Source organism: Populus trichocarpa, chromosome 5 (genome assembly GCF_000002775.5).
Source record: "Populus trichocarpa isolate Nisqually-1 chromosome 5, P.trichocarpa_v4.1, whole genome shotgun sequence".
In the NCBI taxonomy this organism is placed as follows: domain Eukaryota; kingdom Viridiplantae; phylum Streptophyta; class Magnoliopsida; order Malpighiales; family Salicaceae; genus Populus; species Populus trichocarpa.
This window is the reverse complement of record NC_037289.2, coordinates 23,480,040-23,546,622: the sequence shown is the minus strand read 5'-3', so window position 1 is coordinate 23,546,622 and position 66,583 is coordinate 23,480,040. Positions and strand designations below refer to the sequence as shown.

At 32.8% G+C, this 66,583-nt stretch overlaps 6 protein-coding genes across 8 annotated transcripts in view; 2 read left to right on the top strand and 4 right to left on the bottom strand.

The window, feature by feature from the left end:
* The window catches only part of LOC7493956 (5'-3' exoribonuclease 3), an 8,602-nt gene extending 6,062 nt beyond the window's left edge, over positions 1-2,540 (bottom strand). The window contains exons 1-6 of one of the 2 annotated variants that reach the window (XM_024601465.2): positions 2,149-2,540; positions 1,858-1,960; positions 1,699-1,775; positions 653-844; positions 382-501; positions 218-280 (exon numbers count right to left, since the gene is read on the bottom strand). In XM_024601465.2, the coding sequence (XP_024457233.1) occupies positions 218-280; positions 382-501; positions 653-844; positions 1,699-1,775; positions 1,858-1,960; positions 2,149-2,352 (759 nt within the window). In that variant the 5' untranslated portion in view covers positions 2,353-2,540. The remainder of the gene's footprint in view (positions 1-217; positions 281-381; positions 502-652; positions 845-1,698; positions 1,776-1,857; positions 1,961-2,148) is intronic. The other variant, XM_024601466.2, reaches the window with a different exon arrangement.
* An 11,909-nt stretch (positions 2,541-14,449) lies between these two features.
* LOC7493954 (ATP sulfurylase 2) lies at positions 14,450-18,641 on the top strand. The gene is made up of 5 exons (XM_002307673.4): positions 14,450-15,259; positions 16,060-16,465; positions 16,622-16,882; positions 17,540-17,626; positions 18,222-18,641. Exons 1-5 carry the CDS (start codon positions 14,700-14,702, stop codon positions 18,351-18,353), a joined length of 1,446 nt encoding a protein of 481 aa, XP_002307709.2. The 5' UTR covers positions 14,450-14,699; the 3' UTR covers positions 18,354-18,641.
* Positions 18,642-27,103: 8,462 nt separating this feature from the next.
* On the top strand, positions 27,104-27,976 carry LOC7477664 (protein SMALL AUXIN UP-REGULATED RNA 51). The gene has a single exon (XM_002307672.4). The coding sequence runs from the start codon at positions 27,323-27,325 to the stop codon at positions 27,635-27,637; it is 315 nt and encodes a 104-aa protein (XP_002307708.2). The 5' UTR covers positions 27,104-27,322; the 3' UTR covers positions 27,638-27,976.
* Positions 27,977-34,197: 6,221 nt separating this feature from the next.
* LOC18097459 (uncharacterized) lies at positions 34,198-36,375 on the bottom strand. Its single transcript, XM_006383947.3, has one exon. It carries the CDS (start codon positions 36,373-36,375, stop codon positions 34,198-34,200), a length of 2,178 nt encoding a protein of 725 aa, XP_006384009.3.
* Positions 36,376-39,562: 3,187 nt separating this feature from the next.
* LOC7477663 (filament-like plant protein 4) lies at positions 39,563-46,045 on the bottom strand. 2 transcript variants are annotated; one of them, XM_024601480.2, is made up of 7 exons: positions 45,831-46,045; positions 45,383-45,450; positions 44,291-44,392; positions 43,625-43,844; positions 41,064-43,503; positions 40,847-40,886; positions 39,563-40,417 (listed from the first exon to the last, which is right to left on the bottom strand). In XM_024601480.2, the coding sequence occupies exons 3-7, from the start codon at positions 44,384-44,386 to the stop codon at positions 39,980-39,982; spliced, it is 3,234 nt and encodes a 1,077-aa protein (XP_024457248.2). In that variant the 5' UTR covers positions 44,387-44,392; positions 45,383-45,450; positions 45,831-46,045; the 3' UTR covers positions 39,563-39,979. The 2 variants fall into 2 exon arrangements, with proteins under 2 accessions (XP_024457248.2, XP_002306918.3); XM_002306882.4 differs by lacking the exon at positions 45,383-45,450 and having other exon boundaries at positions 45,831-46,044.
* A 19,098-nt stretch (positions 46,046-65,143) lies between these two features.
* LOC7493953 (auxin-induced protein 6B) lies at positions 65,144-66,213 on the bottom strand. The gene has a single exon (XM_002306881.4). The coding sequence runs from the start codon at positions 66,094-66,096 to the stop codon at positions 65,647-65,649; it is 450 nt and encodes a 149-aa protein (XP_002306917.1). The 5' UTR covers positions 66,097-66,213; the 3' UTR covers positions 65,144-65,646.
* Between the last annotated feature and the right edge of the window lie 370 nt (positions 66,214-66,583).

The following is a 66,583-nucleotide window of genomic DNA, read 5'->3' as shown; positions in this document are numbered from 1 at the left end:
CGTAATAAGTGAAGGTTTAGCAGATGAGTTACAGATATTTGAAAAAGACTCATTATCCAATTATTCTCAGATTGATGATCAAGCCTTTCATCAAAATTGACATTCCTTTACCTCTCTCTGCTAATTAACTAAAACTAATAACTAAGAAACAGCATGAAGAGTTCAAAATTGAATTTGTTTTTAGAAGGCAAATATGTCTAAACAACAAGACACAAACCTCTCGAAGAATTGAAAAATGAACCTCATGAGTAGCCAAAGCCAACATAATTAAATCAGCATCCTATCAGAAGCACCAATGAAAAGAGAAAAGAATGTTAGTCCGGAAGGAAAAATAACAATTACTTTAAAAAAGATCATAGGTCAGTTAAGGAAGAAATATACCAAACCATACAGACAATGGCGTGTATTTGGATCATAACCAGGAAGGTTTCTTTGAAGACGGATATAGGACATGACTTTGTGTTCCCCTTCACCAGGAACATTTGCATCAGAAAGAACAACCTTCACAAAATAGAAATGTAAACAGAAATTCAAATATTATGCATTTGCTATGGTTACACACACCAGACGGTAGGTATAGCATTATCTCTGTCGAAGATAACAAAACATTGCATGAGGAAAAATAAACAAGGGACCACAGCAAAGGTTATACCTTGATTTTCTTCCATCCAGGATCATAGTTTAGTCTAAGATGAATATAGTACTGCAATGCAATTGACAAAACAGCCATGAATTCAGTTCCAGGAGTGATAACATTGGAATCAAAAGTTTGAGATGTCTCCTTAGGGGGAAGCTTCCTGCCCTCCCTCTCAAACTCCTCTCTTAGCCTTTCTTCTTCAGCGGCCTGCGATACAAATGTTGAATGACTGATAATATTAAAATGGTGTATTTCCTGCCGTGTTCAGTTTTCCTCCTTTAGAAGAATTGAGGAAAAATAATAACAAAGTGATATGAAAAAGAAACCATAATGAATGCTGAAAACCTAGAAAATCCCAAAAGGCATTAAGAAATCTAAGAAAAATACAGCCTCAGATATCCCTAGTGGTTAAATATATGTTCATTAACAGAATCTTTAAGGTTTCAAAACCAGTGAACTTCCGTATATTCCATATATGGTTAGAGCATGATGTTTCCATAACCAGGAATTTATGTATTGAGCAATCAAAAAGTTCACCAAGGATAAATGCAGTTTACAAGATGCAACTAATTAACAGGGACTATAAAGCAGGTATCAGAATCATAGGCTCTAGTGCTCTCATTTCAAACAAACAAATTGATAAATTTGAAAACCATCAACTTTCCAGAGGAAGAAGAACGGTGATTTTCATTCAATGAACTGTAATTATTCCTTAAGAATTCTTTAGTTCTTTATCTAATGGGCGTCCCTTCAAGAGTTGTTTCTATATCTTTATGAATATTTTTCCTTCTTCTATAAGTAGTTGTTAAGCTAGCCTATGTGTTTTATCCACAAAACTCGTGTTACTTCAATTGGCTTTCAGATTTCTAAGCAACCACTGTCAGCCATTGCATCCATATATAAACTCTACCAAATAATTTCACCTAGTATAAAACATAACTAACACAGCAATTTTAACAGAAAAACTAAAGTGGGTTTTGCTGATCAAGAACCAATAATCAGTGTCACTCTCCAGCTGCATACAAATGGAGGAGCAAGCCATTTTTAAGGTACGCACATACCGCATCAGATGCATCTTTAGCTGCTCTAAATCGCCTAGACCGTTGCTGATTCATTTTCGCCCGTGGTGCAACTCCATCTATAAGTTGTTCCCACACAATCAGTATCACACACAAATCAAATTTACAGTAAAAGAAAACAACTCGGTTTAAATTACTTACCGATTGCCATGTATAGCAATTTTCGAGGCCTCACCATCACGAAAAGCCTGTCAATATAATCAAACATACACTGGAACACCTCACCGAATGAAGTCGGTGAAGGCTGCAAGAGGAAAAGAAAGTTACAAAATAAATAAATCACATTGTTAAAAAGAAAATCAAATCCAGTTCAATTCAATTTCATTAAAATCAAGTGAACATTCTACAACACAATTAAATTAAAAATACACAAATTAAATGCAAATAAGCAAAAAAGAGCGAAAAGAGCGCGAGGGAGAATCCAAATCGTACTCTGTCTTCGGGATGAAAGCAGGGGTGAATAATCCCGTTCATATCGAGATATAAATTATCATATTCGATGTTGTTAGGGTTAGGTTTACTTGTATCCACAGGAATTTTAACGCCTTCGATAACTACCGGTTCTTCTTCGATCACATCAACCACCACTAGAGGATACTTCTCCGCTAACCACCGATAAAAAGCCGGCACTCCCATCGCAAATCACTCCGATCAGCAAATTACCGGTCTAACTCGCTTGAAAAGGCCTAACTGATTATGGCAGAAACAGCAAACAATGAAGTAAACCCTAGCACTAACTAGCTAGAGAGAATATGAGAAAGCACAATTTTTCCGTTGCGTGCGTGGTTATTGGTAATGTTTTAGGATTTGATTCACGACAGCGAGTTAGGGTACGGGGATAAATTGTTGTGACGAGGAAACCCCTACGGGGTTGGGCACGATATGAGATATAGGAAAATAACTGCCATGAAGTTTAGGGGTGTTTGTGTCTTTTTACAAGGAGAGAGGGCCAGCGGGTCGATCGGGTGCTGGGATTGCATTGTTCTCTCGTGCAACGAAGATTTTCGACACGAGATATTTATTTTTGGAGCTTTATTTTTCATAGATTTTCAAGGTGCATTCTCCTGTTAATGAAATGAATAGTAATTTCAACCAAGAAAAAATGAATACTGACAAAATATTCTAAATAAAATTTATATCTACAAATACCATGAAAAAAAATATATATGTCAATGAAGTTCAAAAACAAATTATATAATGTGAATATACTTTAATAAAATAAATTAAATATTTTTCAGGATATGTACTTACAAACAAGATAGTGTAATACAAAAGAAGCATGATGGTTGTTCGTGACGAAAAAAGGAAGAGGAAGCTGGAGTTAAAGAGCACAGGCATATTATATAGAGATTACGAGATGACTTGCCCGCGCGCTGCCGCAGGCTTATAAAACAAATGCACTTAATAGTGTTATAATTGTGAACCAGCGCTAGATAAGTAATAGAAATTAAAGGTATGATGGAGCAAATATTTCATGACGGAAAAAAAAAAAAGTTGTGTTGGTGATCAAAAACTTAGAGACTAAACAAAATGATTTGTAGCAATCTACAGTGTTTTGTGAGGAAAGATACAGTGCTTTCGCCACATGATTTAGCTTTTCAGTTAATAAAAAGCAAAAAAAAAAATACAAAGCTAAATTCTCTACCAACTTAATATTAAAAAAAAACCAACAAAGATAATTTTGGAAGGAAAAAAACCCATGAGAAAAGATGTTGCAGTAATTGACAATGTTTTGTGAGGAAAATTATAGCTTTTTTCCCAATAAAATAAACTAAAAAACTATTTAGAGAAATATTATAGCAATCCACAGTGTTTTGTGAAAAAAACTACAACGCTTTCTTCATATGATTTAGCTTTATTGTAATTATAATTCTTAACCAACTCAATATTAAAAAAAAAATCGACAAAGATAATTTTGGAAAAAATCATAAAAAAATCACATGGAAAAACACTACAACAATTCACGGTGTTTTAAAGAAAAAAAATAACAAAGCTAAATTCTTAATCGGCTCAATATTAAAAAAAAATCAACATAGATAATTTTAGAAAAAAAAAACAAACACCAAAAAAAGGAGAAAAAATCATGTTGGAAACACTGTAGCAATTCACAGTGTTTTGTGATGAAAGCTACAGTGCTTCCCCACATGATTTAGTCTTATTTGTAATGACTTGTAATTGTAATTCACAAACAACTCAATATCAAAAAAATAAAATTGAAAAAGATAATTTGAAAAAAATTATAACAAAAAAAACTATGCGGAGAAACACTGTAGCAATCCACAATGTTTTATGAGCAAAGCTACAATACTTTCCCCACATGATTAAGTTTTATTACAAAGTTAAATTTTAACCAACTCAATATTTAAAAAAAATAAAATGGACGAAAATAATTTTGGAAAAAAATATTACAAAAAAAGAAAACAGAAAAGAAACTGGAAAAAAATTATGTGAGGAAAAACTGTATCAATCCATAGTGTTTTTTGACGAAAAACTTGTATTTACTTGTAATTACAATTCTTAACCAGCTTAATATTTAAAAAATAAAATTGACAAAGATAATTTTAGGGAAAAACATAACGAAAACAGAAAAAAAAAACCATGTGGGAAAAAACACTGTAGCAACTAACAGTAATTTTCGAGGAAAGTTAAAGTGCTTTCCTCACATATTGTAACTGTAATTTTTAACCAGCTCAATATTAAAAAATAAAATAAAAAAGATAATTTCGGAGAAAATCATAAAAAAAAACCATGCAGAGAAACACTGTAGCAATAAACAATGTTTTAAAGAAAAAAAATTACAAAACTAAATTCTCAATCAGCTTCATATTAAAAAAAATCAAAAAATATAATTTAAAAAAATAAAGAAATAAAATAGAAAAACTATGTGGAAAAACATCGCAGTAATCCACAGTATTTTCAAGAAAAAAATTACAAAGCAAAAATTTTAACCAGGTCAATATTTAAAAAGTAAAATCAACAAAAATAATTTTGGAAAAAACAAAAGAAAAAATAAATGAAAAAAAAAAGAAAAATTAGGAAAGTTGAAAAAAAAAGTAATTTTGAAAAAAAAATTGAAAAAAAAACGAAAAAAAAAAAGTGGGGAAGAATCACTGTGGATTACTGTTGTAATCCACAGTGAAATGTGCGTGGGGGAACAGTTAAAAAAATTAAAAAATATAATTTTAAAAAATAAAGAAATAAAATAGAAAAACTATGTGGAAAAACATCGCAGCAATCCACAGTATTTTCAAGAAAAAAATTACAAAGCAAAAATTTTAACCAGGTCAATATTTAAAAAGTAAAATCAACAAAAATAATTTTGAAAAAAAAACAAAAGAAAAAAAATTAGGAAAGTTGAAAAAAAAATAATTTAAAAAAAAAGAAAAGGGAAAAGTAAAAAAAAAAAAAGAAGAAGAAGAAGAAGGAAGAATTACTCTGGATTACTGTTGTAATCCATAGTGAAATGTGTGTGGGGGAACAGTGATTCCCCCATACGGTTTAGTATATTAGTTAATAAAAATCACATGCGATGATATTAGCTAGCAAATTATCATAGGTGATTATTTTCGGTTCGGTTTAGTTTTTATTAAAAAAAAAAGTAATCAAACCAAAATTTAAAAAAAAACGAAACTGAACTGAACCGAAACCGGTTCAAACCGACCGGTTTCAGTTTGGTTCGGTCGGTTTTTTAGGACAAAAACCGGTTCAAACCGATTTGGCTCGGTTTTTTCTGTTTTTTTTTTGTTTGGATTCAGTTCGGTTCAGTTTTTTCGGTTTCAGCCTTATAAAACCGAAACCGAACTGGCTAGTTTTTTCAAAATTTTAAACGATTTAATTGGTTTTTTTTCACAGTTCGGTTTTTTTAATTAATTTTTTCCGGTTTTCTCGATTTAATTGATTTTTTAGTTTTTTTTCTCATCCCTACAAACTACAAGAGAAATCAAGAAGTAGAGTGTTGAAATATAAAATATTCCAATAAAAAAAACGAATGTAAAACATGATTTACAAAGAATCCTAACATGAGTGGTAAACATAACTTGTTTGTAATAATATGCTTGATAAATTTCATTCAAAACCTCTTGCATCACAAACAATTGAATTGTGATTGGATGGATCTTTTTTATCTCCTCGCAGTTTATGTTGACTTCCTCTAATCTTTTTCAATATTTATGGGTTGAAATGTGAAGAAAAATTTAAAGTTTAGAATTAAAATGCAAAATTTTAAAAAATAAAAATAAATAATGCAAAAATCTAAATTTCATTAAAAACCTCTTGCATCACAAACCTATTGGCGTTGATAAAAGGTTTTTAATGAAATTTATGTTTCCTATTTAGTTTAAGATATTAAATAATATGCTTGATGATTTTATTTTTCCTTGTTTTTCAAGACTTTTATTATTTTTCCTTTATTTTAAGGTTTTCTAGTCTATTTATAATGATTTTCAAGTTTATTTAAGGAGTTGTGAACCTCTTAAAGAGCTATTTGAAAATAAATATTTAGTAATAAGATTGTGAATTAGGGTTTTTGTGTGATATATTCTTTGAGAAATTTGTATTATTGTGTTTATTGTGTTTATTGTGCTATTTTCGTTTGCGCCGGTTAGCATCAAGCCTGACAATTTCTAGTGGTTAATTGTTATGTGTTGTTGAAACCATTGATGAAGAGGTGGTCGCAAAATAGAATGTGCTTGTGTAGTAGGGGATGAAGAGGTTTTTCCTTGGAAAAGAGACGTTTAAAAATGGATGATAAAGGACATATAGAGATAAAATACAAAACTGACCAGTCAGTTAGAGATAATAAATTAACATGTAAAAGTGCGTTGAAGAATTATCTTATCAGTTAATAGAGATGATGAAGAGAACTAAAGGATCACGAGAAGAGTAATCACAAATCCATTATCAGTTATGGGAATCCATTTCGAAGGTATGAGCATTACATATCACTTATTGATTATGACTAGTATCTTAGAGATCTTGTTTATGACGAGATATATGTGGATCAGTATTCTTCGTCAGTCTATAATGTTTATTTTGATAATTACATCATATACACTAGTAATAATGGTAGTGATGGTATCATTAATGATATCCTCGTTGATAATTTAAAGGTCGTGTAAAAAGAAAACATAGAAGGTAATCAACAAAATAAAATTATTGATTTAAATTATGGTAATTCTCTTGGTTACAAGTTTATTGTGATCCTAGAGGTATATGTTTTAAGGGGTTACGTGGATATAAAACATACCGATGAAGAAAGTTCAAAGTTTGCAATTTATTACTCGAAAAGTCAATTAAAGCAAAATAATTTGTTAATTGTTGTTTGTTATATAAATTATAAGATCAAAGGACCGAAGTTAATGTTTAAAGTTGTTATACACTCAAAGTGAAGAAAGAAAACAAGTTGGAAAGCCTTGATTAGACATCCACAAGATCTGGACAAGAGTAATTTAAATTCAAGAACGAGTTTTTTCAACCCAGAAAAAACTTGTTATAACCCAATTTTGGCTCGTTGGTTTTTAATTTAATTTTGCGGAGGTTAAAATATAAAATTAAAATATCATGGATTTATTTTGATGAAAAGTGTGATTTGTCAACTTACACGAAAACTAGGGACTACAATGAGCTTTTGTCATTCTATCCTTATCATCAAGATAAGAATAGTTATCCGCTTTCGAATTTGATTCTTAATCAAATTTAAATTTCAAAAAAAAGAATAAATTTGTTTGGGACTTTATTTCTTACACGCAATAGGACTCTTGCACTATAAATACAAATCGCAGTGTATGCTCAAGAGGGGAAGCCATTACAAGAAACCTAGAGAAGACATTCCAAAAAAATTAAAGGAGACATTAAAAAACACATAAAAAAAAGAGAAACATAAAAAAACCGCAAGCTTTTTCTTTTTTTCTTTTTTTTTCCCTGGCCTCCAGGAAACTCCTTTCAAAAGACCACCGCAAGCTTCAACCTCTGCACCTTAACCTTCGGCAACAACGTTGTGACCAACTCAAAACGACATTCTCTCCCCATCGTGATCTCCTGTTGCAGCCGTGAATGAGACGACAACACTGTAAGTGGTAATAAGCAGGAGCAGCACGGTAGCCGGATCCCTCCTCCCAAAGCAACAACACGATAGCAGGATGTTCTTCCATTCTCTATTAAAGCAACGTTGGAAACTCTCCTTCATGCCTGCAATCCTGTCTCTGTTGTGAACAGCAAGCCAGATCTTCAACCGCGAGCAACGCCCGACCGTCTCCCTTAGCTTCGCCTCTAGCCATGCCAGGTGAGTTCTTTTTTCCCTGTTTTGCTAAATTAATTAGCTTGTTACTGCGGCATGCATGCGTGAATTATTCACACATGCATACAACAGAGACCAGCCGGGTCACTAGCTTGGACAACTTGTACTGCTGGGCTAGATCCAGCAAAAAAAAAACATTAAAAAAAATAGTTTCTCTTTTCTTTTAACCCAAATTTTGCGGATTTATTTATTGGTGTCAGAGTTAGGAATACTCTGTTATTTGGGTTGCATAATATTTACCAACGCTAGAGTTAGAAATATTCATAGATAAATATTCACTGACACTAGAATCAGGAATATTGTATAGGGACAAAAAAATGGAATAAAGACAAACTCATAGCAATTTAAGACAAAACCAATAATGCAACCTGCCTCAGGTGGGTAGCTTTAAGGGGTGATAGTATCTTCTCTTTCATGTAACTAGCCTCGTACCATAAAATCTTTGTTGACCAATTAGGGTTTCTAGTGACCACAATACTAGGTGACGACTTCTTAAATTAGAAAATTTCCCCCAAAGAGCAAGATTTCAGATATTTATTATTTTCTCCAAGATTATTTTTTTAATTGGTCGTCACGATGTCCGCATGTGACAAAATGATGACTCCACTGGGACTTTTAAGACTAAGTTTTGTTGTTTGTCTTTTTATTACTATCTCGTTTGTTGTGCTTGTTTGATTTATTTGATTACCTTTACTGCTTTAACATGCATATCTATTGTCATGCATTACTTCAAGAGCACACACCTTGAAATTTAGGATATGTGGAGAAGTAATGGTACCCCAATGGTTTTAGCATGAGTAAGACTCGTGAAACTATCCAACTCTCGTTTAATTGTTTACTCGATAGTGGTTGATATGTCAATCTAATATTACTCAGGGCCTCTGTCTTCATACTACTTGTAAGCCTCATATCAACCTTTCAATGATGATCACTGAGCATGCGAAGAACCATATGAGACTAGATAATAACTTACTCATGTGATGCACTTAATGACTAGAACCAACCTGTTAGGTTATATCCGGTGTAATCTCATTATGGTTAGCCCAACATGTGGCATCTTGAATTCCAAAACTATTGGGTGGCAAATGTTTGTCACATAGGATACAAGAGTCTGAGTTGTTACAGTTGACAACAGGTGACCGACTTGATTTGAAAGCCAAAAGGTTTATCAAAAGCTCAATCTTAAGTGAGACTAGACAAGGATCTCCTTGTTGGCATAATGATGACATCATGTCCCTAAAATCCATGAATAAACAACCATTGCCACCCTGCGAAGGGCGAGTCCACATTGAATCTGCATTTTCCTTGTTGTAGCATCATTATTTGCGCATGATTGCATAATTCATTTAGCAGATTGAAATATAGATTTTCCATTGAAACGCACCTATAACACTCGACTACGGGAAAGACAGATGGATAACGAAGAAAAAGCCCAACACCAAAAAAAGTTGGAAAGTCTTAAAGAAGAAGTCGTGAGGCTTACTAGTTTACTCAAACAGACCTTAGAATCTAAATCTGGAGAAGCAAAATTTACAACTCAACTTGAACCTTCGCTTGCAAAATCCACAGAATCTGTGAGCAAATGAGGTGTCATTTGAATCTCAACAGGCTATGTATTCTAAATTTACTCAACCAACATATCCTATAAGAATGTTGTCTACCATTGACCTTACAATGAAGGAATCTCAAAAGAACAAGATGGTAAAAGAAGATGGCATGGACAAATTGGCTGCCCTAGAACAAAGGATGAAGACATTCGAAGGAACTAGCCTACATGACCATATAAAGGTTGTTGAGATGTGTTTAATGCCCAACGTGATCAACCCTAAATTTTTAAAGTATCTGAATTCGTCAAATATACAAGAACTTAATGCCCTATAACTCATCTCAAGGTATACTGTAACAAAATGGCTGAAATGGTTTATGACGAGAAACTGTTGATTCACTTCTTTTAAAACAGCTGGAGTTATGTTTATTTTATTTTTTAATTATGTTTATTTTCCCAATTTAGTTTATGAAGTTATATAACATGTTTAATAATTTTATTTTTCCTATTTTTTAGGACTTTTATTATATTTCCTTTATTTTCAGGTTTTATATTTTGTTTAAGTTGATTTTTAGATTTATTTAAGGAGTTGTAAACCTCTTAGAGAGATAAAATGCTTAAAAAATCATTTAGTAGTAAAATTGTGAATAAGAGTTTTTGTGTGATCCCTTCATTTGAAAATTGTGTTGTCACACTTACGGTTTTTTTTTTGTTGGTTCCATTTGCAACAGTTTATCTTGGAGAAAAAAGTTTAATGAAGGTAGTTTTCTTTTTCAAACATGTTAGAAAAATTGTATCGATGCTTGTAAATTTTTTTTTTCAAGTTCGATTTGATTTTAGTTTATAAAGTGATTAAAAGTTGTTTTAAGGTTAAAAATAATTTTATTGAGGTTTCTAATATATTTTTGAAATAATTTCATATGAAACATATTTAAACTAGAGTTTTTAAGATCCAATAACTTGGACTATAATTTTTTTATTACCAAAAATAATAAGAATATATGAGTGAACAAAATATCATCTACTACATTAAAAAAAAAAGTTTGAGTTGACAACTTTTTTCTTCTTCTTAAAAAATACAACAAATTTAGGCACACTTGACTTTTCCCATTTAGACTATGCACATGGACCAATAACATCTAGCTTTTTTTTTTTTAATTTATATACCTTGTTTTATTTTTAAAATTGTTTAGTTTATTTTTTAAAATAATAATTAATCTTTTAAATTATCTTTCTGGTCATAATAGCTAAACGAGATTATTGTAATTTATATTTAATTTTTTAGTTAAATCAGTTGTATTTGCACGATTCATTCGTAAAAATAAAAATTATATACACCTAATGATCACAATTAACCTCCAAGTTAAATAAAATAAACACTTAAAATGTAAAGGATAGTCAATGTAAAATATTTAAACGTGCAATTGTATACTTTTTACTGTAAAGATTAACTTCACGTTTAGTCTTTAATTACCATTCGCCACTCTTTTTACTATTTATAATCTAATTTATTTCAATTCATTATTACCAGGCATAAACATCATCTTTTTTAAAAATTAAAAAATCCATGATATTAAAAAATATATCTATAACATTATACTTTTCTTATTTTAAAATTAACTTGAAATTTTATCAACATCACAATGTAAGCGTATTTTAAATGATAACTATTTTTTACGTGGGCTTCTTAAGTTGAAATGAAAGGTGATTAAATTAGTTGAGAATTATATTTCTTAATTGAATATAAGTAAAAAATTTCATAAGATGCGACATTTAAAGATTAAACCAGGTTTAAGAGGTTTGCTGAGTTTGCTCTGTTTTTTCCTTTATTCTAAATTAATGCTTTCTTATTTTTTATCGATTTGTTTTTAAAAATTGTTTTGTTACTTCTTTCGGTTTAATTCTCTTTTTTTAACTTTTGTTTTCTTATTTTTTTCAGTTTGATTCTATTAGGTTAATCCCCAATAATTTTTTTTCTATTTCACTTCATCATTTTTTAATCTATAAATAATCTATCATATTACAAATAATTTTTAATTTCACCCCCTATGATTTTTAATCTTTCAAATTAGGTCCTAATTCTTTTAATTGCATTTGTTTTTGCTTAGGATAATGTTTTTTTAGATTTTATCCTCATTGGTTTTTTTCCTTGTCAGATTTTAGCCCTATTTTTTACCATTCCTTTTCCTTTTCAAGTTTTTTTTATTAATAGTTTTTCAACGTTTCCATCCTTCAAAATTTAACTGAATGAGATTTAAGCGTTTTGATTGAACTCGGGTCCATGATTTAATAAGTTGTAAGTTTTTCAGATTAGATTAGGTTTAAGAGGTTTACTTGATTATTTCCCTCATTTTTTAAGCTGATGTTTTCTGTTCTTTTTTCGGGTTTTTCTCCAATTAGGTTAGCATGGGATTGTTTGATAATCTAAATTGGCTTGGGTGTGATTCTTTTTTTCATTGTTTTTTTGTCAGTTTATTTATTATTGTTATTTTTTATCATATTATTTAAATTGTCACTTTAACTAATAACTTGAGACTTGAAATTTTTTTAACCTAATGCTTTTTTTACATGTTTTTTTTGGCCCGTGGTGATGCGCAGGTAACATATCTAGTATTGAACGTAAGAGATGAAGGTGTTTTTTTTTTACCTCAAGAGATGGAGCCCGTTTTCTTTTATTTCAAAAGCGCTTTTGAAAAAAAAAATTATTTGCTTCAAATTAATATTTTTTGATATTTTCAGGTCATTTTGATGTGCTGATGTCAAAAATAATTTTTTAAAATAAAAAAAATATTATTTGATGCATTTTCAAACGAAACATTTTGAAAAACAATCATTACCACACTCCCAAACACTCCAAAGACATTAGTGGTATAGACATGGATAGTTTTTTACTTTGAGAAATTTGTATTTAGTGTGTGTGTATATAAAAGTCAATAAATGAAAAATAGTTATTTATGTTAATTAAATATTAAAATAAAAAAGTTAATCTTCCTAGTTACTTAGCATGCCGTGTTGCTGATGTTCAAGATCCATTCATGCTTCCTTCATGAATATGATGAAACCCTGTACGTTTAGATCAGGAACCACCAACCATCCTTGTATTTATAAACGGTGTGCTTCTAAATTGATCGAAGCTCACGGCTAAGCGGATACAGATACAGGTAGGAGCTAATCCTTTTAGCAGCGAAAGTTAAAAAAACATCATGGATTCAAGGTTACATATTGTTCTTGCGTTGCTTTTGCTGATATGCGTTGGGGCAGCACAGGTCAAGAGCCAGGAATCGTTGCCGCAATGCCTCGCCGCTTGTGGGCAAGATATAATGAAATGCGCAGAAACTTGCGCATCAAAAGGCCCGTTGGAGGACGCCATTTCGTGCATCGAGACCTGCAGTGTTGATAACTTCACTTGCATGTATGATTGTGCGACGACCGCCGTCATACCACCATCCCCGCCACCCGTGGAACACTAATTCTACTTTCCGACGAGTGTTAAACATACTGCTGAGGACTACTCCATCCAATAATGACTTATATATTTCTGTTCAAATAAATGTTAGCACAAGCTACCAGTCTCCTCGAGGCTCTCTGTGGTACTATAAATGGTTTAGAATTAGTTTCAATGTCTGAATATTGCGTGAAGGATGCATATATTCTTAAGCAAATCGAAGAAGCGAGTCTTATACATAGAAACTCATACCACTGTATCACAACAGAAGAAAAATAAAATTTATTTTATTTTATTTTACCATGTTCCAACTCTTACTTTTCCTTTTGCCACAAAATATAACCTTGATTTACAATCAATTAAGTATTTAATATTTACTTTTCTATAAAATATCCTAATTCTCAATTTTTTTTATATGGAGTCTATCAATTATAATCTTTCTTTTTTAACCTTCCTTACAGATCTATATGTCACCATTTAAAATAATATATATCGTTAAACAGATTCATTTAATAAATTCGCTATTACAATTAGCTTCTGCATCAATTTGGACTAAATTACGGGTCAAGAAATCCTTTTTTTTAAAAAAAAAAACCTAAGAATTTAAATAGGAAAAGAAAAGGAATTTCAATTCTTATTTTACAGAAATATTATCAATTTTAAAAGGGTCAAATGTCATGTCATTATTTAACAATCAAATCACCTTAATATTAGCAAATTTCAATTACTTTGTTTTCACTGTTGAAAATTTGATTGATAGAAAGTAAAAAAAAAAACAAAAAACTCATCAAAACATCAATCATAAAACTTGATTAAAAATAAATGATAAAATTCATCAATTAGAAAAGAGATTTTTCCACAAACTCACAACTTAATAGTGACTTTTGATATAGAGAGTATTTGAAATTATGATGTATAATATTTTTTAAAATAGTTTTTTTTTTAAATGTATTAAAATGTTTTTTTTATTTTAAATATCAGCACATAAAATTATTATTTTATTTTTGACTAATAAGGATTTTATTGGTAAAACAAAATTCAATTTAAAAAAAAACTCAAAATTATGTGTTTAAGAATTTAATTAAAAAATTTCAAGATTTAATTAAATTTATTAAAGAATTAATTGCAAAAAAAACTAATTTTTAAAGTCATTTTTAAATCAAAAACATTTTAAAAAAGCATGAGCAAAGTCATGCTAAACACCCTAATAATGGTGTTTGGTATTGTGGTCCAACCACATTTTAAAAAAAATTGAGTTATTTTTAAAAAAATTTGTACTATTTTGATATTCCATATAAAAGATTAAAAAATATAATTTTAATATAATTTTAAAAAATATTTTAAAAAACAAAATTTAACGAACAGTAATTGCACTCCCTTAACCAGTGGCTAGTAGACAACCATTGCCTGGTTGCTTTCTTTTATTAATTTCCCATAACTTTTAGAGCCCATCACTCCTGCCACTCCTGCCCAAGCTTTGGTCCCCAACCAAAACGGAGACCAGCAACCAGGTACCATCCACAGAAAGTAAGAAGAGCCAACGTGTGGATCTCTTTAACAGTTGAATCGCATTTTTGTTCCTCTCCTCTCCAAAATGTTGGCTAAATTCAGAGCCCCCCTTAGATCTCTCCACCTTACTCCCATAACAAACATCCCTCAAAATCGAACAGCACAAGAAAACATTAAGGAACATCATCATGTCTCTAACAATTAAACTAACCATAACTCCTCACATAATTAACCTTAATCTCCACCCAAAACACCGCACAAAAATCCCAGCTTACAGCCTCGGAGTCCGACCAAAACCAATCTACCATTCAAACGCACTAATCCCCATTCTATATAACAACAAACAACCCAGAATGTCTCAAGCTTCTGTTTCCGGTTCAGTTATCAAGAGTTCCTTGATCGAGCCAGATGGTGGAGTGGTGGTGGATGTTATAGTGCCAGAGTGCGAGAGGGGGTCAAAGACTTTGGAAGCAGAGTCATTGCCTAAAGTGAGGCTGGCAAGGATTGATGTAGAGTGGGTCCATGTGATAAGTGAAGGATGGGCGAGTCCATTGAAAGGGTTTATGAGAGAAAATGAGTATTTGCAGAGTTTGCATTTCAATTCTTTAAGAATGGGAAATGAGACAGTGGTTAATATGTCGCTTCCTATTGTTTTGGCAATTGATGATGAGACTAAAGAGAATATTGGGTCTGCAAAGGATGTTGGGCTGGTTGGTCCTGATGGTGATTTGCTTGCTATCCTTCGAAGGTTAGTTAACCCGTTCTTATTTTATCTATTCGTGGTAGCTTTTAAAAAAATGAATCTTTAATAGAATATTGTGCAAATACACATTTCTATAATGTGGTCAACCGTATAAATTTATAAGTAGCAGAGTCAAACCTGGAATTTGTATTAGGGAATCCCATCTGTTGTTTAATAGTCACGTGAAAATGAAATGCAGTGTGTTTTGATTGGAATTTTAAATAACTCCTGTGGCGGTTTCGAGTAAAAAGCTATGATAGTTGAACTTTCGGAAAGGATAAAGCTAGTTTCTTTATGAGTGAAATGAAGCCAAGCAATGCACTAGGAAGTTCTTTTCGTTTCGGTTAAACTCTTGATGTTCCAGTAGAAGACAATTCCATGTCTGGAACTCAGAATTTATTGATGGTGCGAACACCCGTTGTCATGTGTGACTAGAGAGCACATGTAAATGCACACTAGATGCTCTTGCTTACATGTTTGAAGAAAATGTTTGTGTAAAACAGCTTCAGGGAAGCCACCAGCTTTACAATGTGTGTCAAACCTAATTGTTGGTTCTGTCTTGGTTATGATCATCATGTTAGAAACCCCATGGACTGAAATTTCACGGGAGGGTATGTTTTACGCTGCTGGAAAATGGACTCCTGGTTTTGTACTTTGATTTTCCTTTGTTGGGTAGCCATGCTGCATTGCCCCTTTTTTTTAATAATTGCATTCAACTTATGCAAGTTGCTCCAGACCTGCCAAGTTATTTGAATTTCTTCTCTTAGCCAAGAGAGAAATATTCTAAATTTAATTTTTTATTGCAGTACTGAGATATACAAGCATAACAAAGAAGAAAGAATAGCTAGAACATGGGGGACAACTGCACCTGGACTGCCATATGTTGAGGAATTCATTACTCCAGCTGGTAACTGGCTCATAGGTGGAGATCTAGAAGTTCTAAAGCCCATCAAGTACAATGATGGGCTTGATCACTATAGGCTCTCTCCCCAACAACTCAGGAAGGAATTTGATAGACGTCAAGCTGATGCAGTTTTTGCATTTCAGTTAAGGAATCCTGTTCACAACGGGCATGCCTTATTGATGAATGATACACGTAGGCGGCTTTTGGAAATGGGTTATAAGAATCCTATTCTACTGCTTCATCCCTTAGGAGGTTTCACTAAGGCTGATGATGTTCCTTTGGCTGTTCGGATGGAACAACACAGCAAGGTTGCATTCATTAATTTCTTCTACATATCATACGAGATAATACTGATCTGAGATAACATCCATTCTGTGATCATCCTTTCTTTTCTTTTCTGACCAACTATCTAAAATGAGTCTATTTGCTGTGTAGTGGGCATTCATGGTTCTGTTTTTGAGCAGGTTCTAGAAGATGGAGTTCTTGACCCTGAAACTACCATAGTTGCTATATTCCCATCACCTATGCATTATGCTGGTCCTACTGAAGTGCAATGGCATGCCAAGGCTCGAATAAATGCAGGTGCTAACTTTTACATTGTAGGTCGCGATCCTGCTGGAATGGGTCACCCAACAGAGAAGAGAGATTTATATGATCCTGATCATGGAAAGAAGGTTCTAAGCATGGCTCCAGGCCTGGAAAAGCTGAATATTTTGCCATTTAGGGTGGGTTTATCAGCCTCTTACCTCTCTGCCAAAGCTCCTTTTCTCCTCTCTGCTTGTCTCTTTTGGCTATCATCTTTAATAACATCTTCATCTTCTATTTTCATCTTAGTGCATTAATACTCTACAGTATATGACAATGAACTAAGTAAATGCTCCTTTTGAATTTATTTCAATAATGAAAGATCTCCTGGTAGATGGCTGGTCATGCTCAATACAAGACTACCAGTGACCTCTCTTGAAATAGAAGAGTAGGAAATTGTTCAATTGATCATGTTCTAGTACGTTTTAGAATTGGAACAAGTTAAGCTCAAGATTGAATTAGAAAGTACTGCAGCCATTGCTAACTTGGGCAAGGCACAATAGGGCCAGAAACTAAACATTTTGAAGACAGCATAGAAGATGATTGGTTGACAAACAATTTGCAGACCGAGTGGATGCTCATATGAGACTGGACTAGGTCTAGTAAATAAGGTGCCATTGTTTACTGTTTTCCACTTTGATGCCTGTTCATATCTAACCTCAATCTGATTGTTCTTTACACCTGAGAGTTTGTAATGCATTTGCTGGGTTTGAAAATTGAAGTTCAAGCATTCTTCCTTTTGACGCTATCTCCCCAGTGAAGCCAGTGAGTAATCTTTCTGTCATTAAATGGTGCAGGTGGCAGCATATGATACTGTGGCAAAGAAGATGGCATTTTTTGATCCATCTCGTTCCAAAGATTTCCTCTTCATCTCTGGAACCAAGGTAGGAACAATATCTGGTAGATAATTGTTTCTGTTTCTATGGATGTAAAAGAGTCAATGCTATTGCTCATAAAGTATGAAGCCCTGATATTCCTCCATGCTGTCTATAATTAATCTCGGTATGTCAGTTATAATGAGTTGTTTGACTCAGAAAGATCAATTGACATTGACAAAGAACATGGCAACAGTAACAAAACTGGTCTTATGCATATCCTCTTACGAATAGAGAAAGGAAATCGTTATTGCTGCTAATTGTGTGTTATTTGATAGAGAGTAATATGGCATCATTAGATGATTCTTTCTATTGAAAAATTATTGCATTGTCTCTTAGCTTTCATAAAGTTGGTTCAAGATGTGGAAGTTTGCTTTTAGGAACTTCTCTCAATCTCCCTGTGATTGTTTAGAAAAGAACGCCATGCTAATTTTCTGAGAAATGGACCTGTGACTTGAAGATTTTGCAGATTAAAGAAGTGACCGCAGGAGATTTTTTATCCTAGTTTTTTGGGTTGTTGGAGGTTTTGTATATAAACTGTATGGACACAATCATGCCAGATATAATCTTCTACATGTAATTTGGTATACTCGTTTTGTTGCAGATGAGGACTTACGCAAGAACTGGTGAGAACCCTCCTGATGGTTTTATGTGCCCTGGTGGTTGGGAAGTCCTTGTCAAATATTATGAGAGGTTGCAGGCAGAAGAGGCAACACCAGCTGCCGTATCTGCTTAAACCTATGATTTGTTACCTTCCGAATAGCTCGAAGAGAAGAAAGAGTTTTTATTATAGGTTTCAGCAGAATGCAATAATTTGGTGAGGCGGCTAATAGATTTGAAGATCTTCCCTTCGATACCTGGCGGTTAGCTTGGAATTTTTCACTAGGTTATGTTTGTTACAAATGTAAAAATGTTGGGTTGTTCTGTTCTGTTATTCATTTTTAAGACAATTATTTATGCACGGGAAAAATATTTACTGCTATCAATTATTATAAAATTAACCAAGGTGGTTTTCTTGCATTCACTGATGGCCTCATGATGGTATCATTGTCAGTGTGAGCTGTATCTCGGTTACTTGCACTCTTTTTCCAGTGTGTTAGCTTAAAAGATTTGAGTGGACAGATTCTTCTTCGGCCTGGGCAGGCTCGTGTGAGCATGCCTTTAGGGAGTCCAATCATTGTGCCATCCAGCAGCGGGATGCTTTCCCAGTTTTCTCGAAGGCATGCACGGGACTAGTTTCTCTCTTCTTTGTTTTTGTAGCCTCTGTGGCTTAGGGATTATTAGCCCTCCTTCCAATCCAGAAGAGAAAAGAAAACGATTTGAGTGGAGCATGAAAGGATCAACACAAGACAGAGCCGAAGCTGCGAACTGCAGCTGTTTTCCGGTTGTGCAGCATTTAGGGCTTTGGTTACCATGAATCTGGAAAATGGCTGTCTTGTAACTGAAAATGATGAACTGTGTAATCTAGAAGATGATGATAGTTGACGGTGATCTTGTTATTTTTACAGCAATGAACTAGTCGTTGACCGCCCAGTTAGTGATGTAGCCGCCTGGTGTTCGACAGAGTTCTCCTGACTACAGGGTTTGCATTTTAGAGACACTGCCTGATGCAAATGTCCGTTCCCACAGTCGAAACATTGCATATGGTGGGCCCTTTCATGCCTTCTAACAGCTTATTCTCTCATGATTCTTCCGTTCCTGCCATTTTATATTATAGTTTATACTATCCTAGAGCAAGATATTTCTGATGTCTCGTCGTTGGAGTTTCTGCAACTGCTAGGTCTCGAATTTGTTATGGATAGTTTCGTGCTCTCTTCAAAATAATGGTCTGGAGGGTCCAGTTTCACTGCATGTTGGGTTCTTCTGGTTCGGTAGGCACTGGACCTGGGCCTAGCACGCGTGGTTAGCCCTCTGATCCTGTCTGGTTAGGGTCCAGTTTCAAAATAATGTTCCGGTACTTTATCATCTCACGCGTACAAATTCTCATTGGAGACCTCATCAATATCTTAAAAGAACTTTAGGATGTAATATAACATTATCACTATAATTTTGATCAGGTCTATTAATTTTGACAAATTATTTGGATTTTAGTACTCGTTGTTTTCTGTTATCAGTTTGCGATAACTAATAATATAGTTATCAAACTCAATTCGAGATCTAATCCATTAAAAATTTAGATCATTAAGTTGTTGAATCAACTTGAGATAATTCTAAAACAATATTTTTTTTAGACAAAACAATAAAAAAATTCTTTGAAGTTGACTCCATCATATTTTATATTAGTTTGGCAAAAAAAAACCAAGTTGTGAATCAATGACTTGATGATCTAAATTTGATATAGTTAATATTTAAAATAGTTTGAAAAAATAGATTACTTCAAATCAATACAATGTCAAATTTATGTACTCTCTATATGTAGGTGAATTTAATAACCATGCCTAGCATATAAGAAGAAAGCTAGTACTCTAGTCTAGTAGTAATAGTAGTAGTAGTAATAGTAATAGGAGGACCGATTTTGTTCTTAAATGCTGGGTTTCTGCTATCTAAAAGTTGTTTACAACCAATTCTCTACTGTAATTAAGTTTAATTATGATGTTTGATTTAAATTCAATTGATAAATAAGTTGAATTCACATATTTGAAAAAAATAAAATTCCATTCATTTTCTTTTCTATATTACCCCTATTACTTTCATTTTATTTCTTTAAGTGTTTTTAAAAGAGAGCTAGCTGGGTATTTTAAAAAAGTTAGTTTTAACATTAAATTTTTTCATTTTAAAATTATAAATAAAAGGGGCTGGATTCTAATTTATTTTTATAGTATTTTTAGATATTAAATTCCATTTAAAATTCAGTTCTTAACTTTCAAAAACATTTAAAACTTTATATTTCACTAAAACTTCTAAATTAAATTAAATTTAGAGGATTCTAAACCTGCAGTAAAGTATACAAGACGAGCAAAACAAAGAAAAAATGAAAGTAAAAACACAAACGAGTCAAACATTTTATAGTAATTAACTGCAGCCCGCAGACACTTGTACTTTAATTTTCTGCCAAAATTAAGTCGGTTCTGAACCCCATTTAAAGAGGAGTTGAAACATTATCAATCCACACAGTTGGTTGTTTTGTAGTTTGATAGCACTTGAATCAATGCACCTTACACTTCAGAGAAAATAGTCGAGCCTTGGCTTCATGGGCTCCTTGGATACACGTTTCATCTTTGCAATCCATGCATCCACCCCGGCGTGGACCCTTGTAACGAGACACCGGCTCCTCCTGTGACATGCACCACAAAACCATCACACTTGTGTTTTCGACGCAACGTATAATATGGGTAAAAGCTAGGGTTGTTACTTGTTAGGTTTTAAAGCTATGGTGCTACACACTGTAGAGAAATAGAAAAAAAAATCTTTGATATTTTATAAAAGAAAATCTGAATAAATAGTCCAATGCTAAAACAACACCATAACTGTGTTTAAATAGATTATTAAGACCCATATTTAATTAAAAAACTAATTAAAATAGAAAAAACAATATATTCTGAACTTTATTTTAGAAGATCTGACGATCTAATAACTGATAAATGAGATTTTGATAATTAAGAACTCTGTCTATAGAATTATATGACTAAATTTGAGTCCAATACAGTAGTCAAATCTTTTGTTTTTTTTTTTAATGTTTTTGTCATGTTTCATACCTGATATATCTAGATTTCTTTGCTGATTTCTTTTAAAAAGCTTAATCTTATATGTATCTTGTTCATTAACGTCTTTGCAGTACATTCCACGTAAGTTTTATACACCAAATGAGTTTGACGTTAATTCTCCTCCTCCATGCTGTTACGGTACATGTGCATGTTAATAAGGTTGAGGTACAAATCCGTGAAGTCCTTAGGGTTCTTGCTTCTGGGACTCATAGCTGTCATGGGGGCCAATACAATTAATTTTCCTTTCCTTAATGATTCTACACATATATATTTAATTTTCAAGTTAGGTCTGAAAGGTGCTGCTATCAGTTTCGTTAGTGGTTTCAAAATTGTTACAACATTGAACTTAATTTATGATCATATGTAGTGATCTAGGGCCATACCACGGCAATATATATCTACATGTATATGGTTTTTATTGTAATTAAGGTTCTGATCATATATACCACAATGGTTTGTGTAGTCCATGCCAAACCTTTTCTTAGCCCTAAGAATGTTTATTGTTGTCGATTTAGTTTCTTGGATCAACTACTCACGTCCTACTCCTCATGGTTTTTCTATTTTTTTTAAAAAAAAAATCATAGTAAGAATGTGGGATCAACGTGTAGATGTGGCTTACATTGGCAGCAAATGTTTCACCACCCATTATTTCGTATGCTTTCCTCAATTATATCCCATGAATAATCTGTACAGGAAAGTATGTAGTAAGAAAAAACCCATTTGTAAAGGATCCAAATTGGACAGTTCGGAACCTCAGAGAGATGTTTTGCTGAGTAATGTAGCTAAAGCAGTTAGCAGTGACATCTAAAAGTCCTTACAATGTTGTCTTCACAGGAGGTATCGAAGGAAAAAAGTAACATGGCCTTCATGTGCTTAGCTTATAATAGATGGTCATTTTCTACCCTAGAATTTGCCTTGGTGGATTAATAACCATCAATAGTCACTGCTTTTCGGTGAATAATGGTGGACCCACTTTTCTGTTTTTATCTCTTTCGCCAGCTAATCTCCTTCACAGAACATGGAGGATGGCTTTCCTTGAAGACTCTGTGAGTACTCTCATGGCCCAGTTCATGTTTCAACTCATCTTCAAGTCCTCCTCAATAATCAAGCATTATCGGCAGCATTTAGTAGATTACATAGAAAAGATTTAGACGAATTAGTGAAGTCATTGATTAAAGCCCATTTGTTTCCCGGAAAGTGATTTCCAAGAAACCATTTTTCAAACTTTTCTATGTTTGTTTGTCCTTAGAAAAGTTGGTCAACGGAAAACACTTTTTAGTCAAAAAAAATTTGGCTCGATTTTCAGGAAAGTGTTTTCTTTTTATTTTGGGCGGAAAATATTTTCCGAAAGTTGTGAAAAATTTAGAAAAGTCATATTATTTGCTGATTATATCAAATTTGGTCCTCAAACTTTTGATTGCTATATATATTTTGTTTTAAATATTTATTTTTCAATTTCATCCCTTAGTATTTAATTTTTATATTAATTTTGGTCCTTATTTTTATAATTGTTATTTGCTTTTCCCTTATCCTTTTTTAATTGAAATTTTTTATCTATTAAATTTGATCCTTATTCTTTTGATTGTTACTTATTTTATTTAAAATAATTTATAAAAAGGTTAATTATTATTATTTTAATTTCTTCATCTTTCAATTTTTTTATTTTTTAGATTTGATATCTATTATTTTGATTATTATTAATTTTATTTGAGATAATTTATGAAATTATATTTTTTTTTCAATTTCATTCTCATTCAACTTTTTAATTTGTAAGATTTGTTCCTCATTATTTTAATAAACTTGAAAAAAAATAAAACATTAATAAGTTATTTTCTAACTCATTTTCCATGACATAACCAAACGTTGGAAAGTATTTTCCAACTTATTTTTCATTACACTACCAAATATCGAAAAATAATTCACTTTTCAAAAAAAAACTATTTTCCAGTAAACTAACATGACCTAATTATAAGACTCTCGGATCAAATCGGCCATTTTATACAAGTTATTGACTAATCAAGGACTAAATCAGCAAGATTTATGGATCTTCCACTCAAATTTCCTATTTTCTGAACCAAATTCTTCGAATTGCTTATAGCTATAGCCTGTATCAGGGGCATTTTCTTTCTCAAGAAGCCCAGTAAAGGACCACGGCAAAGTTTTTATAACGTTTTACACATCCATGTATATTATGCTCCTAATTTAGTGGACATTTAACCATACAAGCAACCATGCATGGATTGCCGTAAGGAGAAGAGGTACTATCGTTGTACTAGCTACCATTACCAAGATAATAAAAACCAAAGCAGAGAAAGAGAGACAGGACAGGACCGGACAGTAGCCGTCCTTAAGCATGGGCTAAGAGTTTGTTTAAAATTTTAAAGCTGGTTATTTTTTGAATTATTTTTTATTTAAAAATATAGTAAAATAATATTTTTTATATTTTAATTTTTTTTATTAACACTTTAAAACGATAAGAAAAATACTAAAAAAATTTAATTTTAAATAAAAAAAATTCAAAATTTGCATTTTATTGCAATGCCAGACGCGCTCAGGGACACTGTAATTTGGTTGAATGGCAAGTTTTCTGGATCTTAGAACATGGGGACTAATTAAGCTATTCTACATCATAGCCCAGCTAGAGAGACGGATTCCACTTGCCTCTCGTTTTTATTTCTGAGTATGATTATTTATGTTCCTGTTTTGCTGTGCTGTCTAGTACTAACTGGAGGACCACCACATGCCAAGTCCTTTTAAATTTCCTGAAGGCAATAAATGTAGTATGCGGTATAGCATTTCAAAGAGATCTCCTAGCTACAGAAGCCTCCTTTTCCATCGTAGCTCTTTGAACGCACTTGTTACCAGCACATTTGTTTGGGCCCTAATCGCCCCTCCTTAACTGTTCCAACTGAAATAGCTAGGGTTCTAAGTTTTAACCTCATTTTCTCTACTGCTTTTGCTTTACAGCATTGATTACATCTTGTTTCATGGATTCATCTTATTGAAAGGAGCCCGTCTGCTATTGACAGGAGTTGATCCAAAAACACTATATACAAAACTGTTAGGAGATTTCGGGCTCTGCATGCCTCATCCCCAACCTTCCCATTTTATTTCACCAAGAAGGAAAATTTTCCCCGCCCTTGAATTCCCACCTGCATTAGATTTTTCTCTTCTTCATGTGAATTCAACATGTGCATGTGAAGTGATAGCTGGGTTGGGTTTGGATAGTATCCAGAGATAAAACATACAATACATAAGATCAGATGAGATCATATTTGACTAAAGAGATCGATTTACGAGTTGACATGTAAATATATCTCTGGATAATTGTAAAATAAATTCATATATTTTCAAAACAGTAAATAGATACACATTTTTTCTATCCTTGTTATTTTTTTTTGTTTTTTTTATCTCCAAACAATATATATATGTTATATAAACTATTTAATATTATTTAAAACAGGTAAATTTAAGCAAAAAGATGGGTTATGTTAGGTGATGTGATTGATCAACCATGCTAAAATATGCTATAAGGCAGGGCAAAGAAAAAAAAAGTCCGCCTTCCATAGTGCAATTGATCATGATGTTGCATTGAGTATAAAGGATGGACTTAAAATTACAACATTGATGGGAATTGTTGACAAATTAATGGGACCTTGCTGCCTCCATTCAAGAAGTGTACGAAGATTCTTCAATTTTTATTTTTTACAGCACCACACGTAGCTGGGGAAGGAGAGGATCATGGCTTTGTGGTCTATTGCCTTAGCTTGGGGCCATTTATTACAAATAGCAACAAAAGGAACTATTCAGAACTGCCTCGTTCGCTTTCTTTGAATTTAAGTATATTGGTGTGTATTCATCACCTTAATTAGTTATCTGCTGAAACCAGTGTTGTTAGAAAAAAATTTTGGTTGCTGCTAACTCTTTCTCTAGTTAAAGCATCCAATCCGTGTTTGCTTAATGATAAAATAAAAGTAGATGAAGGTTACCAAAGTCAAAACTCTAATTATTATAGTTTTCAAATCTGAATTAATGGATTTTAGTCGTATTGTGAAGTATTTCTAGAGTAGATCGATTAACTTGAATTTTTAATCAAATTAATTATTTTTATTTTTATTGAAACACAATCCTATCTAAACCTATGTTACGGATTATACCGAGAGGTTAGATTGAGTTTTAAAACAATCCAATTAAAAATATTTTTTACTTGAAAATATATTAAAATAATTTTTTTAAAAAAAATTATTTTTAATATCAGCGTATCAAAATGATCTGAAAATACAAAAAAAAAATTAATTTGAAGTAAAAATACAAAAATTTTAAATTTTGAAAAAAATGTTTTTGAAACTCAAAAACAAATAGAATTTTACGAAATTCAGTTAAAAAATATGTAAAAACTGATTTATAAAAGCTGCATTTCAAACTTAATTTTTTAATGGGCTCCACAATATAAAACACAGTTTAATATATTTCCAAACATGTAACTGCGTTTTTTACACCACAAATATAAAAATTAAGACTAAACAAACACACCTTAATAGAGCATTAGAGTGTATAGTAGGCCATAAGTGTATTGGTATGATGGAGTGAATTCACTCTAAAGGAATCGTCGAAAGCAACCAAAACATCTCTCGAATATATTTCTAAATTCCTTAAACTAGCTAAGGAGAGTAAATGCATGGTATGCTTAATTTGCTATTGGTGGAGGGAGGGGCTACACCCTGCAGGGCAAGCCATAGCAGGTATACACATGTGAATTACTGTCCTTAATCTGCCACTCAATCCACAGAATCACAAGCCTAGCAATTATGAACGAGACTCACAGCAGCAAGTTGTGGTACAATTCAGTACAGCTCTTATTGATCACTGAACCATGAACAATGCGGAAATGAGAAGGTACGATTCGATCTCACAACTTGCTGCATATATTTTAAACCAAGTTTGTTGGATTTCCCAACGTGGTTCAACCAGACGGGTAAACATAATAGCATGAAACATGTTTCGAATTTAGATTTCAAATTAAATTTGGTAATTAATAACCCGATCAGTCTAATCTAAAAAAACTTAAAATAATACCATTTTAATTATTTTTAAAAAAGTGAAAGAGAAGTGAAGTATTTAAAATAATACCAAACTTAAAAAGTGATCACACATTACTCCTGAACTTTATCCTCGTGAAAGAGGAGTGAAGTCAAAGTTACCAGCGGGGAGGTAATTTCAATGTCGAAACATGAAAATAGAAGAACGTGTCAAGCCGCTCATAAGAGGGAACAGTGCAAAATCTGTATCCTTGAAAAGCGAGGAAAAATAATATTTGATATTCCCACGTCCAAACAGAAGAGTTAAACAGGTAGCCTGTAAGCTATGAATGAAAGTTATCTCGAGCAATAAAATTTCTTTCGACAAGAAAACTGAGAATTCTATTACAGGAATGTTTCCATCGTGTCCGCTTTTTACCTGACGCTCAATGTCTGCCCAGAACAGTAAAGTAGTTTGTATAATAGCGTGGTAACGATTTCGTCCAAAAATATTTTTTTTTTGTTTAGATATATATTAAAACACATTAAAACTAATTAAAAATAATAATTTTTATGGTTACACCGCGGAAACGAACAACCAGAGAGCAGGGAGCATAGGAAATTGGAGGGGTGCTTCCCGCAACTTGCAATAGAAAGTACAGTCGAAACCAAAATTACTAGAAAGCCAAGACATAGAGAGAGGGACTGTGACAGCCTTAGGGAGGACAAGAAGGGGCTGTAAACCCAATGGGTTAGACAACCACCCAGCATGTCCTTATGGTCACACAGACTCCAAAGACACTCATGGTTTATCCTTTGCCTCCGCAACCCCACATGACATTGCTTCTCTCTCTGCCTCTAAAGTCCCACCATAAATACCCAACAATCCCTTCAACCTTTTCACTCACCCGATCACCTCTCCATCGCCCCAGCTCTAAGGCCAAAGCCTCTCTTCTCTCTTTCAAACTTCACTTTCCGGAGATATGGTCATCAGGAAATCAAACAGGCTGCCTCAAACAGCAGTTATCAGGCAGATCCTCAAGAGGTGCTCAAGCTTGGGAAAGAAACAAGGGTATCATGACCAAGAAGGCCTTCCTTTGGACGTTCCAAAGGGTCACTTTGTTGTATATGTCGGTGAAAACAGAAGCAGATACATTGTGCCCATCTCTATCTTGAGTAGTCCCGAGTTTCAGACTTTGCTTCAACAAGCAGAAGAAGAGTTCGGGTTTGATCATGATATGGGCCTTACCATTCCTTGTGAAGAAGTTGTTTTCCAGTCCATTCTGATCAGATACTGAGCTAGGAGAAAGCTGCATCAGGGTTAGGCTATATATGGTTTGTTCAGAGAAAATTAAGGCATGACATACCTAGAGATGAAGCTGCTTTCCTGCTTCTCTTGCTTAATTTTCTCTTATAAATTTGTAATTTTTTTTACCTCTTTTGACAGTGACTCTGACTGATCAAAAATAACCCATGAAATATTATTAGTATTTGGGTTTAGGTTTGTAAAAATGTTGGAGTTCGAGATTTTCCTCCTAACAGTGGTTTGGGGTTTCTTACCAACCACTAATATTGGACCCTGTGGGAGAAGAACTGATGTAAGGGAATACAACGGGGTTGCTCCCCTTTTTACTCTCTCTCTGTCTCTCTTTTCCATGCAGGAGCTTGCACAGACATAGCATTACACTTTTCACTTGATTTTAGGGTTCTGTTTCTAGTAGTTCGAGCTGCATTATCCTTGAGTTTGCTCTTGCCAGTTTGGCCGTTAAAACTGTTAAAAATGGTGCCCGACGGACAGCTACGACGAATCTTTCGTCAGAAATATATTGGCAAGACAAAAAACCAACCCATCTCACAACACCACTCCCATTTCCTTAATCCCATGAGAGATTTTCTTCCAAGAAATTAACAAAAATATGCAGCTGGTTCTTGGCCCAGAAAACCAGATCACTCTTTCTGTGATCTATATTTTGCAGCTGGGCACTTATTAACTCCTCTCCAGCTTCAAATTTTAACAACATTTTAGCAATTGCTTCGTTTTTCAGTAGATCATGAGTGTTGATAGTGTTTACAGAGGTTCGAACCATGCATCATCCTGTAGTTCTAGGAGAATTTACATCTACGAGTTAGTTTGGCTGCCCGGTATGCTCTTCGATGCAAACTGCGTTTCATATATATATATATATAAAAATTAATGTTTTTTTCATGTGAAACGTCGGTTTGGTACCATTTCAAGTACTCTTGATGTTATCCGCCATACCTGCCACTTAAAAAATTAATTTGTTTTAGTTCATATCTATTGATATACACTTTGATAAAGAAGAGAAATTCATTAAAAATATCCAAAGTTCTTGCCCCTTTTAGAATATTTTCAAATCGATTCTTTCAATTTCTTGGGTTTAGAAAAATCTTCACACTGTCCCTTCATGGATTGTTTTTCATTTCCAGCCCAAAGACCAACCGTTTTTCAAGCTATCACCGCAATCAAAGGGCTCTGTTTTAAACTGGAATTCTCAAAAAAACATGATTTTTTTTCTTCAAATTACTATTTTTTAAATTTTAAAATACAGAAAATATTATTTTAATATATTTTTAAATAAAAAATATTTTAAAAAATAATTACCTACCAAACAACTTTTTATGATACAAAGGGAAAATTTTTCTTTTTAGAGGAAAAGTTGTAAAAGAAAACGTAAAAAACGGAGACTTTGAACAATCGACATACGTTCCTAGCCCATGTGGTAGGGGCCCACTGCAGGTATCTCGTATAATCTTCTACAAGATTGCGTCTCTGATCAACTTATGATAATCACAGATGCTCAAGTGGTGGCCCACTCAGTGGATGGCTCATATTGCACACCCCAGACACGGTGATTCAGGATTAGTAGTGACTAGGATTCCTTAGATGTTCTTTCTTTCTTTCCTTTTTATCTATTTATTTCTTCGTGTTTGAATTCTAAAAAAAGTCTCCTTGAAAAAACTATATTTCTACGGAATGCCATGATTGTTTATATATGTAGATTGTTATGAAATCCAGTGTCGCTATAATAGTTAATTCAATGATTTATCAACTCCACAATCAAAATTTTAAATAAAAATAAATTAAAATTAGCTTTGATTAATCCATCAAACTCAATATAATTTAAAAATTAAAATAATATTATTTTAATATTAAATAAAAACACTTGAAAAATATTAATTTAAATTAATTTAAGTTAACTTACGGGTTTAATAATTTTTGTTGAAAATGAATTTAAACGTGGAGTAAATATGCATTTGAAAGAAACATTTTACAAGAATATAAATGTATGATTTTTTTAAGAAAAAAACTCGAATATTAAATGAATTTTATTATGATTTGAGTCAACCACTTAAACTAATGCAGATGCAGATGCCATTCGAAAAATTCAACGAACACCATGGCATGAAGGGAGTTGCCGTGGTGATAAAATTCCGATTTGCTAGGGCAGTCCCGTTTCACTGTTTTTCGTCCATGATCCTATGTCTAGCCCCTAAAAACCGTACTCGCCGGACAGTACTCAGCTAAATTTTTTGATCAACTTCATGAATTCTTGAGGCAGTTGGATTTAATCCAGTGAAAATTAGCTTAACTTTTATGTTTAGGAGATAATAGAGTGCTAATAGCTAAGCTTAGGCCCGTTAATTAAGGTTCATTTACAGGGTGCGGTGCCCTCTTTTAAGAGCTCAATGTCTTCTACTGAGGATGGCCGACACAGTGAAGACTGTGCAGGCGTGTGGGTTTGCCTTTACTTTTACCCTTTTTTTTTTTTCTTCTTTTTTTCTTTTTTTTTTTATAGCTAGATAAGTAACCACTCAATCTCAATGAGGCCAAAATCCTTTCAATCTTTGACTTTGGATGTCCTTCTGCATTTATTTTACTGTTAAGCCACTAAAAGTTAAGTTGGAAGTACCCATCGGGTATAGCTAGACGATCACTTGTTTGTTTTTATATATGATTTAAAATTAATTTAATTTAATTTATTTATTTTTACTTTAAATTATTTTTTTGTTTTTAATTGTTTTAATACGATAACGGTAAAAATAAATTAAAAAAAATACTATTTTAATATATATAAATAAAAATTATTTTTAAAAATAATTACTATCACGAAAACCTGCAATTAATAAGCATCTTTTCAGGGGTAGGTAAACTTGCCTAACTAAAAATTACATTAACAAATAACTTCTTTTGATCTTATTCACTGAATCGGGCGAGCTGATATTACTTCTAAAATTTCAATCCATACAATTCTGTGTTTAAGGTTATATATATATATATATATATATATATATATATATCCATGAGATCATAACATTATTTATCACCACTGATTCAGCTTAGAGGCCATTTTATAGTATTGTTCTTTGAGGGGTTGGATGTTTCACATTAGTTCCAAGTGTGCTTGTGGCTTGATTGAATTTTTGAGAAGCAATGTTTCAGTTAAGGCTACGTTAATCTAGATGCATGCATGGTTTAAATTATATTTGGCTTAAAAAAATATAAAAAATAATATTTTTTTCAATTCAAAGTAATATTACCGCACAGATAAACGGGCACTAAGATCAGAAACACAATTTAAAACGCAAAATGAACACTAAAGATTAGTCCAATATTAACCCATGTGTAGTAGAAGAACCTAGGACTTTGTAAGAAGAGAATGCCTTGAATGAAAAGATTAGTCCCATGTTAACAGGAAGGCAAAATATTGGCCCGAGACAGAAGCCATACAGTAGCAGGGGACCACAAGCAGCTGAAATGGAGACCACCTTCACATGTTCCATAAGTTCACATGGAGAATAGTGTGGCTGAAGAAGATTTCATGATCTTTGAGTTCTGTTTTAGATGGAGAAACGTTAGATTCAATACTAATGAGCAGTAACTCACACTTGGTGATTTCCCTTCTTTAGGGTTTCTTTACTCTTCCATGTCTTTTCAACGTCTTTTCTAGTTAATTCATGCTTGCAAAATTTCATTTTACTTCTTTCAAGGTGAATCTTAGAGAACAACTGTTTTGGATAGCGTTTAATTAATTACTTCGTTGATGTAGCAAAATAATGAAAATATTAGTCATAGACACGACATGTTTTCATGTTTTAAAATAATAAAATTTTATTTTAATTTATTTTTGTGTTGTTATTTTTAATTTTTTAATCAAACATATTTTTATTCTATTTATATCTATTTTTTTTTATCAAGAAACACTAGCCAAATGTAAGTGTGATTTTAACAATACAATATGGTAGAGAGTATAAACTAAAATACATAGAAATTAGAAGGATTGGATTATGGTAATAAAAAAAAAATATATATATATATAGCTCATGTGATCGTATCAAATCGAGTAGTTACAATGTCACATTGTGCTTTTCTCCTCTAGCTTAGCATTAATTAAAAAAATGAGTAATTTTGACAAAAGTTCTTCAACTTGTCGCCCACCCCTCCTCTGATGACAAATCGATACCTCATATAATTCAATTCTTCCAAAAAATACCTCATAATTCAATCTGTAGATTGCCCATAGCCCTTATTATTTAAGTTATCCATAGCAATTCCAATAGCATAGCATGCATAAACCATGCTATATCTCTAGTTTTTAAAATGTTGTTAATTATAGTTAATGAATATTAATTTGTAGATTATGTTGATTGGTGTTTCAAGTTAAAAATGATATATATGAAAAATTAAAATATATTTAGTTAAAAAAAAATAAAATTCACCGGGATAATCCTCTTAAAATGAATTTATATACTTTTAAAACTGAAAATATATCTTAAAATACAAGGAATGTTTTTAATGTCTCCGTGGATAATAACCAAAAGCTAATATTTTTTCCAGTAATTAAGAAACTCTTTTTATTTGAATTCTGGTACCGTACGTGACATGTAATTAAATTCAGTTGGCTTTTATATAGGAAGTAAAATGTATCCCCAGATCTGTTTGTTCATGTGACTTTAATTTAAGGACCTCAAAATCTATTTTTCAAATAACATTCATGAAATATATGTAGTAGAAACATGCACCCAACAAGAAAGATATTCCATATATTAAATTACAAGTTGAGATATTAAATTATATTCATGAATTTGAGGAATTAATATCATCTCTGCATGGATGATATTATTCATGCATGTCTTTTTGTTTGACAATGTACGTGATGTGTGTAATTATTTGCTCTCCCTTTATTCTCTTTCAGTTTTCTCTTCCGTCTATTGCAGGTTGGTGGTGGACAAGGAGAGCCATTTGTGCTGGGAGGTGAGCTGTGTTGTAGGGCAGCCATGCCGGGCTTCGATCTTCCATATACCATGAGAAAATGTCTTTGCTTCTGCACTAACTGTGTGCCCCATAAAGCTCTGTTTCCACATTTCATTTCGACTTCTCTAAGTTGAATATCCAATTACAGCAACCACACGATTTATTTATATAGCTCAACTACCAGTCTTCGATCCTTGTCAAAGGAGAAACAAATTGCTGCTCGATCCCTGATCAAAATATTTTAAGGACATGATCCATGTATACATGTTCAAATCCAAATTGTATTAAAGTATTATGTGAAGTCAGTTGACCATACTAATGATCAGTTGTATTAAAGAAAATATATATGGATAATACCGAAATTATAGTTACTCATCCCATATTTCTTGTATTTAGTATGCGTTTGGAAATACAGAGCAAATATTTTTGTAAATTTTAATTAAAAATATATTAAAATGGTGTTTTTTTCTCATATATTAACTAAAAAATACTTTAAAAAACAAATTAATTGAATAGCAAAAAAAAAAACATTGACCAGTAATATTATTAGCTCTCTTCCCCAAGACCACCACACATATAATTCATCATTTTATTCCCTTTACCTCTCCCGAACTACAGTGAGGAATAGTATGAGGCCGGTGCTCTTTCTCAACCTCTATTGTTTTGAACATGTTTGCTTGAAAGACGCAACAAAGACACATGAGAAGTTAACAGTTGTTTGTGGTAATTAACTTGGACCACCATCTCCTTCGGTGTCGAAGAAAACGCATGCATGCATGCACCAAAACAGGGGTCAATATTTCAAGCGGATGGATGTATGCATAGATCTAGCTGAGATGCCAAGTTGCCAACCAGAAGCCGTCTTCCAAAATTAGCCCAACTAGATACACTTATCATGCCGGAATGGTTATAGGTGGACATGGATCCTTGTTTTCAGCACAACTTAAAAAGGTCTAAAAGAGTGTGCTGCTGCTATAACTGCATCTCTTGAAGAGTGAGCAATTTGTCTTCGAACTTTGAGGTGCTCAGACAAGGCAAACGAGCTTCACCAAATTTAAGCAGACAGGCTCAAAAATCCCTCCATTGATAAAAATATTCATTGAAATATACATTCCCTAGGATGGAAGTGATGGAGTCATATTTTTTTAAGAGAAACGGTCTGCTTATCTTGTATTGGGAAGCAGCACAATCGAGCATGCATGGATCTTTCTCATGACAGGAATTGAAGGGCCTCGTTAGTGGAGAAGGCCTAATTTATTCAATGGGCTAAGATCATCTTCGGCCTGTATAACAGTAAACCCTCTCCTCACCATGGGCTCAAAGATAAATCGAAAGGGCCATCTGCAAGTCCACAAGCACCCCATTTTGGCATCTTCCATCCAGGGGCGGAGCCAGGAATTTTTTCTATCCTGGGCTATGATATAAATATACATAAATTATTTTTTAAGATCAATCATTCCCTTAAATATATAAAATTTTCAAGTTAACAATAAAGTTTTAATTCAAATACATAACATAAAATATATAAAAAATAAAATTTAAAGTACATAAAATTCAAAATAAAAATAAAAATAAATTATACTATCAAAACTGCACTCTTCGATGTTTTGTAGAATAGAATTCATCTATGATCGAATCCGAATCAATATCTTCAACAAGCTCTCGTTCAATGTAAATCATCATAGAATCTGCTAAGAACTCCTCTTCCATTTTATTGCGAAGCACAGTTTTAACATGTTTCATAGCTGAAAATGCCCGCTCTGTAGTGGCAGTGGAAACAGGCAAAGTCAAAACAAGACGAATCAACCTGTCAATCAAATGATAGTGTTGCGACTTATTTGTTTCAGCTAATCCTCGACATAATTCAGAAATGGTAGACATATTCTGAAAGCTCTCATGACGAATCACATCAATCTGATAATGCTCTAGCTGAGATCTCAAATAATACATCTCTTGTTCATTGAAATCTTCAGGATAAAATTTCTCAGCAAGCTTGTAAATAGCATCAACTTTAAATGATTTAAAGTTGTCTTTAGGTTCTAAAGCAGAGCTAAGTACAAGGAGTTCCACTGTCTCATCATTGAATCTAGAATTTAATTCTTCCAACTGAAAATCTATTGTTGAGTTAAATATATCATAATGATAATGCTGGTAAACTGTCACTGAACCTTGTTGTTGACATGAACGACCTGTAGCATTTTTGTACGAAGCATTCATATGTGGTATGTCAATCTCATATTTTGTGCAAACAAATTGCACATTTGCAAGGAGAAGATCAAATCCGGCATCTCTCAAAGTTTGAAGCAATGCTTTAGTAGTTGATACAAGATCCATCGCATTTAAAATGTCAAGAGATTTTTGCTGCAAAGCTCGACAAAGTAAATCAGTAATCCCCATTATTTTATGCATCAAATATAAGATGAATATAAATTCAAAAGATTTCATCACAATCAAACAACCACCAGCTTCTCCACGTATAGAATTAGAAGACCCTTCTTGAACCATACTTTCAAGCACAGTAATAGTTGCACCATACATATCTATTAAGCTGCAAATAGAATCAAAATGAGAGCTCCAGCGAGTAGTTCCACTTCGATGTAAATTACCAATTTGATTAGCCCCTCTACCAGTCTCACGTTCTCCAGTAGCTACCATATGTGCAATTTCTATAGCCTGAGCATAATGTAACTCGGTATGACGTTTGGGAGAAGCACAAATAAGGTTGATAATGGTTGTCAATTTTGAGAAAAATAACCAAATAGAAATCTCATTTCCAGCTGCTGCAACTAATGCCAGTTGTAGTCGGTGAGCAAAACAATGTACATAATATGCATAAGGACAATCTCTGAGAAATAGAGCTTGTAGTCCATTCCATGCACCACGCATATTGCTAGCACCATCATACCCTTGACCTCGCATATTGAAAATATGCAAGTTATATCGAGCGAGCACATCACAAATTTCTTTTTTAAGTGTTGAAGAAGTAGTATCTGAAACATGCACAATACTAAAAAAACGCTCTCGTACAAAACCCTGAATGTCAACAAATCTCAAAACAATAGCCATTTGTTCTTTATTTGATGCATCTTTGGCTTCGTCAACCAAAATACAAAACTTTGCATCTCTAACTTCTTCACAAATCTTTTTCCTCACTTTGTTCGCAAGAATATGCAAAATCTCTTTTTGAATAGTCGGCGATGTATACTTTGCATTTTTCGAAGCTTTTTCTAAGACAACATCATCAATGTCAACATTCAGTCTCCCCATAAGTCTTATCATCTCCAAAAAATTACCTCGATTATTAGAAGCCGAAGATTCATCATGACCTCTAAATGCATATGCTTGTAAGCTAAGCCATCGAACACTTTCAATTGTTGTCATAAGTCTTAACCGATTTTTCTGAACTTCTTCAACAGTTTGTGCATTCAACACTTTATCAATATGTCTACTTACTTTCATTAAATCTTCAGCAGATTTCACAGCATTATTATGTGGTGAAGTGGGACTTCCCACATGCATCAAAAGTGCACATCTAACCCCATCATTAACCCTCTTCCAACTTCTAAAGCCTTCGGTGGTGAATGTGAGATGACGAGGCACTTTGTTTTCAAAGATAAAGCATGGAAAACAAAATACTGCATCCTTTGATGGAGAGTACTCTAGCCAAGGAAATTGATCAAACCAAGTGTACTGAAATCGACGATACTGTCTCCCTGATTCAGTCCTTGGATACTCTGCTAACTTAGGTTGATATGGACCCATTTTGATATAAGCTCTTCTAATTTCATCTTGTTGATTAATAGGATGTCTCCACACTGGAATTCGTAACCCAGGATCTCGTTCAAGAGTATTAACATCAATTTCAACTCTTTGAGATTTGGAAGGGGGTTGTTCACTACGATTTGACACATCAACATTGGAAGGAGAATGTCCTTTACTGGTTGATGTTTGTTCGTTTGGTTTAAAGAATGAAAGCATAGTTTTTCCTCTCTTGTTTCCTTGATTTTCCATTATAATTTATAACCTATTCAAGTAAAAAGGATTAGGAAAGTCAGGTGCAAGATGAAAAGATACTAATGCCACAATAGAATATTCATAAAATACAGAATATACAAGGATAAACTAGAGATGCAAACTACTGGGAGATTTGAAGAACTTAACTTTCAAATAACCAGTAAATTATTAGTCCTGAACTACTAGTGTGTTAGCATGCATCCATTTCTAGGGTACAGTCTACTGTTTACTCTACTAACAATTTACTGTAATGAATATGAAACATTGAATTCAAAATAAAAAGTCATGACTTGTAAATTCTTACCTGATGATTTTACACTCTTGCGGCTCTCTGTATAGATTTTTCTTCAAAATCCAAGCTAAAATTATATATTGTTGAGAAGAAAAATAGCTAAAACTCCAAGTTATTTAGAAGATATGTAAATTAATTAATTATTTATATTAAATAGATTTGCTATAAAATATAATTAATTAATTAGTATTGAAAGAGAAGATAGGTGGCTAATTAATTAGCATTGCTGTGGAAAGTAAAGTGGCGGCTGATGACAAGTAATTAATTTCTATTGCAAGGAAAAGTGGGACATTAGGTTTGTTGTAAAAGATGCGGAAAGTGGGGTGGGATATATGTTTGCTGTAAAACTGTAAAAGAGAGGAAAAGTGTGGGACATAGGCTGTGGAAAAATTTAAAAAAAATGGGTTATTAATTTTTTTAACCTGGGCTACAGCCCTCCTTAGCCTTGTAAAAGGCTCCGCCCCTGCTTCCATCGAAAGAACAAGGCCTAATTGAACGACGTGGGGATAGCTCTTTGTTGGTTGCATTTTTACGCTCTCTGATTTTATCAGCAGAGGCATCTTTAATTTTCGACTTCAATATAAATATGATAAAAATCCCTTCAAATATATGTATAGACGGCGTGGTGCGATATGCTTCGTCAGAAGCTTAGGATAGCCTATCTACCTTCCTGTATGTTACCACGCACAGTTAAATTCATGGAAGAAACTCAAGGATGCCTGAACAGATTCAGTGGGATCTACTGTAATGACTGTAAAATCAATGTCAGTTTTTCGTTGTGTCTCTTCAGGACGCTTTCAGCCTAGCAGTCTGGTGATTTTAAGCTACTGTACGAAAATAAATACAATGTGCCATGTAAAATTACACAACCACACAATATTCCCCATCAAGAAATCACAAAAAAGAAATTGCCTAGCAGAACGCAAAAACAAAGTGTTCGCATGTTTAGAAATGTTGTTGTAATTGTTTTTTAAAGTTTTTTTATTTAAAAATATATTAAAAATATATTTTTTTAAAAAAAATTATTTTTGAAATCAACGCATCAAAATGATTTAAAAACACTAAAAAATATTAATTTGAAGCAAAGAAAAAAATAAAATAAAATTTAATTTTTTTCAAAAACACTTTTGAAACACAAAAATAAATAAAACCTAAAATTTTAAAATTGATCTTGCTGAAGACTAATGATACTAAGTAATAGTTATTAGATCTGCCAACCTGAAATCTAAGGTTCTAGTTGGGTCAGAAAAAAAAATCAGGGTTATAGTTGGTTAGGGAAGACCCAAGCTACCCATTGAGGCTCACGTGAATAGACAGAGACTTGTTTTATTTTTGAATAAATAAAAAAATTAATTTTCAAATACCTATTTATTAAGTGATGGAATAAATTCTCTTGGGTGATTCTACCGAAAACAAAGTAAATAATTTACAACTACCTACACCAAACAAACTATGTTTTTGTTTTTGCGTACCAAGCCAGAAAATTAAAGTACAAACACCTAGCCTCAGGTGGGTGCTCCCCAGAACAAAGCATTGGTTTCATTTTAAGGTTAAAAAACAAATTACTATCGAGACAAATGGTAGACCATGCCTCTCTCGCAAAGGGCGGTAATTACAGAAATTTTTTTTACTCAACTCAATTTTATGTAAGAATTTATTATTATTATTAATTAATTAATTATTAACCCATATTAAAGTTTATTGTTTAAATATTAAAAAAATATATATTTTTCAGTCAAATTTGAAATTTTTTTTAATATGGGATAAATATTTTTTTATTTAAATATTTAAACTTAAATGAAGAAGATAATATCTTTTTAATATGAGATAAAAAAAAGTTAAAATAATTTTGTTAAATTTCATTATTTACAATATGTATACTTATATCCATATGAATTGTTTCTTAATTTTTTCATATAAAATATTAAAATTTCAAATATATTTTTTTAATTTTTTTTTGTAAACATGAGTCAACATCTAGGACCCAATCCCTTAGCTAAGTTAACCTTCAAATTGAATTTAATAACTATACTTGGAGTATCAAACATTATCTATAGGCATAGTTATAATACCCAACCGACTCAACAGGTTAGCCTGTTAATTATAGTTTGGATTAAGTTACCGACTCACTAATTAACCAATCCAATTTAGGACTCGAATCTTGGACTGGGTTGACTTTATGCTAGTTGTTATAAGTATAACTCTAGGACGAGCAGGGACTGTGTACAGGTTGAATGTGCAGGACCCATTTAAAGGCTCAAGAGAACACCATCAAGCCGAGCACAGAACTTCAGAATCCCGACATAAAGGAGATTTTAGGAATGAAAAGATTTGAAAATCCCTCGGCTAGATCAATCAATGTAATTGAAAAGGTTTGATATATAACACATTTGTAATAGAAACTCTCAGGTGCCTTTAGATTCTTTTCCCCATGCAGAAAGTAGAGGCTTGCTCACAATTTTCCAAGCTGTTATCCAAACTTGTAGCCTCCAAACTCTCAAGTCATGCAGTTCTCCAACCGTCTCCAAATCCCGGTTCCAACTCCCAAAGAAAACACACCGGCTAGAAAAGGAATTAAAAACAGACAAGACATGAATATATAAGCTCGTTTGGAAAAATTGAAGGTCGAACAAACCGAACAGGTTGCTCAAAAACTCAGCTACTTATTATCATTTCACAATATTATTTGAGAACTGACAACATCAACTGTTCGTATGTCGAAAAAGAACAATCATACCAATCTGCCAAAAAACAATTACATTCGATGTGGTAGGTCCCCGTCCAGAAACTACGTCATGTTCCATTCACAGAGTTGCAGGAGGCAAGGAAACTAGTAATAGATGTGGATACCATATACAGTCATTAGTTACAAAAAATTACCCAGTGTTTAAAGCATCGTTTCACAATATGAAACTTGAACAAACTCAGGGTCACGAGCTTGAATAATACACGAGTGATTCTAGCACCAGTTATGGTCGACGACTCCATGTTTGGTGATTCAGATTATTGCTAAATGGATCTTTATCGACCACAACACTATTAGACCTGCAACCTGCCGGGCTAATAACCATTCTTCCCTTTCGAGGAGAAGAACCTGCTAAATCCTCGAGAATGTTTCTCCAGCATTGGGGCAGAAGATGAAGATTTTGTAGGCCCGTGTTTTGGAGGCTTTGAAGCAACTGGGGATCTCAAGAGGCTTGATTCTGTATCAGATGGACTGCATGGATGGTTGTATGAATTGATGGGAGATTCCGCCCCTGCTTTGTGTATATTGGCTAAACCACCTGTGTCCATCTCAGCTTGATCGAAGTCCTGCAAATTCATGCCACTTGTAGTAGGTTCATCTTCAGCAAAAACATCGCCAATTTGACTCCTCTCACTGTAAGGAGATCCCATGATCTCTGTTTGGGGACACAGAGAATTTAACTGCTTGCCAAGAAGAAATATCGTCTCTTGGCACTCTGCAAGCTTTTCTGCAGCAGCCGCTATTTCTTTCTCCTGAAACAGTACTTCCAATTTAGCTCTTTGAACTGATCATGTCCAAACTCCAAAGTATCACATTAAATATAGCAAGGATCTCACAAGTTAATTAGATATCATATTCCTCGCCCTCAGTGTGCTTTGTTGTTTTTTAAAAAAGATACTGTTCCCTCCCCCTCCCACTCCCCCATTTGACATGAAATACTTTGCTGGGTTTGCAATATGTAATGATATACAATGCTGTCCATAACTGTATTATAAATATGTTTGCTGCACTAGATTAATGTTTAGGTCATACACCATTGTTTTAGAAAGCATCATTTGGCGACGTCTTCATCACAACATTTATATCTCACATTTTTTCTCTTGTTTTATTGATAACATGAGAAACAAAGCCGTTCTGAACGAAGACAATTTAAGGAAATATGAAGAGGAAAAATGCCCCACCTGTTTGCACTCAATGTCAGTCACTGTCGAGCTCTCGTTCCTAGAAAGAACAAAATGTTCATATTAGAGACAATTCCAGATGAATCATCAAAAAACTCCACGAGATAATTAGAAAAACATGAATTGGTCAGGATCACAAATAGGCCATGGTAGACATAAGTTTGCAAAAGATGGATGGTTAATCTGAACATAGTAAAAGAAAAGGATGGAAGCTTACGTTTGCAGTTGCTCTTCTAGTTCCTTGCATCTGGTCAAAGCACCCTGATGACTCTTTTTTTCTTCTTGAAGCACATTTTCCAAAGTTTCTGTTTTCAACCGCAGAAGGTTTACCTCAGTTTCTAACTCCTGTGCACGTGTTTCAAGTGACCTATATGACTCTGTCATGCATTTAAGCTGTGTCTCCGCCAAGCTGTTAGACTTTTGTGCAGAAGCCAATTGGGATTTAACTTCAGCTAGAAGCTGCTCGGTTTCATGTAACTGAGACTTTGTCATTTCAAAATTTTCAGTACATCTAGCTAGATCCATGGCCATGTTGTCCTTCTCTGATTTCAATTCTTCAAACTCTTCCAATGAGACCTTGCACGATGTGGTGTTTGATCCATAGCCCAGTACCAAATTTCCATCATCAGGCACCTCAGGATTAGAGGTAGGGCTAGAAATGTTGGCACAGCCATTCTGATATGTTTCTACTGATGAATTCTTTTGAACAACCTTGTTCTCGGGTAAAGCAATCTTATCTATGCAATCAGGACTGCTGATTTCTGCCTCATTGCCTTTATATCCCAGGACATTGAATCTGAGCCCACTGGCTAGAGCTAATATATGAGCAAGGTCAGATACGAAATCAACCAAACTTCTGTCACTGTATAAAACTTTATTAAAAGTGATTGAAAACTCCTTGATTTTCTGGCTCAGACCAATGCTATCGCAAGAAGTGTCATGAACTGTCATTGCTTCTTTACCCAGCAATAATACAAAGTCATGAATCTGAGAAATGGCAGGCAATAACTCCTGGCTTACTGTGTGCATAATTTGTGCGGCTGTCTTACTCTCTTGGAACAATTCGATTTCCTTCTCTCCCATTATGCCAGCATCTTCAGGACAAGTCTGCCTGTCATGTGTTGTTGCATCAGAACAGTGTGCTTCTTTGGAAACGCAGCTTGCACCAGTTTCTGCATCCTGCACAACCTGCTTAATATCTTCTAAAATTTTCCCCAAATCAGCCTTCTTAGACCCAGAATCAAGTAACATAGAGATTCTCAACTGGAGCTTCATGAATGATGACAGGTCTGCATCAGATCCTGATTCTATGGCTGAAGAATCCTTATTGCAAGACAGATGATTAACCGGTGGATCCAAATTGTGCTTCTCTTCAGACAGGGTATTTTCTTTTTGCAAAGAAATCTCACCTGAAGCATCCCTATTGGCAACTTCAGAAGTCTTGTTGTTTGGAGAATTTGAAGTGGTAGCGGCACTGTCTGCATTTAAACAAGCCAACTTCTCCATCTCCAAGAAGTCATCCATAAACTCAAGGTGCTTTGCGTTTTCAGCCTTGTTCAACTTCTCACTGTGATTGTATTTCTTGAAATTGGAAAACTCGGAGATCGATATCGTTGCCCAAGAGTCAGCACAGCTTTGTGTATCATCATTTCCATCTTCAGACACATTGGTTAAGCTAGGTGGATTGCTAATATTTTGACTAGAGTAACCTTCAGCAGGAACCTGAATGATTGATTTTGGGGAACTTTTCAGTTGATTGCTGATATGAAATTGAGCTTCTAAACTCTGAAGCTTGCTTGCTGTTTTAGCACACAGATTCCTAGAAGCCTGCAGTTCACTGTTACGCTTTGCCAAAGCTTCTTTCAGCATCTTTGTTTCCTCCTCCATTGCAAATAAACGCTCTGTGAGAAACTCATTCTCTTTATGGAATTTCTGTACATTGTCCAGAGAAAATTCAGTCACCGAGGACGAATGAGGACTTGGAGGCTTAACAGGAGACCTCCTCAATCTAGAGTCTCCATAATCTCTGCCCAAACTCTCAACCTCTAGCTTCATCTGGGCAAGTGCAGCAGGACCTGGCAACTTCTTCCGAACAAGACCGCGTAATCTTTGGCACTCTGATTCCAGCTTAGCTACTTTTTTGACACCCTCCATATGCTGTTTGTTGGCAGCTTCAGCAGATCTTATGCTCATATTCTTTTCTTCATTACGAATCTCCAGTTCTTTAGAAATTACATGAAGTTCATATTTGTGTGAATTTATTTCCCTTTCACATGACTCAATATTGCTCTTCAAGTGCTCGATTTCAGCCTCAGCTTGTGACTTTTCTTCACTTATCTTGATCAGCATGTTAGAATGCTCTTGCAATGACCTTGAAAGTGCAGCATTTTCAGCAGCAGATCTAAGGAGCTCTTGGTCTAAAGTAGCAATTTTTGCTTCAAAATCCATCTTAATTTTGTCCAATTGCTTGTTCTTGTTGAGAACAATTTCCTGCACTCTCTGTTCATGTTCTTCTTTTAGATTTCGTATCTGCCGCATGCACTCTTTAAGAGCACCATCCAAATGTGATGCCCGATCTTCAGCAGTGAGCTTTGAGAGGGTGACCGATTCTAGATGATTTTTCAATGCCAAAGCTTCTGCCTCAGCCTTTTCCCAACCTGAGGCAACAGGTGATCCAAATTCAATACAATTCATGCCAAGTTAAATTTAAAAAGTTGCATTAATAAATAAGCACCATCATAGCTATCTTCATATAGTATCTCAAGAATAGTGCCATACCTGAAACAGCTTCTTCAGCAACTTTAGCATGTTGTTTCACCAGGTTTTCTTTGGTAGTCATCTCTGAATGGGTTGCAGACAGCTTTTCATTCAAGTCCTTAATCTCTCCCTCTAGTGTCTGAACTTGTTCCTCGTATGTCTTCACTTGATCCTCTAAACTAGTCAGGTGGGTGTATGATTCCACAGAAATTTGAACATGGCTGGGTTTTTTATAGCTATCCTGTTTTCATGAAAAAGAATATCAGAACAAGAATTAATTGGAGAAACTCATCGCTTTCAAAAGGAGCTGAAACAGCATGACACCCAGCCAGTTGCATGGTGCTACTGTTAAATCTTGTCCTTAAGTCTTTTCATCCAACAAATCTGAAGCGGTCAAGAAACTAAAATGGTACGTAGCAGATTAGAGAACGAAGTTCGTTTTCAGAAAAAAACAAAAGCTATATAGAAGCCTGCGGTCAATTTTTCTGATATTTTTAATGATGTTAAAATTTGCAGTTCACAAATTCACTCGTTTGTGGAGACAAAGTTACAAAGAAATTCATGGGAATGCTGCAATTGTTAAACGTACAAAGTCATAAACCATCCAAATAAACAAGGATACTAGAATTGTCTGACACGAATGGTAAGTAAACAAAGCGAAAACAAAACTTATATCAGTGTATATACCTTCTCTTCCTGTGATCCACCAGAATCTGCTGCGGCAGCCGCTTTCTCAGTCTTGTCGGATGACTTTTTCTTCCAAGGCCAACTCCGTCGATCCATATCGGACTGGAAATTTCAAAAGTAAATATGAGCAAAAATGATTGAAATCAACTAGGAAATATATAAGGCAACAAAGGCACCCAAAGAGTCAAACCTCAAACAAGGAAATTAATAAAATGCACGAATTATAAATCCACTTTAAGAATGTCAAAAATGCAGATAGATAAGAAAACGGGTCTGCTACAAGCTGTCCTCCATAATCATATATCAAACAACCACCTCCAATTTATGTCGTATAGTATATATTTTCTGTTGGTACACCTTATAGACAGAATATAACACATAATCTTCATCAACTTTAAACATAAAAAAAAAATAAAAAAAAATTGGGAATTCCATTTCATTATTTCAACTGGCAAGTTTGGAGAAAATGACTTCAGAAAAATCATACTATATTTTAAAAATAATAAGACCAGGTTTTCGAAGCCGCCCTTTCTAATGGTAATGCAAATCCTAGGAATAATGTCATTTTCTCTCATTAAATTTCCCTTCTAGAATCCTGCATTTGCTAAGCAATCAAACATAGTATAACAAAAACATCAGGCAATCAAACACGACGATTTTATTATTAATTGACACGATTTAAAATACATAATATAAAATAGGACCATCAATATTTTAAAAATCCCAAAAAATCTGACCAAATGAATTATCATCCAATTATAACCAGCATTTTCATAATTTAATCTCCTGTGTGCAACTAAATCTCAAAAAAAAAAAACACCATCCATGACATGCATGCTATGTCATTAAAGCCAGTAATACCTTATTAATTACAGCCAAGAACTAATCACCAAGTTAGTAATTCATACCATATAAAGATCTCTAAAATAAATAACAATTCAATGAATAACGCAAAAATACAACTAAAATTCGCAAAAAAATAATAAAAAAATTAACCACATTCAGAAGAACCAAAATGTTTTTATACCAAATGGAATTTTTAAAAAAAAAGAAAATCATGAAGTGAAACAGGAGAAGAAAGAGAGACTGTACCGAGCTGAAAAAATCTAACCCAAAAAGTAATCAGCCCCAAATGCCACCAATGTCAAATCACTGCCAGACTGCTACCAAAACAGTTATCAAGAAAAATCCCATAGGTATAAAAAGTAAAAGCCATTTTAGCTATTAAGCAAAAAAAGGCTAAAGCCAAAGATCATATAATCAAAACAGGAAAACAAACACAAGCTCTAAGAAAGATTTAGTGTGGAAGAAATCCCACAATAGGAAACCTTCACCGACAGATAGAGAAATCATGTTCATAACTTTGAAAAAAAGACCCAAACAAAACCAAATTTATTTTTTTCAAAAAGCGGAAACAAACATAACACACACGCCAAACAAAACCCATTTCTATTTTCGTTTTTATTTTCTCGCCACCGATGAAGAAATAGCTCGCCAATACACAAGTTTAAGGATGAAAAAGAAAGAGAAAATAGCTCACCAGTCACCAGTACAAATGTAGCTTCGATAAGTAGAGAAAGTATGAGAATATTGAAGTCAAGGAAAGAAATGGAGATCTAAGGTTGATGGCTATTAAATGAGAAATGACAGGAGACGGTGGTGGTGGTGGTGGTGGTGGTGGAGAAGGTGGGTGAGAGTGAAAATATTATACTTCGAGGTGTCACTTAAAAGAGAGGACGTTGCAAATGCTCCATAAACATCAGCTTTTTAGATTAATTTTATTTTAAAAAAAAAACAATTAATGAAATTGTTTTTTTTTTATTGCAATCTTGAAAGTGGCATGCGTGCTTCCTCTTGACGAATTTGCCCCTCGAAAATTAAAAATCGGCGGTGGCATCCTCCTACTCTCTTTTTTTGTTGACGAAGTTGTCTTGTACAAGTTATTTTAATTTTATCTTAAATAGATTTTTCTTTTATTTGTCATATTTAACATTTTTACATAAATAAAAATAACATTAATTCATATATCCATGACCCTCTATTAATCATACTTCTTTATAATACTTATTTTCCTATTGTAAATCTCTTACTAAATTAGCTTTAATTAAAGTGTGTGTTATAAAATATTTTAACCGAAGGTTTAATTAGATAATTATTTTGAGACAAGTAATAATATCAATTTTCTTTATTTATTCGATGATAGAGATTATTTTTTATTGAAATTAAACTTTAAGATATTAGTTTGTCCATCAATTAAAATTATATTTTTTTAATATATTATTAAAAACACACCGCAATTTCTTGTATTAATTAATTTAATGTGTTTTTAGCATCGTGGTGGTAGCTTTTATAATTATAATTTTTTTTTAAATTAGATTTAAGAAACATAATTTTATTTATGACTTTTAAAAATTAGAATTGGTTTAAATTATTATAAGGTAAATTTTTACATACAAAATAAATAAATAAAAATCTCCATAAATAAAAAGTAAGTTATTTTAATTTTTATAAAATAAAGATTTTAAAAGCAATTACATACGAGGTCCAGTATAAAAAATAGAAATTATTTAAAAATCAAATGATTTTTTTATCTATAGTTGGGTAAAAATCAAAAGTTATCACACTATTAAATAGTTTTTTAATATATTATTATATTAAAAAGAATTTAAGTTTTTTTCACATATTAATTATACAAAATTAATACATAAAAAGAAGAAGATAACTTCAACAATCACGACGGACAGGGTGTAATGTATATTTAACTTGATGTATTTATAGGATTGTTTTTCCAATTTAATTCCTGTAGGCTTATGCAAGAAGCAAAAATGATGAGCTGGATCCGATATTAGGAAAGTGAGCGTGTAGTGTGTATTCTTCTGTTATCTGTGTTACGACTTTGGACCACCGTCACAGCTCATAATCTTTTAAAGTGTAGTGGCCACACCATGTGCTGTGCTTCCATTGTTATCACCGCCAGTCAAGAGATCTCAGCCGTTCATCAGTGATTACACCTTTAATCTTTTTTTATTACATTGCTTGACAGGAAGAGATTGCTGTGTTGCGGAATGTAATTTAGCCTTTTGAGGAAATTTTTGTGAGATGTTGAATTATGGAGATTACAGGGGATAATGGATTTAAACTGTAATTTATATTAATATAATTTTTAAAATAAAAGTTTGTTGTACTTGAAATTTTCACAAACTCATGGTAACTTGTGTTGTCAAATAAATAAAAATAATAATATTTGAATTCATAACTGTTTGGTCATTAAGATTTTAATATCATGTTAAAAAATTAATTTAATTTAAAATTTTAAATTAAATTTTAAAATATAATATCTGTAGTAGCTGCCTAATCTGTAGGATAATCAATAAATCTGCCTAATCTCTTGACCAGGCAAACCCATTACTGTGCCTTAACTCCAATGCCATCGCTCTGGCCAGCTTAAATTAATGAAATGAATTAATGTTAGTGGAGTAAATATTGTTTATTTTATTTTTTAAAAGAGTGGCTGAAGAAGGCAAACAAAAGTGAAAACAATTAATAACATTGTTATCAAACCGAGAGTTAATTCAACACCCAGCCGGTTTAGATTAAGTTTTTTTTAAATCAATTTAGAATTGACTCGGCTCGATACTGTTAACCCGGCCATTTAATTTGTGATTTGGTAGAATTTCTAATTTAATGTTTTTAAATAAAAATTTAAAATAATATAATTTTGATTTTGATTTATGTTAACTCATTTAATTTATGATTTGAATTTTAATTCGAGTTGAGTCGGTTTTAATAATTTTAATTAATAAAAGGGAATTAATGTGAGACAAAGTAGCCCTGCCGGCCGCCATTTTGCTCGATGCTTGGCACAAGTTGTATAAAAAAAAACCATGTCAATGTAATTGTAGTTTTTAAATCAATATCAGATATTTTAATAAAAATCAATTTTTTTATTTCCCAATTGAGCAAATTGAATCACATACTCCATTGAATTTTAAAATTGTAGTAGTTTCAAGTGAAATAGCAAAAACACAAGGCCATTGTGCGTTCATGGATTGGTCACACGCACGAGAATGCATGGAAATTATGTTATTCTATTTCAGCACATGTCCGCACGTATTTCTACGCGGACATTTTAAGCAGACAGCGTTCTTCTCATCATGAATTCAAAGCTCTACCATTCTTTAGTAAATGAATTTAAACAAGGTTGGCGTGGAATATTAGGCTCTTCGCCTGCCACTGGTATTTTCTCCATTGTTTTTTCCATCGAGCCTGTGTTTAGGTGAGGTGATGAACCCTGTGTTTAGGTTTCATGATAGTTTTTATTTATAATTACGTTTTAAAAAATACATGCTTAAAAAAAGACTATAGATTATTGTTTTTTCTTAACTAACGCTGAAGAATTCTTTTTTATTATTATTGAAATTCATATAAATTTATGGTAGATGAGTTTTAACCAAACGTGATCAAAACTACGATGGAGACAAAGCACAATTCAACCACAGTGATAATCGAAGCCGAAGCAGGAAGGTACCAAGAGTGACAACAGTCACCTTATTTATTTACCACTGGAGTCTAGCTAGCAGCCGATATTCAGTGCTAATGTTGTCAACACCACCCATGCGGTTTGCAGGGGAGCCCAGAAAACAATGGACAATGACTCCTGATAAAGGGATCATTATTTCCCTTTGTCGAATTTTTTTATTATTATTTCTTGTAGCGTTACTTTCACAATTCAATTATGTGTGATAGTTAAGTGATGATAATTCGAGTTTGTTGCTATTATTTATGGATTTTGGAGTTTTCTTCGTCCTGGGGAATATTTCAAGTTCGAAATTATGAATGCGTGGAAATAGATGGGTTATCCAAGTCGTTTTCTAAGAGTTAGAGGGTCTCTTTCTACCTATTATAATATCTAGAAGGTGTTTGGGTGTGTGGTGGAACTATTATTTCACCAAATTTTAAAGAGGAAAATTGTTTAAAATTAATTTTTTTATGATATTTTATCGTTTTGATATACTGGTATTAAAAATATATTTTAAAATATAAAATAATATTATTTTAATATATTTCAAAATAAAAACACTTCAAAAAAAAAATCCCTATCACAGTTCTAAATGCGTTATTAAGCAGCCTTGGAGCTCTCCTTCGGTAACCCAGCAATCTTTTCTGGATACCGAAAGCAACAAATGCAGTGGGCAGAATTATTTATCTTTGTGACTTTGTCAAAGCCTCTTCTTCTCAGGGCTTTTTATTTTTCCTGATAAAGAAGGGATCACATCAATATAAATTATGCAGGCAGCTTGACTAATTTATTTTCTATACCAGTAAGGCTCAATGACCATAATTTATAGTGAATCTCTAGTTTTTTTAGCCAAGTTCTCGGTGAATACGCGAATGCAATGTCTAATACAATTAGGCAGTGTCTGATTCCTATTTTGAGAGATGGAAAAATAAAAATAGAAAAAACATAATTTAAAATGACATAAATTTATTTTTAAATTATTATGTTTATTTCTTTGTTTTTCTAACCAAATATGTCTGCTTCTTTTCTTTTATACGTCCTTTCTATCTTAGAATATTAATCAAGTACAGTTTTAATTATATTCTTAATTGTACAGTTTTAAATAATTACTTATTATTAATTTTAACTATTTATGTTTTTTTTTTCAATTTTAAACTTTGAATTAATATCAATTGCAAATTTAATTATATATTTAATCTGTTTGCTAGAATTCTATTATTATTTTTTATATTAAAAACATGCTTGTCATTGGTTATATTTTTGTATATTTATGATTCTACACGTATAAAATTTAAGTTTTTGTTGGAGATCTTTAATTTAGCATGACTTTATAATAATAAATTAAATATATTTGTTCACTGGTTTAATATATTTCTATACACTTTTGTTTTACAATGTCTGGATTAAAAATTATTGAAATTATTTTTTAATAAATTTCAATGATTTTGATGGAATTTTAATATTTTTTTCAAATACAAATTATTTTAAAAAATTATCTTCAAACATGTTATTAAATACATACTTAAAAAAAAATTCATCTGTTTGATGCCAGTGCATGGTGCTGTGGCGCAGCATCCATCAAGAGCATCAAAGCATACAGATACAACTGCTGTACAGTACAACAACTGTTTGATGAGATGTCTACACAGTGTCTTGAAAACTCCTAGGTTCCCAAAGTCAAGACTCTGTCCTCGACCTGACCATTGCTTCAGTTGCCAGCCACTGCTCCTCTCTGATTTTTTAATTTGACGGTGCATCGACTCCCTTTCTTACCTCCTCAATTCTTTTATATATATATATATATATAAAGAAACGGCTGTGACTGGCCAACACGGTTGATTCTCGGCTTCAATTGGCGGCAAAGGCGTGACGATGGACGATGAATTACTAATTTAATTGTCCTTTTCGCTGCTACAGATGAGCTGGAAAATAAATTCGTACAGGCCAATCACAAGACACCAGATCATCAAGATTAGACAACCTGACCAATCACAACCGCGATATTTGCAACATTAGATTCTTTAACGTGCTAGGACACCGTAATTGTTTTTTATTCTCTCAGCCACAAAGATCACATGAGTGTTCAGGAGTTAAAATTGAAACTGTTTTCTTAATATTTTTTAGTATTTTTTATAATTTTAATGTATTAATATTAAAAAAACAAAAAAATTATTTTAATGTATTTTAAATAAAAAAAAACTATTTTAAAAAATACCCTACACTACAATTACAAACACATAGCAGACTAGATGTCCAGTTATGATTTTTATCTAATTTATAATTTGAAATATTAAATCAGTAGATGGTTCAGATTAAGTCAATTATGTTACTTTTGTTAAAAAAAAATTATTTTAATTTTTTTATAAAAACATTTCACCATATTAACTTAAATGAGTTTAACTAGGTTAATATAAAAATAATTTAAAATTAAAATTCGGCATGAGCCAAGCTGTAAATTATCGGGGTATTGAATTGATATGCTGGAACAGGTATAATAAAAATGAAAAAGATACTTCTAATACTCTGCCTTCATCCTCTGGTCCCTCGAGGTTTTCAAAATTGATTAATTGGTAATTCACTCTTCGAACTTTAATTTGCGGTTGGTTTTCGCATTTGATCGATCCCTTCACTCCCTTGTACATGTACACGTCACAGCATGTAGAAGGGATATATTCAGCATGAGATGAACGAGTGACCATGTACGGCTAAAAGTCGAAAATGCGAGGATTGTTGTGTCCGAGATTAAATTATAAGGATCGATTTAACAGATTTCGACAGCAGAAGGAATCATGCTATGAATCTGGCCACATATTTTTTCACGGGAACCTGCTTGAACACGCAAAGGACAAGGCTATTTGAGATGTCGAATGCCTTAAATGGCAAGTTTTCAACAAAGTGATGTGGTGAAGAACAGTGCCTTTTCACCTTAATTGCCAACACAATGATATTATTTATAAAAGAAAGGTGAACCTGACATGCTTTATTGGTAAAACAAATTATCATACACCTTGAGAAACTCGTCTAGAAAATTTGAAGGGGCGTGGTTTTATTTTTTGTGCGCAGAAATCTCGACCATCAGCAGCTTCAATCCTTGGGATGGATGTGATTCTAGCGTTATAGCGTCGTTTTTGGTGGCAGATTCAAGAAAAGATAGTTCGATGTGGAGAACGGACCTGAGAATTGAGAAAGCTTTTCTAACCTCGACAGTATAGAAGAGTTCTAACTCTCCCTGCCCCTGCCCCTGTCCCTGCCCCCCTCCTTCTTCATTTATTAACTAATTAATCAGAAATTTAAATATTTACATTCTAATCATCAAATCTTAAATACAATCTATCTAAATATTATTTATTGTTCAATATAAAATAGAATAATATATCCAGTTAAGCTCGTATTACTTCTATCACCCATAAAATTAAATAACTACAAAAAAAATCCATTTATCAGGGCTGGTTCAAATAAATATAAAGAGTTAAAGCTGAAATTAACATCCTTGATTTAATGAATATTTAATAATACAAACAAAGATATAGTTGGATTAAAATAAATATTGAATAAATATTTTTTATTGTATTTTAATCGCACTTCAAATCGAAAGCAAAACTGCCACCCACTCTTATTCTCATCTGAGTTTTATGTTACCCAGGTCCCAGCACCCACACTGCCACGCATACTAGTGAATCCTACTTGTGTGTGCGAACACTAGCCTCGTAGGCATAGCTGGCATGACTACCCCACCTAGTAGTAGTAATATTAATTATAAAACCTTTTAATTTATTGCATTTTATAAAATTAGATGAGATTCTTGTTATATAATTTGTGTACATAAGATAGCCAAACCCCGTCATGAACTTCAATGACCTGACCGACGAGTGGTGCGTCGAGGATGACAATGGCCGTAAAAGGCAGCCAGAACCGTCTCAAACAGACGATGCTAAAAGCTTGTTTATTCTCGTGTTTTTTTTAGTTTTTTTTATAAATTATTTTTTTTTAACATTTTAAAATTATTTTGATGTCGAAAATAAATTTTAAAAAATAAAAAATATTATTTAATGTATTTTTAATAAAAAAACATTTTTAAAAAAAATCTAGCACAGTATCCAGCTGACGGTCCGAGGGAACAGAATCCAAGGGCAGTTAAAAGGCGTGTTCTGCTATATTAGCCTTTACACCAAGCAGGGACCACTCACTAGACAATACACTCGAAAGAGAGCGACCACGTTTCATAAAACCTATGTCCTTAGTTATCGAAACCGACAAGCGTCGGCAGGAGAAGATGAAGAAGAAGAAGCCTTCACCTGCCGCTAAGGACAAACAACGTAATCAAGCCTTCTGCTCAAAAGGCCCAGAGAAACCCAACATGTAAACATAAAACACATCATGTTTTGTAACCAAATATCCTAAATTAAAACCCGGTTTACCATTCTAGACACCACAATTTTCATAAAACCTTCTATATCCTCTGCTTTTTTTTTATCTGGAGACCAACCTTAAAAATACTTTTGTTTAGGTTTATGAATTAGGTTTTTTCTCTCTCTGTCTCTCTAAAGGCAATGTAATTACCAAAGTTTTTAGACTAAAACTAGAGGTTATAAAATTAAATTAAAAACATTTGGAGTATGATTTACATAAAAATATTTTAACAATTGTTTGTTATTGTGTTTCGAAAGCCTTTTTGAAAAAAATTAATTTTTTTTTCTTTGTTTCAAATTAATTATATTTTTTTATATATTTTCATATTATTTTTATCATACTGATGTCAAAAATAATTTTAAAAAATAAAAAATATTATTTTAGTAAAACTATAGCAAAAGGCACACTTACAACAAAAACTATAGCAAAAACTTGGAAATTCAACAATTATTTAATTTACAACAAAAACTATAGCTAAAGGCACACTTACAAGACCGGACTCGGCTTAATCGGTAACCTTTAATCTAACTTGGAAATTCAACAATTATTTTTATAATAACAATGTTATTTTGGATATTAAAAAAAAAACATAAAAGTTGATTTAATTCACTGACATACAAATTAACTCATTGAATCCACAATCCCGAATTTTAAATTAGATTAAGTTTTATAATTATAATAACAACCATGTCAACATTAGCTTAAATCCTTTCCCAGATTATATATTAAGCGAACCTAACCTCCCACACCCACATCTTTTAGTAACAACTTGCATTTTTTAGTATTAGAAAGAAACCTAACCACTTGAGCCACCGCCAAGAAATCGCAAACCATTTGCTGTAAAAGATAAACTGTGAATTGGCGTCCCGATTACATTTTTTATGCAATTATCTCATGCGTGCAGTGATATTTCCCCATCTCATCTGGCCTTTTCTTCCACATAAACAAGACACGTCAAGCTCGCGAAACAATGGCCTAGCTTAATATGGTATGAAGATTAGCTTTTTATCACTGGTTGTTGAATGTATTTTTGAAAATATATCACAACAGAAGCTCCAATCCCACGACTTCGAAATGACACTACCAATGGATCTTCACCTCAAGCCATGGCGCAGAGATTACAAGCTAACAACCTGATTTGAATAGGCATAAACACGCTAATCATCAAAATCATCCGATAATAATTTGCTAACTTTCTCCATTATAGAAACTGAAAGACATAATTTTCACTCACATACCTGAGTTTTGCGTCCTTATGAACAAGTTTAGTCTTATCATACCCGTATGGCTGTCGCTAATCTGACCCACCCTTGCTAGCTACAGGCCGTATTAGGTATTAGGCGCTATGTCATTTTCCTGCAACAATAAATTTAATTATTGGTGCTCATATTTTAAAGAACATGTCATCAAGTGTTAATATCCTTATTCCCATCATATTATAGTCATAAATCATGTGAATTTTGCATAACTTTACCCCTGTTAATACTCTGTAATCAAGTCTTTAATAATTTGAATGGAGCTATCATAATGGCTTGGACAATTCGGCACCGATATCAATTCACACTTGACAATAACCACACACACACAAAAAAATTCGGATTAATCCTCAATTATACATGTACCAATTATCAATTAAACCACTTTTTTTTTGTCGGTCGATTCTTGATTTACAATAATTCCCAATATTAACAGAAAATGTAAGGTTCTCTTTAATAGGCTGTTTTTATCACTGCATGGAACGAGAGGGACTCGATTGAAAATGTTTTTACTCATTGGGTATCTAATTGAGCAAAATGCTGGTTTAAAAAAATAATCTCGAACTGTCAAGCAAGTTTTGTTATTTGTTAAAATATATTCGAGCTGCAGAGAGAAAAGGATAGAGGAAAGAAAACAAATGGTTCCTCATAAACACCTGTTTACGAAGAAAAATTCCACCTTGCCAGCTAGAGTGACAGCATCTCCTTACAAGGCAGGGATTAGTTAACAAGTGGCTAAGGTTGTCTATTTGTGTTCTATAGTTTAAACATCGCCACGCAAGTAGATTGGTGGGTGATTGAATTCCCTTTTTAAAAAAGCTGGGTTAAATCCTGTCTCTAGTATGCAAGCACGCTAATAACCGGACATTAATTTGCTAACTCGCTATTGAAAGTAGAGATTAGTAAGTGATTAACATTATAATAGTTTTGTGGTTATGGTTTAAAATTGTAATTTTTTTGTAAATTCAAGTTTTTTATCATAATTTAAAATGTAAATCTGGTTAAACAACAAATACGAAATAATTTTTAAAATTATAACAATACCAGCATTTCTAACCACACCACGATACAATGCAGAAAATAACTTTGCTAGTTTAACGTGTGTTCATGACTTCATGTGATGTGAAAAGGTGGAAAACAGTATTAAAACTTTCAATTTTGCAAATCAAAAGTGAAACATTTTTCGAAACGATTCGATTGGATCTCGAAATTATTTTTTGAAGAGAGAGATCGATATTGTTAAAAGCTGTCGTTGATCTGCAATTACCCCCTTTTCCATTTCGATCGAAGAGAAAAGAAAAGAGCCCAGATGTTCTGAACTAGATAATCTTTCTCCTCACATATTTATGAAGGACGGTCTGTTTGAATTAGAGTGTCCATTGGCCTAGCTAGTATGACTAGGCCTAAAGGTCCCTGACAATTGATGCTAAATTTAATGGAAAGAAGGACACAATCCACCATCGCCACCGCTAGCTAGCTAGCTCTACAATGAAAGGGTGGTTTGAAAATTTAGTAGTAGTTATTTTTTTAAAAAATGTTATTTTGTTTAAAAATATATTAAAATAATAATTTTTAATATTAGTATATGAAAATAATCTAAAAATAATTTGAAATAAATTAAATTAATTTTATTTAAAAAAAACTCAACACACAAAAACAGACACATCATATCAGTCGCAAGTGATACTGACTTCCATTGTATCCAAAAAGGGCAGTCAGTAGTGGACGAGAATGATGAGTAACATGGAGCCCCACATTTAACATTACATATTATATATCTTCGTGGGAATTTTCAACATAAATTTGCTTTCTGGGCACGAAAGGATTCTTACAGGGTGGAATAGAAGAAATGGAACCAAATTATACCATTCAAGGGCCCACATCTCCACAGGTCACAGCTTCACGCCATCTCCTGTGCACCTTTATAGCACAGAGGAGAGTTTTTTTTCTCTTTGGATTCTGATCTGCCATCGGTACTTCTCCTAGCCAGCCCACACCTCCACTTCTCCTCCACTTCCCTCCATGGCTATCATCATTTTTCGTTCCCTTTTCCCAGTTAGGACCATATGCTGGTCATGATGATCATCATATTAGCTTCTTGTTGTCTTATGTTACATGTTGACATTGCAATGTGCCACGTTTAGCTATTAACACCACCAGAAAGAAAGAAAAAAAGGAATGTAATTTTCCTTTTTACTGCGAGAGGTCAGGGATGACAAGATATTTACTCAAGAAAAAAGAAGAAAGTGAGATATTTTGTTGCCTGAGCAATATATTATATTGCAGATGATATACCGATTGATATAGTTTATATAAAAAAATTAATTTTGTTTATTTCGTGTCATAATAAATTATCTTCATGTATAAACGGTTTATAACAAGAATAGTTTAGTTAAAACTTAAAACTATATTTAATAAATAAATTAATTGAAAGCAATTCTTTTAAAAAAAATGGTGTAACCTACTGATAAGTTATAATCAATAAATTAAGAATTACAAATATATTTTTTTATTAAATTTAAAGTTTGATTCCATTTTTTAACAACCTTTTAATTTAAGTTAAAACTCATTTTTATATAAAAATAATTTAAATTGATTTATAAAAAAAACACCAAATAATTTTCCTAGATTCTACCAAGAAGGGACAGTCTTGGCAGACGAAACCTACCTTAACAAAACCATGACCATGAAAAAAAATAAATCTAAGGAGGGCTTGGTATTATTTATTTATTTTTGTGTGTGTTTTAAGGTAATAGTGATTTGACGGTAACCAAGCATGATGCAAGGTAGCAGAGGACCCAGCTCCTCATTTATGGCATAGTATGTGTTTCAACGAGGGCCCATTGTGACGTAAAGGATATTAAGGGGCTCGTAGCCAGCATGCTCTTCCTGACGGACCCTATCTTCGACGAGGAAGACTTTCCCTTTTTAGCGCCGAGCGTAGGCTTCTTTCACTGCTATCACTTCATTTCTCGTTTTGTTGCCCTTTTCTTACCTGTTTCTTTTTACATTTCAAGTTGTGTTTTTGAAAAAAATAAAATTAATTAAAGAAATACACACAGAAAGAAGAAAAGGAACATTAATGGGTAGTGTGGAGTAAATTGGAATAAGCATGTTCTCATAACCATTTCTATGCTTGAGAATTGAGTAATGAACAATCCAACCATTGTTTTGTGAAGAAATCATTATTTTAACTTGTGTCCAGTTAGTGGAATGGAATAGAAATGATTGATATGTAAAAGAACAAAACGTGTTTGATTGAGAGTATAAAAACAAACATGTTTCTATAATGATTTTCCAAAAAAAAAAAAAAAGATAGAGAGAAGCATAATTTTTAAACCCGGTCCGGTCCAAGACCTAGGTTTTGATCAGGTCAATTTTTTTTTTTAAAATCAAAACGACGTCGTTTTAGTAAAAAAAATTAATGGGTTTTTGACCGGGTTTTACTGAGTCATCTGAGATTTTAATTTCTCTATTTTTTTTTAAACTCGGCCCGGTTGCAATTCTGGATCGACCGGATTTTAAAACTAAGGAGGAGAGACATTACAATGTGCTATTTAGAGCACATTGTAATCAACTAATCATGCATACTTTAGCATTCCTTTATTGATAAAGAGCCAAGAAAAAAAAAAGTTGATAAAGTAAACATCTTATAATGGCTGTCTTTCACTTTAATTGATCTTTCCCATTATCACTAAAGATAAGTAGTGGAATTTCAATCCTCTTTTAGGTGTGTCTAAGGGAAACTAACCCTAGTTTTCCAGCCCAATTTACAAGCCAGAAAAAAAAAAAAAAAAGGATACTGATGAGTAAAGCATTAACGTGATCACAAATTTATAATGATGTCGAAAACAGCATAGAGTTTTTCTTAATAATACTACAGTAACTACTCTTTGTCTTTACATACTTTAGTCGGAGATTTGGTAGTTGAAGGGTTAAAAAATGATGTAAGAAAATTCATTTTTAGAAATGTACGGACAATCATCACATCATCCATGGCAAGCTCGAGCCAAAACTCCGAGCTCTGTCACAACCAATCTAATTAACAAATTTTTTAAAAAAAAATCTTTGCTGTTTTATTAGGGAGTAGGACTCCAAGAGAGAGAGGGGCGAAACCAGCAACCCATTGCTTGATGTCACGAATGTACAGTGATCCACTGGTCCATTGTATATTTTTTTTCTCGGTTAGTATATGCAGAATCCAGACTCGTCCTGTTCAAAGTGACCTAAAGAGGTATGCCTCTTAATCATAACCTTCTCGTTTGTTGTTTTGTACATGGAAGTTACAGTAGTTAGGGGGCTGTCATGCACGGCCTGGCCTGTTCTGGTCAGCAATCTTGGAGACTGCGTGTGCTTATAGCCTATAGGCATGCGATGATGTTCAAAAAAAAAAAAAACTTACAAGATGGATCAAGTTTTTTATTTATAATAATCAAGATATTATTTGTAGAATTATTTTATTATTAAAATTATAGTAAACTAGAATTTAAAATATTAAGGGATGTATAAAAAAAAATATTAACAAGCTTCTAAATCAAGAATACTTTATTTATTAGTTCATGATAAAAAATACTGTCAATATCTCTAATTAAATTATTTTTCGTGTATAGAAGCATGAGAACGTTGAATTTAAATAGCATGTACCAAAATAAATCCCATGCTAGGATTACCATTAGAAGAGTCTTCAATACTTGAAATAAAAAAACTTAGAAATTGTGTTATGTATTTTTAGAGTTTAAAAGGGATGATTGTTTAGGTTAAGATAGATACAGTCAAGATGACTTATTTGCTTTGAATTCATGCGAGCGTGTTCATACAAATAGCGTAATAATTAATATGTTCGTCATTTACAGTTGAACTACTCGATGAAACAAGTTTAGAGAGGCCATGTATTTTATGAGCGGTGGTGTAACGTTGATGACGATAACAAGACTGATTCTTAGGTATCATTAGGAAATGCGAGTCAATTTTTATTAAAAATTAATTTTTTTAATATGTTTTGAATAATTTTAATGTGTTAATTTTAAAAGTAATTTTTTTAAAAATAAAAAAATATTATTTTAATATATTTTAAATATAAAAAACATTTTAAAAAACAATTAAAATCATACTCCCAGACATGCTATTAAACAGCCAGCGATCAAGTAGCGTATATTTTATTTATTGATTTAATGCATGCATGTTTTGTTTTTATAGTCCCCACGAGACGTGTTTATCAATTTTGAACCACGTTAAGAGTGGTCAAGATTAGTGCAAAAGTCGTTTGAATTATGAATCTTGGAAGACGTAAAGTGTTAACGACTATAACATTTTTCGAGGAAAATTAATGTCCTCAGCTATTTAATGCATTTAATGCGTGCGTCTTTTGTCCTTGGAGTCCCCACGTAAGTTAATGGACGTTTCTATTATCAGTATCACGTGTGGATGCGTTTAATGGACGTTTCTACGATCAGTATCAGGTCCAGATCTAACTAATTTTACAGCTCAAGTCCGCACTGGCCCAGAGAGGGGTTCTGTTCACTTAAATTGTATTTCTATTGGGAAGAAGGGTTTGTTGACAGTCTGGTGGCCTTAGATCTCCGACACCAGGCAACGTTGTCAATACCTTATTCTCATGTTTTTTAATGGCATGTGTTATTTTTGTGTTCTAAAATATTTTTTAAAAATTATATTTTTATTTTTTTAATTTTAAATTAATATTTTTTGATATTTTTAGATCATTTTGATGTTTTAATATCAAAAATATATTTTAAAAAATTTTAAAAAAATTATTCTAATATTTTTCAGAACAAAAAACACTTTAAAAATCAAACATAACGGTTGTTTTTACTTAGAAATATATTAAATTAATATATTTTTGATTTTTAAAAAATTATTTTGATATCAAATCTTCAAAATGATTAGAAAACATAATAAAATTAAACGTGTGGTCGTGATTGTTATTCAAGGTCTTTTTATTTAGGAATGTATTAATTTTTTTTTTTATTTTATTAAAATTTTTTTTATATTAATATATTAAAATGATTTAAAAATATTAAAAAATTATTTTTTTTTTAAAAGAAAAAATTCAAAATTTTCATATGTGTCTAGCGTTGTTACTAAAGTAGGGGGGGAAACTCCATCCATCCTCGAGAACTTGGACTAGATCACTGCTTAATTAACGATTCAGGCGTGCGACCTGACAATTCAATGATGGGGTTATCATGCTCAATGTTATTGCCGCCCCCACCCCCCCGGGCCCACCTTCTCCATCACACAGAGTTAGGCCCATCCGTGAAGCTTCGAAAATCGAACTGCCTGGCTAGAACAAACTCAACTGGTCAAGTCCAGTGGGCTATACATCTCCAAGTTTCTGGGGCTGGGCTTTCAAGATTCTCTAAAATAGAAGAATGAAAAAATGACAAGCCCATTAGAAGGGTTGAACAAAAAAACCAAAATATTAATTAAACAAAAAAAACTAAAAAAAATAACTGAGAAAATTGAATCATAAAAAAATCTAATTAAAATAGTTAAAAAAATATTTGGTTCGGTTTGGTTTCGTAAGCTTGAAACCGAAAAATCGATTCGAACTGAAAAAATCAAATTAAACTGAAACTGAACAGAAATCAAACCAAACAGAACCAAAACTGGTCGATTGGGTTTTGGTTTTTAATATAAAAAACCGAACCGAACCAAAACATGTTGGTTTGAACCGGTTTCAGTTTTTTTTTATATATTTTATAAAATTTTAGTTTGATTATTTTTTATAAATAAAAATCAAGTAAAGCTGAAAATAATTACCCCTAATGACTAGTGACTAGATGCGTCCCTGGTTTTATAATGACTGCTCAACATGCCAAGTAGGCGTTAAATTTTTTATTTATTATTTTAGCCAGGTCCTTGGATGCTTTAATTAGGCTTATTTGAAGCCTATCTCATTGTACAATCGCGAGTACCAGGAACAAAGGCCCAGCTTCTGTTTATATTGGGCTCAATCGAGTATTGTTTTCGGCCCAAGGGAAAGGCCTCGTTAATCATTACTGGGAAAGAAATTCTCTACTCACTACTCACTACTCACTGGTTTTCAGTGCCGTTCAACTCAGTGATTAGTGTTTGAAAACCAATACGTTAACCATTGACTTATGTTGGATATTGTTCTCTTAAAACATCAATTGGGTTTTTCCAAATCCCAATTATACCATGTCGTGTTCTAAATTATTACAAGAATTCAGAGTTTAGAGAAAAACCATTGATTATTTCGAAAGCCAACGAATAACAATGATGCAGCTGGTTCCGATAAGTCAGTTCTAGATTTATCATATTTGAGTTGTGTGGATAATTTGTAAGAGTATTTATGAATAGATGGAATAGGCCAAGCCTAAGAAAAAGCTTGGGTTGTGCAGAATGATCGATTTAATAAAAAAAACTTGTAATTTTTTATATGATTGTTGAATTATATTTAGATTTTACTTGAATGTTCCCAGTTTTATAAAGGAGGCGTGTTGAGGCTATCAGTTGATTTTCACTTTTTATTTTTGGATTAACTAGTTTGTTTAAGAGTTTTATTGTTTTTTTTTTATTTTCAAATTTTCTAGTTAACTTGGGTTAATTTTAAATTTATTGAAAGAGTTGTTAACTTTTTATAAAGGTAATTATTTCAAAAAAAAATCTTCAGTAATAAAATTTTAAATTAGAAATTTTATATGATAATTCTGTTCAACAAAATTCTATGTTGTACATGCTTGTTTTTTTATGTTATTTTTATGTGTTAATCCCTTTTGTATTAAAAAAAACTATTATATTTTTAAAAACTAAAACATATATATAATCATATTCAAAACACAACACCTACTCATAATTAACTCCTCATTATTCAAGTCCACAGGATTTCAATATGTACATAGAAGAAAACAAAAGTAAGAAATAGTCTTAATACAAAAGCTCATTTAATATTTATTTTTCAAAATATTTTTTATTTAGAAATATATTTAAATAATGTTTTTTTTATTTTTTAAAATTTATTTTTAATATTAACATATCAAAAATTCAAAACGATATAAAAACACTTTAAAAAAATTAATTTAAAATAAAAAAAATAATTTTTTAAAAAATATTTTTAAAACAAAAAAACAGAATAACTGTAAATGGGATTGAGAAATTTGTCTTCAGTCCATATTTCTGTCTTTAAATTATTTTAAGGTGCGCAGAGACACAAGCAATGCTCTTCTTTTTAATGCAGAATATATCATTGATCAAATATCTACCTGACACGTTGTAATCATCACTTGAACCAACCATGTGAAATCATCCTCCTTTTAGAGCTGAAATGAAAGAAAATCTACCATAATCAGATTCTATTATCACTGGACAGTACTATTATAGCAGGGAACTCGACTCCATTTCGGCCACCACAAAGCAATAAAACCAAGCCCATTTATACTACAAATTGACCTCCATTTTCTCTCTTGAAAATACTCCAAGAAAGTGACGGCTCCCCACTACTCCAGGTTCTAGTACTTCTTCGAGTACAAATCATCAAGCATCCCTTAAAGATCTCTGATAGTTAGACTTAAATGAGCTTAAGGTGAATGATCACCGATGAAGACAGCCACCACTTTGTAGGGGTCGGACACTACAAGTAGCTAGGGAATTTGTCTTGTTAATTGGTATTATTTCAATTGTCATTTTCAACGAAGTTTGCCCTTCATCTGTGGTGGATCAGTTTAGTGGTGGATCAGTTTAGTGTATGATCTCTTATAGTTAGACTTAGGTACCGTTTGGTATTGCGTTTGTAACTGTGTTTTATCAAATTTTAATTTTTTTTTTTGTTAAAATTGAGTGCGGTTTGTACTTTTTGAATCGTTTTGATGTGCTGATGTCAAAAATGATTTTTAAAAAATGAAAAAACATCATTGGCATGTATTTCGGCACGAAAAGCTATTTGAAAAGCAACCGCTACCACACTGTCAAACGCACTCTTAAATGAGCTTAAGCAGGTGAATGATCACCGATGAAGACATCCACCACTTTGTAGGGGTCGGACACTACAAGTAGGGAATTTGTCTTGTTAAATGGTATATTTGAATTGTCATTTTCAAGTAACGAAGATTGCCCTTTATCTGTGGTGGATCAGTTTAGTGTAGATGACTCGAATTCGTGATGCTCTTTCACATGCAAATGCAGCACGTAACAGGGAAAACAATGCTAACCCGTAATTTAAGTGCTTTTGACCAAGTTACTGGCTTGATTGTCCCACCTTAAGGTAGTGGATTTACTTGATTGAAAACTGACATGCCTCTAATTTCTTAACCAGGGCCATATGGGCTGTATTGGAAGAGGAGCCGCAGCCTCTTGGTTCTGTGCATTCGCCCTTTGAAAGGAAGAAGACAGTCAAAGATCAACAAAGAAGAGTCATTTATAATTGTCTGGCAGCACAGTGGTTTGGCATTTTCCTTGACTATCTTCTACGACAGTGAGTTTGGATGATAAATAAATACACCTTGTAATAAAATACAGCAACTAACTAATAATCAAGCAATGATACGAAACAAAAAGAAAAAGAAGAAAATACACAATTGAGTTATGTTACTATAATGTTCTTGAGATTTTTTAGCGATTGCTCGTTCAATGTATGAAATTCTTACAGTGTTTTATTTGTATTTTATTAATATTAATAAAATTCCCGCACTTCCCTTTAAAATATAAGTTCTTAGGAAGTAATTTTGAAACAGAATTCAATAACATTACCTTTCACAGTTACATTATGTGTTTGGTTAGTGTCTAAAAATACAAAGAACATAAACATATAAAAAAACTCATCTCCAGAACCATTTCTGTATGATTTTTTGTATTTTCTAAACAAAAAAGAAATCTTTTCTCTGTGTTCTCGTTAATTTCTACTATTTCCAAACAGTAACCAGAGGAGCTTTCTAACAGGAACTGTGGAAGAAAGATGTGCTGTTTCTGCCTATGAGATAGGGATTCCTTCATAGCAATATGGGTTAATGGCCCTAACTTTTGACTCCAAAACAAATCAACAGAGAGATCTTTCCAAGTTCAAGCAGTGTTTTGTCCCATGGCAATATCTTCCCACAGAGAAGTCAAGCACAATAATTTAAAGGGTTAAGAAGACAAAGTTGAATCAGGTGAAACAAAGCCAATGATGCGTTTTCTTTCACGTGGGTTGATGCCAATTATAACTCCCACGACAATGCCTACCATGATTGAAAAACCCTTTACAGAATAATATATGACGGTAGAGTTACTGATAGTAAATTCGAGTAAAGATGTGCAAGTTAATTCAGATATTTATATTAATAATAATAAAAATATATATATCCAAACATTCAACCCTTTCAAATTTTTTCACCCATACAATAAAAGTCTGCATTCGATTTTTTTAAAAAATATAGAAAATACTAAAGTAGCTAAGACTCATTAATAAATTTAAATTAGCTAACTATAGCCATTAGCAATTCAATTCTTTAATAAAGTAAATAGAAAAGGCATAAATAATAAAAGAAATGAAATTTATTCTTTAATAAAGTAAATAGAAAAGCCATCAGCAATTCAATTCTTCAACTAAAGAACTTTTATCTTTCTTTATTTCTGCGCATTAATTAAAAAGAAATGAAATTAGTAATTCCATTATTGTGAAGATTAATACATAATAATCAAAGCATGTTGAAATTAATAAATTTTATCTCTACAATATTATTTCATTAATCAATCAATAAATAACAGAATTTACAAAAGTGGCTCAGTCAATAATCACTTCTTTTCTTGGTCTCTCTGTCTAATATTTCAAGAGTCTTCAGTAGTTTCCTTACTCTCCGATTCAGAACCCGGGACGACTCGGTGGTTGACTCACCCACCCCATCTTGCCATCTCCTTGCGTTCTCCGGAGTTTGACTCGGTAACTCTCCAACCAGTCCCATTAATTTCTCAAGACAAAAAAGAAAGAAAGAAAGAAAGAAAGAAAACCCAGCAAACTCACCTCTTTGTACACAGGTAAGCAAAGCCCAACAGATCATGAAAACCTAACGAGTCAAAATGAATTTTTAACTCGGCAACTATATTCTATTTCCAAATTTACGGTGGAGAGCTTCCCAGACTCGGACTGAGTACCCCGGGTCAGAATCAGAGGTTCTTTTCTCTCTTTATTTTTTTCTTGGCGTGCCCTTCTTTTCACCTTACCAGAATGTCTTGTCAGCATGAAGCAAAGGTCTTGAATCGGTCCAAAAATCAAGCTTAGCATTTTTAACACCAACGTGGCAGTATCTCTGCAAATCCTCAAGGTTCACAAACCGGCCGGATTTTCCATTCTCAGACCGTGAAATGTATCGAATCACTTCCTCAAAAACGGCCTCATCGCACGGGATCACTAATGGGCCTTGGTTAGAAAAGCCAAACTCTTCCTCGGCTTGTACCAGGAGCTTTTTAAAGATGGGGTGGTTCAAGTACGTCGCTCGCACCACAAATCTCCGGCAACTAGTCCCTACACAGACTGCCACATGTCCTGCTGGAACGTCTGATGGTATGCGATTGGCTGACATGCGTGCCTTGTTTCGCCAACGTCTTAGCATTTGGCGAAGCCTCACTATGTGGCGGATTTTGGTGCATTTTGCTTGCCCAGCTGCCATTTTCCTAGAAAATTTAGATTTTGATGGAAACCAGGAGGAAAATACAGTAGTTTCGGGCTTGGAGTGCTTTGAGTTGTTTCTGTATGGTTTTAATTTTTGAAGGCGAGAGAAAGTGTTTAGGGGTCTTAGACAGTTGGAGGGAGAAGGTTTTTTATAGAGAGTTGAGTTCGAAAGTGCCCTTTGGTTTTGAGATAATTACTCGGTTGTGTCTGCTGTTGTTGCAGCAATTTTAACTGTACGTTTTGCAGTGCTCACTGTGTATTTTGCCTCTGTCGTTGTGTAGGTTGTGTTTGCTTACCAGCAAGCATTCTTTAAAATTTGGTTTTTTTATTTTAAAAATATTTTTATTTTTTAAAATTTTTTAAATTTGTTAGTATTAAAAATAATTTTTTAAAAATAAAAAATATTATTTTGATATATTTTTAAATAAAAAATACTTTAAAAAACAGTCATAATTACCAATAGACTCTTAATAACTCATTGTTTG

Excerpts from the sequence above, each read along its gene's own strand:
- LOC7477663 (XM_024601480.2), bottom strand. The coding sequence starts at position 44,386 with ATGGATCGACGGAGTTGGCCTTGGAAGAAAAAGTCATCCGACAAGACT. Across the intron at positions 43,845-44,290 it reads GTGGATCACAGGAAGAGAAG|GATAGCTATAAAAAACCCAG; the intron begins GTATATACACTG and ends TCATGAAAACAG. Across the intron at positions 40,887-41,063 it reads CTAGAAGAGCAACTGCAAAC|GAACGAGAGCTCGACAGTGA; the intron begins GTAAGCTTCCAT and ends TGTTCTTTCTAG.
- LOC7477664 (XM_002307672.4), top strand. The coding sequence starts at position 27,323 with ATGGTCATCAGGAAATCAAACAGGCTGCCTCAAACAGCAGTTATCAGG.
- LOC7493954 (XM_002307673.4), top strand. The coding sequence starts at position 14,700 with ATGTCTCTAACAATTAAACTAACCATAACTCCTCACATAATTAACCTT. Across the intron at positions 15,260-16,059 it reads TTGCTTGCTATCCTTCGAAG|TACTGAGATATACAAGCATA; the intron begins GTTAGTTAACCC and ends TTTTTATTGCAG. Across the intron at positions 16,466-16,621 it reads GGATGGAACAACACAGCAAG|GTTCTAGAAGATGGAGTTCT; the intron begins GTTGCATTCATT and ends GTTTTTGAGCAG.
- LOC7493953 (XM_002306881.4), bottom strand. The coding sequence starts at position 66,096 with ATGGCAGCTGGGCAAGCAAAATGCACCAAAATCCGCCACATAGTGAGG.
- LOC18097459 (XM_006383947.3), bottom strand. The coding sequence starts at position 36,375 with ATGGGTCCATATCAACCTAAGTTAGCAGAGTATCCAAGGACTGAATCA.